The sequence below is a fragment of the Zingiber officinale genome, chromosome 1B (genome assembly GCF_018446385.1).
Source record: "Zingiber officinale cultivar Zhangliang chromosome 1B, Zo_v1.1, whole genome shotgun sequence".
Lineage (NCBI taxonomy): Eukaryota > Viridiplantae > Streptophyta > Magnoliopsida > Zingiberales > Zingiberaceae > Zingiber > Zingiber officinale.
In genome coordinates this window covers 157,831,204-157,903,292 of record NC_055986.1, presented here as the reverse complement: position 1 = coordinate 157,903,292, position 72,089 = coordinate 157,831,204, and the positions used below count along the sequence as shown (strand labels likewise).

At 38.1% G+C, this 72,089-nt stretch overlaps 3 protein-coding genes across 5 annotated transcripts; 1 reads left to right on the top strand and 2 right to left on the bottom strand.

Annotated features, from left to right (window-relative positions):
• Positions 1-20,745: 20,745 nt before the first annotated feature.
• Positions 20,746-25,150, bottom strand: LOC122013829 (alpha-1,3-arabinosyltransferase XAT3-like). The gene is made up of 4 exons (XM_042570072.1): positions 24,930-25,150; positions 24,785-24,853; positions 22,891-22,971; positions 20,746-22,025 (listed from the first exon to the last, which is right to left on the bottom strand). Exons 1-4 carry the CDS (start codon positions 25,057-25,059, stop codon positions 20,866-20,868), a joined length of 1,440 nt encoding a protein of 479 aa, XP_042426006.1. The 5' UTR covers positions 25,060-25,150; the 3' UTR covers positions 20,746-20,865.
• Positions 25,151-37,531: 12,381 nt separating this feature from the next.
• On the top strand, positions 37,532-39,675 carry LOC121986109 (alpha-1,3-arabinosyltransferase XAT2-like). Of its 3 annotated transcripts, XM_042539930.1 has the most exons (4): positions 37,532-37,653; positions 37,878-38,028; positions 38,111-38,164; positions 38,237-39,675. In XM_042539930.1, the coding sequence occupies exons 2-4, from the start codon at positions 37,899-37,901 to the stop codon at positions 39,439-39,441; spliced, it is 1,389 nt and encodes a 462-aa protein (XP_042395864.1). In that variant the 5' UTR covers positions 37,532-37,653; positions 37,878-37,898; the 3' UTR covers positions 39,442-39,675. The 3 variants fall into 3 exon arrangements, with proteins under 3 accessions (XP_042395864.1, XP_042395873.1, XP_042395855.1); XM_042539939.1 differs by lacking the exon at positions 37,532-37,653 and having other exon boundaries at positions 37,685-38,028; positions 38,240-39,675; XM_042539921.1 differs by lacking the exon at positions 37,532-37,653 and having other exon boundaries at positions 37,686-38,028.
• Positions 39,676-49,694: 10,019 nt separating this feature from the next.
• On the bottom strand, positions 49,695-71,684 carry LOC121986101 (deoxynucleoside triphosphate triphosphohydrolase SAMHD1 homolog). The gene is made up of 19 exons (XM_042539909.1): positions 71,460-71,684; positions 69,973-70,010; positions 69,862-69,884; positions 68,664-68,770; positions 68,062-68,113; positions 67,901-67,985; positions 65,607-65,697; positions 64,163-64,201; positions 64,023-64,090; positions 63,875-63,937; positions 59,222-59,277; positions 59,074-59,147; positions 57,955-58,047; positions 57,775-57,876; positions 51,206-51,286; positions 51,010-51,101; positions 50,892-50,907; positions 50,117-50,227; positions 49,695-50,024 (listed from the first exon to the last, which is right to left on the bottom strand). Exons 1-19 carry the CDS (start codon positions 71,598-71,600, stop codon positions 49,923-49,925), a joined length of 1,434 nt encoding a protein of 477 aa, XP_042395843.1. The 5' UTR covers positions 71,601-71,684; the 3' UTR covers positions 49,695-49,922.
• Positions 71,685-72,089: the final 405 nt, after the last annotated feature.

Sequence of the window (72,089 nt, the reverse complement as noted above, 5' to 3'; positions counted from 1 at the left end):
ATATTATACATTATCAATAATATCCAAATTACTTACTAAAAATTTTTGAGGATAAAAATCTTTCAGATCTAAGTCTACATGCCTCCCCGTAAAACCAGAAGCGCACACTCGTTCTTTAATTTTTTTTGTTATATACGTAGTTATAAGATGACCATTAAGAGTAAAATTGTATGAAATTTTTTTTCATTTTATGAAATAATAAATAAAATATTAGATGAATTTGAATTACTAATAAAATCAATTCTTACGAATCCCTGACAATCCTCAAAACAAACTAACCGATGTACACCTATTTAGTATCCGATATGAGTATATCTGTAAACTAATATTATAACACATACACATGGCAAATAATATTCAAATCAGAACAAAAAAGTATTATATGGTTGAACTATAGAGATTTAGATATACAAAGCATTAACATTAACATTAATGGCTTACATGGTAGAACTAGTGAAATTTGATAATTTGAATCATTAACATTAATAGTTTATAAGTTCTCATCACTAGACTCTATTAGTACATCAAGATCCTCACTGTTGGATATATCTCCATCATCTATTTTCTTGTAAGTAATATTAGCATCTATAAGTAATTGGAATATAGAATGAATTCATGAATCAACTGAATGTATCTCCACTTTCTCATTTTGAAATGTATCATGGCTTTGTGTCATGATGGAGTTCAGAATTTTTATGGTCAAGCGAGGCTTCATTTGACAAACTGCTAATCATTCACTAACTCTTCTTCTTTTTGTCGGGTATTCAAAATAGAAACTTGACCAGCTTGTACTGTAAAAATGAAATGTTCAAACCTATTGAATCTTTTAGTTGCATTAACCTCAACTAAATTATAATTTAAATGTATTTTGGTACCTGTTCTTGGAGTAAGATCATACCATGAATATTTGAATAATACACACTATTTTATTAGTAAAGCAGGGTATTCAACCTCCATAATTTCGTCAAGTCTACCATAGTAATCAAATTTAGTATTATTGTTGTTGTTAGATCCTTTTACGTAAACTCTTGAATTGTAAGTAATTGTGTGTGAATCACGTTGTGACACATGAAATTTAAAGTCATTAACATAGTAACCAGACTAGACTCTTATTTTACATAGAGGTTCTATTACAAGATTCATTATTCTTTCATCTTGCACATATGATATTTTATGGTCCTTCACCTAGAAAAATAGTTATGATATAAAATATCAATTATGTAATGCACTAACAATAAAAATAATTTAGTGTCTAACTTACATAGATTTGAAACCAAAATATAAATTCTATCTCTAACTTTTTCTCTACCTCATTTACACCTATTGATGGATTTTGTAGTTGTTATTCATACAAATTGTCAAAGAAGCTAATTATAAGACATATGTGATTAAAAAAAAAGCATACGAGGGGATAAATGTTTGAATATAGAAGTTAACTCACTTTATGTAGAATTTGATCTCATCACAGTTCAGGAGTATGTATATTCTTGCAGCATGATATTCTTTTTCATCTAATCATTTACAAATAGATGCACCCATTAGCTTATCAGAAAACTTAAAAATAAAAAACATCTATGGGTCTTTTGGCTAAGTATCATCAGAATTTTGAGTACATTTACAATATCTAGTTTTTACATTATTAGCAAAATAATATGAGTAGAAAGAAGATGCTTCTTCAACCAAATAAGCATTACATATTGACCCCTTAACTTTTACTTTGTTATTAACATTATTCTTTAATCTTTTCAAAAATCGTTCAAATGGATGCATCTGTCTATACTACATAAGACAAGCTATTGTAGCTTGTAAGGTAAATGAACTATTAGATGTTCTATTGAATAAAAAAAACTAAATGAAAATATGTGCTCAAGTTTACATAGTATTAAAGGTATTTATGTTTCTAGCTGAAGCATTTTCGCTATCATAATAACCCTTTATTCCAAATCTCTGAAAAACAAATTCAATTATGTGAGTGCTTGCCAAACATTATTGGAAGTAAGTCATAAAAAGCTATTAAAATAAATTTTTGCATAAACACATAACAATCATGACTCTTCATTACAAATATTTTTAATTTGTTCATATCCACATATCGAGCCATATTTGAGATATATCCATCAGGAAATTTGATTTATTTGAATCAACTACATAAAGCTTACTTACCTTCTTTATCTTATGTATAACAAGCCTTTGGAAATTTATTAGTTGTTCCATTCTGATGTAACCCAGGTCTGCTAATTAATTTCTTTTAATTCCTTACATTATTTTGATATGTCTTTAGTTTTTCTAAGAACATTCATCACAATGTTGAAGATATTATCAAAAAAAAATTCAATATACATCACTTCTAAATTTTGTCGAATCAACAGATACTTTCAATATGGTAACTCTCAAAATATGTTTCTTTTCTTCCAACAACACTTGCACACCCTAATAATGTATTTATTTAAATCATCAGAACTCATCTGAGTTACTTGTATAAATCTATAGTTGTCTATTTTTTTCAAGTATTTCCTCTCCTGACTTGATTATGGGTGGAAGTTTTATGACCACTGAATTCTTTCTTATTGCACCTGAAATGTAACACCCCACCTTCTACTAACTAGGCTGTAAGGCCGGGGGTTACATTATGCTAACTATTCTTATGCGGAAAGGAGCTGAACTAATTTAAAACTCTCTGTTGTTTACGTTTGAAATCTGAAATTTATATTCGGGATACACTTCTGAGTTTATACATATGCTAAGGAAGGAACTTAACCTTCTATTTGGTTAAAAACTGAAGTTAGGCACTTTTGGCCGAAATCAGACATTTCAATCGATCGGCTGATCGATTGGAGTTGTCTGATCGATCCACTGATCGACTCAACTCGCTACTGTGAACGGGGTCAAAACTGGATCGATCGGCTAATCGATCCAATCTGGTCAATCGATCCAGAGATCGATTCCGAAGCTCTCTGTTCGCGGGATTAAATTCCCGATTGATCGGCTGATCGATCCATGGCCGATCGATCAGCTGATCGACTCATCAGCTCTCTGTATGCGACAGATCGCGCTTCGATCGATCGGCTGATCGATCGGGGCTCCCCAATCGATCAGCTAATCGACTCACTAGCCTTCTGTATGCGGGGACTTCTCCCAATCGATCGGCTGATCGATTGAGGACTGCTCAATCGATCAACTGATTGATTGAGTTTCTGATTTCTGCAGAAATCTCATCCAGACTTGTACAGGAACTTTCAAAAATAAACTAAGAGCATAATATCACTACTAGGCATATCATTACTCACATTTACTATCTATTAGTAAGATAATTAGCAGTCGAAGCATGGTATAATACTTAAGTTCACCATTTCTGATACTTATCATCCTAAAAGTGCAGAAAGGTAATAACATAGGAAAATACTGAAGTTTAACTTTGCTAATTCCCAAAGATCCTTTTTTTTCCAAGTTCCTCTTCCACACACATCTGGTAGCATTGTCCTCCAGCCTCTGCTAATCCGTCTTTCCTTTACCTTTATCTGCAGTATAAGGAAAAATGCAACTATAAGCTTGGGAGCTTAGTAAGAAACCATCTACCTCACAAAAATATGCATTCGAAGAAAATCATGCTTTCTTTTAAAAGATGCTATTTGAAATACATGCTATTAATCATGCTGAAAACACTAAAACATGGCATATGAACATGTAAGTCATGCTAACAAATACTGAACGAAAAGCTATCCATTGTATCGATAAGCTAACTAAATCGATACATAAGCTAAGTTGATTGTTATACCAATGAGAAAACTAAACTGAAGCTAAGCTGTATTCACATATCTAGTTGTGAAGTTTGAAAACTATTTTCATAAGTAGATAAAAATACTAATCATGTTGCTGATGGGCCCGGCAACTGTACTTGCTATGCGCGCATCCCTAACTAGACCCGGGGTTGCAAGACCCGAATTTAGTAGGGTTTACTAGGTTATATAAACCTAGGGACGACTATGGGAGCCCAACCCAAGGATAACTGAAGTCCAGTATAAAGCCTCTGATAAAGTAAAATACTGTTTATAAACTGATTTATCTTAACTTGCTTTTACTAGGTTATCTGAACCTAGAACTAGGTTATCTGAACCTAGAGGCGACTATGGGAGCCCACCCATTGGACTGTAGTCCCATACAGGCTGAAGCAAGGCTAAGTATATTGTTTAAATGCATCTACAGCATTTAACTAAACTATTAAAATGCCTACTGTGGCATTTTGCTGTGTTAACCATTTCATCGAGCACTTGGTGTGCACTAATTCACACCCTACGTACCGATGGATTTGCATATGACAAAACTAAAGCATAGAAACATACAAATAGCTACTTATACTGCAGGTGAGGGGCTACTCACTTCCTGCGCTAATTTTCCTTACAATCCAATCGCTAGGTTTTCCGAAGAAGAGATCTCCTCGACGATCTTCTTGCGTCTATGCTTTCTTCTCGCGGAGAAGCCGGAAGGTGCTCCTATGGCCCTAGGGTGAAACCCTAGGTCTTCTTGAACTTGGGCACCGAGAGGGTGAGGAGGAGAAAGGGGTCGGCGGGTGAGGTTGAGGGAAAAGAAGAATTGTCGTTCAAGAAAATAACAATCCTCAGTTAAGTTCCCTATTTATATTAAGTGATTAATTCACCCCAACTAAACTTTAAATATAATTGTTTTCTTCTTCTTTCAGCACACCCCTGCTGGAGCCTCCTGGTTACTAAGTCACCCTATAAGGCATAGAGTTCGCTAGGTCTCGGGTTCAATTCCCGCTTAGGCTATTTCACGTTTTTATTTGTTTTTGCTACTTCGGCTATTCTAAAAATTTCATAAAAAGATTCTAAAATTCTAGAAAAATAATAGAATATTTCTAAAATCAATTTGAGAATTTTCGGTCGTTACATGAAAGCTGTTTGTTTGGTAAAAATTTATAATGATTATCAAACCAAGATACATTTCCATTGTAAGATAATGAAAATGTATTAAACTTTGTCATTCGATATGGACATGATAATTTACCAGTGGTGCTTCATCTTTATAATATTGAGTAGTAGTATGTAAGGTAAAATTAATTTTATTTGTAATATCATAAGTCTATGACTCTATATTCCATAATTCATTTAGCTCAACAATCATATGTTGTAAAATAATATTTATCTTCTCTTTTGGATTATTTAGATCCTGGAACAAGCACGGTAACGAATATGAATTCATCTTTCATATACATCCATGGCAGCAAGTTATATGATGTTAATATGACTGACCAAATTGAATATTATTGCCTAGATTGATCAAATGGATGAAACTAAAAGTCTCAATCTTATATTATGTAATTCCATTACAAATGAGATAAATATTGTATCAATGTGCTTTCATGCAAGGAAGTCAGAAGAATGACACATTATATCTCCTTTGTATACATGTTCATGAGGCCACCTCATGTTGCTTGCTATTGCAGCTAATCTTGCAGCTGGACATGCTCATGGTCACGAGGTTACGATAGGCCAAGCTCATGGTTACTAGCTTGCGGTCGGCCAAGCTCACTGTGGTAAGCACGCAACCGTCCAAGTTCGTGTAAATACCCCATGTCAATTTTAGTGTGATCAACCAAGTTAAGTTATACTTTATATATTTGATATCTTGTGTATAAGTGTGTGGGACTTAGGAACACAAGAAGTTGAGCAGAAGATACAGTGAGTGAAAAGGATGTCATGAGAAAGGAGTCGATGGGCTTGGTGCACTTGAGGGACGAGGAGTTATGGAAGAGTACACTGGTAGAGCGAGAAGGACGTGTGTGGTGCATCCAAGTGAAGAGAAACTGGGAGGAAGTCTACTCGAGGATAAGGTCAGAGTTGGGTTCGGGTGAGTTCAACTCTGGACAACCGGAGCATCACCCAAGCGAGCTGGGTCAAAAAATGGTCAACTCAGAAGATAACCATGAAGACCCGAGATGCCTTAGTTAGCTTGAGGCACCTCCCAATATATTAGCCGCTATGGAAGAGACCTAAGGCACTTCAATTAGCTAGAGGTACCTCAAATGAACAGTAGCCGAGGGGCCTCAAATCAACTAGAGGCACCTCTAATGGCACAATGTCGTTATAGAGCCATTGTGATGCAGATGAGGATTCAGCTCATTGGAGGTGCCCTAGATATCATTGGAGGCTCCTTCAATGCCACGTTAGTAACGATAATTTTTCCCAAGGGGTTATAAATAGTTCCCTAGAGCTAGAAGTTCAATAACACACCAAGGCATCATTTGATAGGTGGGATAGGATAAGGATTTAAAGTGATAAAAAGGTGTCAATTTTGTAAGTGGGATAGGATAAGTTATACTTGGGGAGCCAATGATTATTTATCATACCTTTAATCCTTATCCTATCCCACCTACTAAACAATGCCTAAGTATCCATTTTCTGTACTTTATTTTTGAACTTCCAACTGTTATAAGGGGTTTCTCCGCTTCCGACCTCTATTGAAGGAGTTTTGCTTAGTGCGTTCATTACCTTAGATTAGCAATCTTCTTGGTTGGAAACCTAGTAAAAACTCTAAGTCTCTTACTTATTTTAATGTTACTTCTTTTATTGATTAATTAGTGTGGTTCAAAAGTAAGAGAAGTTGTAACTTTACTTTGCAAGTTATTCACCCCTTCTAGCCTATCCACCTGATCTAAGAAGTGGTATCAAAGCTCAACTACTTTAGAAGGACTAACTCCCGACTAAAGCAATAAGAAGATGGTCGAATCAAGCATTCACCACCGAAGTTCGAGGGGAAGTTCACTCTTTGAAAGCGCCAGATGGAGGTATCATTTAAAACTGACATTGATATTCTTCTAACAATTAAATATGAATTTGAAGCATCCAAAGATGAGAACAGAGAAGAAAAGGAAGAGCGCCTTTGGAACAAAAAAGAATAGATAGACTTTGTGGCCAATAGTAAAACGGAATTCCACCTACTGAGTGTACTACTGCCTCAAAAAGTTAACTGGATTAGACCCTACAACTCCACTAAAAAGCTCTGGGAGATGTTCCTAAAACTTCATAAAGGGAACTTGGGGCAAAACTAGTAAAACGAGGCCTGCTTCAAAATCAACTAACCAACATTCGGATTGAAGAGGGAGAAAAGATGGCTCAAATGCATGCACAGATCAAAGAGCTAATCATCGAACTCAACAACCTCAAAGAAATGATAATGCATAAAGATTTACTAAGGTATGCTTTAAATGCATTTCTAAGATCAATAGAATGGACATCAATAGTATACTCTTACTATATCACCAAGGATCTCGAGATAAGTACTTTAGAAAGTTTGTTTTCAACTTTAGAACTTTATGAATCTCGATATGTAGAACTCAGAAAAGAGAAGGAGCCAAAACAAAATCTAGCACTCAAAGCCAAAAAGCTCGAACCAGATTCAGAGTCATCCCTCGATGAAGATGAAAAAACTTACATGATAAGGAAGTTCAATAAATTTTTTAAAATTAACAAATTTAATAAGACATGGGCTAAGAAGCTTCTAAGAGGTAGAAGAAAAGTAAGATGCTACAACTACGACAAAAAAGGGTATATCAAGGACAACTACTCCAAATTAAAAGATAAAGGCAAAGGCAAGAGCAAACAACTACAGAAATCAAAACAGAAGAATTTACAAGCAACATGGAGTGACTCATCTTCAGAAGAGTCTGAGATCGAGAATACGCCGTATTAGTACTAACGGCCAACCGCCTACTTGAGAATGATGAAAGCTCTTCAAAAGAAAGTAATGATGAAGGGGGAGTATCCAGCTACAAGTTCGACATGGTAAGTGAGATACGACTCTTATCTTTTGACCAATTATATGATGTTATTAAAATGCTCTCTAGAAGTTTATGTAAAGCTAGGATAAAATATATAAACTCAAAGAAAAACTATGCAGACTTATTAGGACAATTTGATAAAATTCAAAATAAAAATGTAAAATTAAATGAGCAAAAAAAAAAAGGTGTTGTATATTCAAATTTATATGCCATAGAAAGTGATTTTAGGTATTATGGAGAACCAAATTGGTACTTGAGAAATAATAGGGGCCAAATTATAAAAGTTACAAGAAATAATATTCCAAATAAATATTTAATTAATCTAGTAGACATTTTGGATTTCAAAATATGTTCTTGCTTATTAAATTAATTTTATGTGCATGCTAAAAATTAATTTAGTTGAATTATTAAATACATTAGAAAAATTATTTTTTAATAAACTTTTTGTTCAATTTTTTTGTTTATTTTTTTTGTAATAAACAAAGATGTTATCTATTAGCAGAAATATTTTCAAAATTTTTAGACTATTATATAAAGTTTTATGAATTTTTATCAAAAAATGAAATTTTAAAAAAAAAATTTAAGAGATTAAATTTTGAAAAATTGGAATTTTCCAAAAATAATGGTTAGATTTTAAATGTTTAAAAAATTTATCAAGATTTTTTGAAGTAAAAATCTATTTTTAAGTATTTATTTAACAAAACATCTATGTTTGTGAAGAAAAATATTTTCTAACTAAAAAGAAAAATAGTTTTCTTGAGAAAATTTTGTTAATGATCAGCTTGATTCTATTTGATATTGACAAAATTATATACATCCTCTGGAAAATTTTCACAAATTTTCGTTTTCTATTTTTTATCTTTTTAAAAAAAAATTTGATGTGATCAAAAGAGAAGAAATTGTAGAGGTTAAGGGGGAGATTGCCTTGTTTATTGCTTGTACTTAATTGTAATATTTGATATTTATACTTAATTACAATTTATAAATTATTTTTCTTATTTGTTTGACCTAACCATGACTCGGGTTGATGCCCATCAAAAAGGAAGAAATTGTAAGAACATCATGTCAGTTTTAGTGTGATCAATCGAGTTAAGTTAGACCCTACGTATTTGACATCTTATATCCAAGTGTGTAGGAACTTAGGAACACAAGAAGTCGAGTGGAAGATACAATAAGCGAGAAGGATGACACGGGAAGGGAGTCGATGAACTTAGTGAATTCGAGGGACTAGAAGTTGCGGAAGAGTACACCGATGGAGTGAGAAAGATGCGTACGACGAATCCGAGAGACAAGAAACTGAGAGGAAGCCTACTTGAGGAGAAGGTCGGAGTTGGGTTCGAGTGAACTCAACTCCTAACGATTGGAGCATCACCCAAGCGAGCGGGGTCCAAAAATGGTTAACTCAGAAGTTGACCATGAAAACCAAGGCGCCTCAGTTGACTTGAGGTGCCTCAATTGCCCAGCAGGTCATCTACTGTGGAAGAGACTCGAGGCACCTCTAGTCAACTAAGTTGCCTTGGATGAACAACAGTCGAGGCATCTCAGATCAATTGGAAGCGCCTCCAATGGCAGTGAGCTGTTGCAGATCCATTGTGATGCAAATGAGATTTCAGCTCATTGAAGGCACCCTGGATGTCATTGGAGGCCCTCCAATGCCACATTAGCAACGACAACTTTTGCCTAGTGGGTTATAAATATTCTCCTAGAGTTAGTAGTTCAATAGCATACTCAGGAGGCACTTGGTATACATTCGGCAATGAGAATGGTAATGAATTTTAATTGAGGGGTTAATGGCAATAAGAATGAATGCTGGATTGATAGTGCTTGATATAGATACTGGAATTAGTATTATTCTTATTATTGTTGGTTTGCCTTAAATTATGGAATGAGAATCAATCAAAATTCCTATTTAACCCTTATAAGTAAAATACAAAAATAATCACATAGATTTATGGGCAGAACCTTTTTATATTAAAAAAAACACAATATGGTGAGTGCTTTTACAATGTACAAAAGACATATAGAGCACAATAATTATCTTCAAAATAAATCATCGTCACATATTAAACAATTCTGTCAATAGTTTTCATAATCAAAACATCTACCAAGATAATCAAAACAATGAAAGTCATTCCATATCAAATACTTCATATTTCCAATTGTTAAACATTTGGAATGCTAAATTATTCCCAAATGCAGTCTACTGATTAGTTGAGACAATTGTCTATATGTAGTCCATTTCAGTCTCACGATCACTGTTATTATCTTCACTTTGCTTATCTTCATCTGGGATACACTCTTGTGGATTATGGCTCATGAATTTATGGATCAAGTTATGAAGCAAACAACAAGTAATGATAATATAAACTTGGGTTTGTATTGGAAAAAATGAAGGGGAAGCTAAGATTTTCCAACGACCTTCAACAATCCAAAACACCTCTCAATAGCATTCCTAGCTCTAGAGTACTTTATGATAAAATATTCTTCGATTGTCTTGGGATGACGATCTTCCCATTCATCGAGGTGATACCTATGCTTGCGATAAGGTGCTAGAAATCCATCTGAGTTGCAATATCCAACATCGACCAAATAATAATAGCCTAAACTAAGGACAATATAAATTAATAAACCAAGGACAATAGTTAAATTAATAAATGCAAGTATTTCAGAAATTTACAATTTCATAATAATTCCAACTTCAAAGTAAAAATTATTTGTTATTTACCTTGAGGAACTTTAAGACCAGATGGTTTACTGATGACATCATGAAGTACTCGACCATCATGGGCAGAACCTTCCTACTCAGGTAACACATATATGAATTACATTTATGGGCAATACACTCCCAATACATTTATTGCAATCCTCCCTTTCTTGTGTGATAACATTGTTTTTCTCCTTTAGGAGGTGTCACTTGGATCAAAATATCGTCCAAAGCACCAAAACAACCCTAGTTTAATTTTTAAGATGTTAAAAAAATACAATTAAACTAAATAATTATATATTGAAATAAAAAATGTAATTAAACTAAAGAATTATAGGTGATGTTAAAATTCTTACCTTAAACGATTTTCATCTATCTTCTTCGCAGTCATGCAATACCGGTTTTGGTTTTTTTAGCAATATGTTATGCAGTTGTAAAATTGCTCGAAGACAAAAATTGAAATGATGACTTAGTGTCTTATAATTTCGTTTAAAATAGAGACTCATTATTCGATTTTTTTATGATGGTCCAACACATAGAAAAATAAGGCCACAATTTCATCAATGGTAGCATTTTTTTGTGGCTTTTAAACCCTAACGTCTTATATCATATCACACAATATCCTCAATATTCTCCTATCCATTCGAATTTCACTAATACTTATTGTTGGAGTGTATACTAAAAGCCTAGCTTTTGGTATAAATATTTATCTAGAAATAAGAATCACATTGGTCGAATGTCTACATTTATGATAAATGTAGTTGTTCAATTAATTTATATTATAGATGACATGGTGTGTGGTGTCACACACAGAAGATCATGTTATCAGTAGCTTATAAATTATAAACAGTAGCTCACGACCATGATGGAAAGGAACAAACCATTGGAAGGTCGTAGTGTAATTAGGTATTAGTTTATCTTGACTATATAATTACACTAGTACACTCAGAGTGTATTGAGTAGGACCATTTGAGGTCGTTTCTTTTATACTGACTTTATAAAGAAACAAAGACCTCGGTTATTATGGAAGTGTGTGCTCTTAATCCTAATGTAATAACAAGCACATATATTTGATATTTATTTCTTTAATTTATCAATGGGTGAGATTTAGTTCGTTGAATCAATAAACCCGATAAGTTGGGAAATGGTATCACTTATAGTGTGTGTTGTTGATTATAGAAGGAAACTGTGTCCTAGAGATACTAGGTTGATAATGTCCTCAAGAGGAGCTCATAAAGATTGTCATGTTAAACCCTGCAGGTGGACTTAGTCCGACATGATAATAAGGTTGAGTGGTACTACTCTTGGACTTAGATATTAATTAAATGAGTTGTCAGTAACTCACTTAATTAGTGGACATTTGATATCTTAAACACAGGGAGACTAACACACTCATAATAAGAAGGAGCCCAAAAAAAAAAAAAATATAATTTGGGATTGGTGCGGTAGTTCAATGATAATTCTCTAGTGGAATGAATTATCATTGATAAAATTAAGTTGTGTGTTTGGGGCGAACACGGGATGCTTAATTTTATCGGGAGACCAAAACCAATTCCTCCTTTCGGTCCCTATCGTAGCCTCTTATTTGTAGAAGTTTTATACCCACCTTCTATACCCACTAATAAGGGGCCGGCCAAGCTAGCTTGGGAACCAAGCTAGGGCCGGCCTAGGTATATTATTGGGTGGCCGGCCCTAGCTTGAACCCAAGCTAGTGGGGCCGGCCAAATTAAATTAAAAAGGGATTTTAATTTTAGTTTTTATTATGTGGAATAAATAATTTTTTAAAGAGAATTAAAATTAAAATATCTCTCTTGTAAAAGATCTACAAAAGATTAAAGAAAGATATTAGATCTCTTTCCTTATTTGTAGATTGATGAGTTATTTTATTTTCTCTTTAAAAATTATCCACATGTTGATAAAATTAAAATTATAGAAATTTCCTTTATCAACCATGAAGAGATTTTTAAAGAGAAATTTTATTTTAAAATTTCCGGAAACAAATTAGGAAGTTTTAATTTGTTGATTAAAACTTGTCTAATTTATTTCCTCTAGAAGTGGCCGGCCATTAGAGATTAAATTGGGAAATTTTATTTAATTTTTCTCAATTAAATCATGTCAAGGAAATTAAGGAAATTTTATTGTAATTAAATTTCCTAATTTGCCTAGGCCAAGGAATATAAAAGAAGGGGTGAGGGTGCCTTCACAAGACACAACATCTATTATTCCTCTCCCTCTTTTGTTCCTTGGTGTGGCCGGCCAACCTCTCCCTCTCTTCCTCTTGTGGTGGCCGAACCCTACCCTTCTATTGGAGCTCTAGTGGTGGCCGGATACTACTCGGAGAAGAAGAAGAAGAAGGAGAGAAAGCTAGCATCCCTTGGAGCTTGGTTAGTATTTTGTTTTTCTTCCTTGGTGAAGCTTCCTCTTTGTTGGCCGAACCTAGCTAGGAGGAGAAGAAGGTGATTGGTGGTTTCTCGTCTCGGAAGATCGTTGCCCACACAACGTCCGAGGTTAGAAGAGGAATACGGTAGAAGATCAAGAGGTTTTTCTACAAGGTATAACTAGTAAATTTTATTTCCGCATCATGCTAGTTATTTATGGAAATAATACCAAATACAAGAGGCTTACGTTCTAGAATTTCGAATATGTTTTTTCGAAGTTGTGTTCTTTTGTTTCTTTCTTTTCCTTGTGATTTGATTGTTCTCTTTGGTTAACCTAAAGTTATTTTAGGAAATTAAATATTAGCTTTCTATTAAAGGTTTTGTCTAGTCGGTGGTGGTTGCTCCCATATCCAAGAAGGCCATGTGCCTCGCCACGTCAGTACTGGGAACCTTTTATGGAAATTAATATTTAATGGAATTAATAACTTAAGGAGACTTGGGTCGAACGTGTTAAGTTCCGCAGGAGATCCAAGTCAAAACCTAAAAGAACAAATAGATTAAGTTTTGGATCAAACGTGTTAAGTTCCGCAGGCGATCCAAAATTTAATTTAAAAGAACACATGGTAGCTAGGAAAAGGTTCAGACCTTTGTACAAAATTTTTGTACAGTGGAACCTATAGGTTTTCCGAGTAGCAACCAACACTTATTTCATTGCTTTCTTTTGTAAGGCTAAACATCCATTCCACACATGCAATCTGTTTATCCTTCCTACTTTTTATTTGATGAATCCTATTCGACGATATGCAAGTATTACAATTTGATAAAGTATGACAACCAAACAAACCATGAGCATTCCATACATATTCCACAAAGTGCACATTAATCTATGTCTTATATGGTTAAACGGTGGTCCTGCCATGTTTATCTACATCACATAACAACAGATAACAAATTAAACACAATTTCAAAATCAGAAGTCATTCACTTAGGAAAAATCATAATTCCAAAAAATCATTCGGATAAAAAGATTTACTTAAGATTGCAGTTTCTATTGATGGCAGCAACTTTGGTTGGGAGGAGGAAGAGAAAAGGGGGGGGGGGGGAGAAGCAGCTTTAATGGTTGCAACTTCGGTTGGGAGGAGGAAGCTTAGATGGCAACGACTTCGGTTGAGAGGAGGAGGAGAAATAGGCGTTGAGAAGAAGGGGGCGCGACCAAGAGGAAGAGAAGAATGGGGAGAAAAAGAAGAAGGAGGAGAAGAATGGAGGAGGCTTGAGCGGATGGGGAAGAAGAGGGGCGGAGAAGACGCTCGTATGGAGAAGAGGCTCAGGCTACTTGGGGCTGGGCTATCCCAAAAAAAGAGAGAAAGGAATGGGGAGGAATGGATTTAGTGATATCCTTGGGGGAGGAGGGTTATAGAATCAGGAGTATCAAATTTTTATTTTGATTCTGATTCTCATCTACCAAGCACTAGGAATGGGATTGAAATATATTTCATTCCCATTCCAACCTCCTAAACCTGCCTACCAAACAACCCCTCAGTATTCTTTTTCTGAACTTCATTTTTGAGCTTCCAACTACTGTAAAGGGTTTCTTCGCCTCCAACCCCTATTGAAGGAGTTTTGCTTAGTACTTTTATTGTCTTGGATTAGCAATCTTCTCGGTTGTATACCAAGTAAAATATCTAAGTCTCTTACTTATTTTAATGTTATTCCTTTTATTGATTAATTACTGTGTGTCCTTGTTAATTCAACAGCAAGAGAAGTTGTAACTTTATTTTGTAGACTATTCACCCCCTCTAACTGGTCCACCCGATCCAACAGATCACAGCCACGAGCTCAAGACCAACCAAGCTCGTGGACCCGAGCTTGCGACAGGAAAGAGAAAAGAAGAGGGAAGGGGAGAGGAGTGTATCGACGGAGAGGAGAAAAGGTTGTGTTCCAAAGAGATCTAGAGGAGAGGAGAGCAGTTAGCTGGAGATCGGGGCCCTCATCAAAATCGTCGGAGAGACGAGAAGAATGTTGTGGCCGAGAATCAAAATTAGGGATGAAACCCTAATTTTGATCCCCAAACTAGCGACGAAAACTGAGTCCATCGCTAATTAGCAACTAAAATCTAAATTCGTGGCTAATTAGTGATAGAAATCTAAATCTGTTGTTAATTAGTAATGGAAATTTTTTTCTATCGCTATATTACTGACAAAATTAGATTTTCATCACTAATTCGATCGCTAAACTTAGTTATTTTTGTAGTGTTTATTGACATTCATCTCTAAGATATAATGACTTACGTCTCAAAATAGGAGCACTCCAAATTTTGAGCCCTGTCGAAACCTTTGAACTCTAAGAGAGGAGAGAGAAGAGAGAAGATAATTCATGAAGAGAATTCACAATTTAAGAATTGAATGATTTGAGTGGAATGAATGAGGTTTCTTTTATAGGAATGAAGGGTTACTATCAAAAAGTGAAAGATTTCTTCTAAATGGTGAAAAGACATAGATCACTTAAATATTATTAATTATCATTAATTGATTTGATTAATTAATACTATTAATTAATTAAATTAATATTATATCTATGATTAATCTGATTAATCTGTTGTAAGTATTAAATAATTAATATAATAATAATCGATTAATCTTTTAATATATAAATACAATTAATTCTAATTTTACACTCCTAGTTCCATATGGATTTAATATTCACGCATACTTGATTTCGCATTGATATAATCACATCCATAAACCCAACTCCTGTGCGAGTTAAAACTTCAATCTAATTATATCGGCCAATCTGCCATTATACATTAATTTCTAATTTATTTAAAAAATTAATTTACTAAGATCTCCTCTTGAAATAGTCATCCTATCTTTTATTTAATTTATTGATTACCAAAATTAATTTTTAAACAATCTCATCATTAATGCTCCGTTTATTTTAAAGCGCGGATGAGGAAAGGAAAGGAATTTATAGTGGAAAATTATCCTCGGAAGAAAAGATGAGAAAGAGTGAAGAAATCTCTTCCTTTGCATGTTTATTTATCTTAATAGAGGAAGGTGGATACATGCAATGTAATTTTATAAATAAAAAAAGGTATATGCATCATTTGTTTAGGTATATGGTGTAATTTTATGAGTTAAAAAGGGTGCATGCATCATTTTTTGGTATATGGTGTAATTTTATGAATGAAAATAGATATATGCATCATTTTTTTTCCCATCCGCGGCTTTCTGTCCGATTTTGAGGTGATCGATTTTGGCTCCACAACCATCCATTGATGGATTGCGTTTCTCTTTCATATGAAAATTTTAATAAAATAAACGACAAAAACTTTTCCACTGCGAAAATTTTTCTTTAGTTTTAGTTTCCGCTCTCCCAAATAAACTGACCATAAGAAGAAAAAGATGGTGATGCGGATGTGATTAAGAGGCAGAGGAGGGATTTGGAGGAAAGGGGAGGGCATTTTGGAGGAAAGGGGAGGGCATTTTGGACATTTGAGACCAATTAGGGTTGTTGGTGCTTATAGAAAGCACTGTTCGCAGTGCCAGAAGAGGGGGGTGGTTCGGGCTTCTTTCCGCCGCCAAGGAAGGGTTCTCTCCTTCTCATGCTCTTCGCCGGAGATCGCCAGCAGCATGGCCAACAACGGTCTCTTCAAGGACGCCTCCTCCCCTCTCCTTCGGCATCGGCGTCGTCGCCTCTCTCCTTCATGCCGGTTGTCGTCGCTTCTACCTCTCGTGCTAGCCGCCGCCACGCCACAAGGAGGCTCTGAGCCGCCGCAAGGAGAGGCCAGCGACACCGCTAGTCGCACACGTCGCTGCCGCACAACTCCCCTGCTCTCCCTCTCTGCTACCTCCTCTCCTCGTCGACTCAGACGCTGTCGGAGAAGGTCGCCTCCGTCTTCAACGGACACCACCTCCGGTGGTCGATGCCACTGCTTCTGGTGGCCGCTAGCACCTCCCGTCGGTCGCGCGCCTCCTCTAGGGACTGCCACCGCCGACATCTCCCACTGCTGTCGTCATCGACATCTCCCACTGCAGCCATGGCCACAGCCTCCAGCAGCCAACGTCGCCACCTCTGGCCGCCACGGACACAGCCGCCTCTAGTGGCCAGCGCCTCCGGAGTCCAGCGCCATCACCTCTAGCAGCCACTTCTGCAACTGTCGGCACCTCCTAGTAGCCGTCGTCACCCTCCGAGCAGTCGCCGCCCGAGGGCTCAGGTATTGTAATATGCCTATATTCCGACTGCGAGCCGAGAGTGTGTTCGGCCTTCATGCCGCTCTTGTATCTCGGCCTACGAGCCGATGGAGTGTTCGGCCTTCATGCCGCTATTGCATTCCGGCCTGCGTGCCGAGGTTGTAGTCGGGCAGTGTGTCATCCTACGAATCCATATCACGTCCGGCTCCGAGCCACCAGAGCCAGCTACTCACCTGGTGGACATTTATCTACTATTCAGGGTCGTGACGACTCGGTCAGTATCTCGATCAGCTCACCCACCTATCCGAGGGCGCCCCCCCCCCCCCCCCCCCGGGGCCAGGGTACGTTCTCATACTCGTCACTTATTTTATTGCTCTATTCTATGCGGCTACTTATATATCCGTGGGACCCGCCTCAAGCATCGGGGTACCAGAGACCGGGGCAATCCAGTCGCTGGCTACATGTACTGTTGACCAGGGGGCTCCGGATGACTTGGTCAACACCGAAGACAGCTAGCCACCGGGTCATGGGGATGCGGTCAACCTTCCAGACACGACACACCGACATATCCATCTTCTCAGCTTCTCGATAGGATCATATTGGCGCTGTTTGTGGGAACGCACCTGATCTGGAACGTGAAGATGGATGACGTCGGAAAATTCTACCATCCTCATGACCTCGGTAGGTTTCGGCGAATGTGTCATTCTCCTCACTCCACGGGTATTCAAGAGTCGAGGAACTGAGTCAAATCCTCTGCTGGTCGGTAGGTCAGTTTTTGTGTTATCTTCTCTCTTTCAGTTATATGATATGCCCTAATTCCTCGAGGTCGAAGACCTCGTGCCGATCGGACGGGCGTATATTATCCGAGCCACGGGCTCGAGACCGAAGACCCCGTGCTGATCGGTCGGGCGTATATTATCCGAGCCACGGGCTCGAGGCCGAAGACCCCGCGTCGATCGACCGAGCGTATATTATCCGAGCCACGGGCTCGAGGCCGAAGACCCCGCGCCAATCGACCGGGAGTATATTATCTGAGCCACTGGCTCGAGGCCCAAGTCCTCGTGCCGATCGACAGGACGTATGTTATCCGAGCCACGGGCTCGAGGCCGAAGACCCCGTGCCGATCGGCCTGGCGTATGTTATCTGAGCCACGGGCTCGAGGCCGAAGACCCCGTGCCGATCGACCAAGTTTGAGTTATGCTAGAAGACGGTCGAGCGGCGATCTTAAACCCTCGCGTCATCGGCGGTCGAGCTGCGACCTTAAACCCTCGCGTCATCGGCAGTCAAGCAACGACCTTAAACCCTTGTGTCATCGGCAGTCGAGCGGAGACCTTAAACCCTCGCGTCATCGGCGGTCAAGCGGCGACTTTAAACCCTCGCGTCATCGGCGGTCGAGTGGCGACCTTAAACCCTCGCATCATCGGCGACCAGCTTATTAGAGCGTCAGATGTTACATCTCCCACGTTCGGGATCGAGTGATCGTCACTGGTCTCGGGCCAGCTTCGGGTATTTTATCTCCTCCGTTCGGGGTCGAGCAGTCTTCACAGGCATCTATCTCCCTCGTTCGGGGTCGAGCTATCTCCAAGGGTCGTGGACAAGAGTATCTCCACTGGTTTCGAACCATAATGGCTCATAAGCTCTACGCTCGGTCGGCTCACGACTTTCGTTTCTGTGCGCATTAGATTTCGCATGCGATGCGTCTGCTCTGTTCACGACTTTCGCACCCATACACCTTCGACTCACGGGCCACACTCCAGTTCAGTTCACGTGTGATGCGCCCGTTCGGCTCACAACTTTCATCTCTGCGCACTTGATTTCACAGGCTATGTTGTCGCTCGGTTGTTAGGCTCTACTCCTGCCCAGCGCTGCTTCGCCTCTCACTCGGTATTTGTCCAGGCGCTCACTCGGCGTTCGCCCAATAGTTTGCTTGGCAGTCGCTCGGCCTTATTTTTCATCTCGCGGTCGATACTTTGGTCGCCCGGTCGCATTTTACAACAATCCGATTGGCATTTTACGATCGTCCTGTTGGCATTCTCCCAGTCGTCCGTTCGGCCATACACTTAGACTACTCGGTCGAACACTCGACATTCTCTCGATGGTCTGCTCAGCATCTTGTGGTCGACTGGTCGATATTTTCTCGGTCACCAGTGCGGCATCACCCGCTCGGTTGACAGGTCGGCATTTTATGGTCATCATGTCCGACATTTCCTGATCACACTTCACAGCAATCCGACCAACATATTTTGGGGTTCGTCCTTCCGATCGCTCGGTTGGCATCTTCGCGGTCGCACACTCGACGTCTCCGCAATCACGCGCTCGGCATCGCTTGTCCGCTCGGTCTACTCGTCCCACGTGTCGCTTGATCGACTATTACTCGTCGCTCGCTTGATGCTTTGCCGCTCGCTCGACGCTTGGCCGGTTACTTGACTCGGTACTATTTTTTCATAGTTGGCTCAACATCGCCACCCTCTCCCGTGCGGCACCATTATGACAGCAATCGCTCGCGTTCCATTATACGATGAGTTCCGTGATTTGACTTTGATATCGAGAGCGGTTCAGCCCTTTGCGATAGACTGTCTAGCCAGTCGGACTTGCGCCTCCTTCGACTAGACTTGAAGGGGAGGCTTGTGATGCAGATATAATTAAGGGGCAGAGGAGGGATTTGGAGAAAAGGGGAGGACATTTTGGACATTTGAGACCAATTAGGGTTGCTGGTGCTTATAGAAAGCACTGTTTGCAGAGCCAGAAGATGGGGGCGGTTTGGGCTTCTTTCCGCCACCAAGGAAGGGTTCTCTCCTTCTCACGCTCTTCGCCGGAGATCGCTAGCAGCATGGCCGACGACGGTCTCTTCAAGGACGCCTCCTCCCCTCTCCTTCGATGCTCGCCTCTCTCCTTCATGCCGGTTGTCGTCGCTTCTACCTCTCGCGCTAGCCGCCGCCACGCCACAAGGAGGCTCTGAGCCGCCGCAAGGAGAGGCCAGCGACATTGCTAGTCGCACATGTCTCTGCCGCACAACTCGCCACCGGGTCATAGGGATGAGGTCAACCTTCCAGACACAACACACCGACAGATCCATCTTCTCAGCTTCTCGACAGGATCAAATGATCATCCTCTCCATACAATGCTAGAACTGGATCCTTCTTGCACAACTCAACCTCGAAAAACCTGGTTATTGCTAAAGCATAACACTAACAATATTTCACTTGATCAGCTAAAATATCACTGACAGGCAGGGCAGAAACATTCATGGTGCGTCACTGCATACTTCTTCATCTGCATATATATTTGTCTGGGTAAGTCGCATGGCTCTGTTGCAGCCATATTTTACACAAGTATACGTACACGAGAATTTTATAGACTCAACGACCTTTTCAAGTACAAGAAAGCGCCTGTAACTAATTGCAAAATGAGCAGATTGACTTGTATAATTGCAAAATTTACACTAAAGAGGAACATTTACATAGAAGGCATGCACCGCATAGTTTTCATTTAAAAGAAAACATGATTAAGAAAGAGTACGTTGAAGTGAATGCCTCCTTCTCATAATAGAAGATGATGACTTGATTATGTATTAATGGTATAAGTAAACGAATAAGTAAATTTAGAAGACATTTAGCTCAAATGAATAATGTGCTCATGAACACATTTTAAAAAGAACCTTTCGATTTTTTTCCCATCCCAATAAATTACAACTCTGAAATGTAATAACAAAAACAACTGAAACACTTGACCTTAAAAAAATTGAAATAAACACAAACATATATAGGGCACTATGAATTGAGAACGACTGAATGCCTTCTAATTTTTGATACTATGAAGAACATCAAGCAGCTTGCTCCGAAACCTTTCGACGTCCAGCTTCACCTTCTGCTGATTCAAATAAATGTTCCAAAACGCAACAAATCCTTGTTCTTTCTGAATGGAAGCAGGGTCCTTGAACACTGCGCCGCCTCTGGGGTACATATCGATCAGCGAGCTCTCCTCCTCGCTTATCTCATAATCCACGTACCTTAATCCCATGTCCAGGGCCGGCTCGGCGAAGAGATATCTGTTTCCCGCCGTCATCGCCATCCCGCAACAAGGAACGATCTGAAGCAGCGTGGCATGGTCAGGGAGGAACAACATGTTGGTCAGCCCTGCGCCGTGAACCCCCACGAGAACATCCGCCGAGTTCACAATTCGGGCGAAGAGCGAGAGGTTGTCGGCGTCCTCCGGAGTCGTCGAGATCAGCTCAAACCCGAGCGATCCCGCGGTGTTCACCACCTCTGCTTCGTTGACGAAGGATCGCGGGCCTTTCCTTAGAATTAGCAGCAGCCTCGGTTTGCTACTCGGGCTGCTGAAATTTCGCTTGAGCGAGAAGCACGCCCTCAGGAAGTCTCTGAAGTCGTGCACGGAGACGCCATCTGGGGAGCTGGAGGAATCGATGCCCAGCACTTTGTGGCTGAGAAGGCCGACGTGCGCGTGGGAAAAGCAACGCACTGCGTCGTCCGCGCCGTCCATGTCGATGACGGGGTGATCCGAGAGCCGCTCCAGAATTGGCCGGTACTTTTCCATGAAAGCGGCGCTGAAATCCACCACGACGAACTGGACGGATCCGTTGAACCTCCTGGCCGTCATGAAGAGGGGGATGATGACGTCGGTGAAGTCGTGGAAGTAGTTGCCGATGAAGCCGCCGGTGGAGAAGAACAGAGCGGGCACGGTGCTGCGGTTGACCGTGCAGCGAGGAGGCTGTGAGGTCAACGCCACGGTCAGCTCTCGGACGAGTTTCTGGGTCGTCACCTCCTGCTTTCTGGTGTAAGGTCTGATCTTCCACGTCGTGTTTTGCGACGGAGAGAATTGGTCGGCGAGCGGCGAGGCGACCATGATGGTGGATGAGTTGGTGAGGACTCTGATATCGCCGGCGATCCAGCAAGTGTCGGAGTCGGCGCCGGTGTAGTCACACGTTACTCCGACATCCCCTGCATCGATCAGAACGTGGGAATATTATATCATTAATAACGATTTAAGGCCCCATTAGTAAACACAATTTTATATGCATACTCCATTGACAAAAGTTTTTGTTTTTATTCCCTAATCTAATATACTTACCTAATTGTCCCTGATATTTTTAGTATAAAAAATCTAAAAATGAGTATAAATCATCTTAAATTAAGTACATTAAACTAGAATCTAGTATATTTTCTATCAAATTGAGTACGATTCTTTTTCACCTTAATTGGATGGAAAATATACTAGATTTTCTTTAAATGGTACTCAATTGGATGGAAAATATACTAGATTTTCTTTAAATGATACTCAATTGGATAAAAAATATACTAATTTTTTTTCAAATAATACTGAATTTAGGAGGAATTATATTAAATAGGAAAAAAATCATACTCAATTAAATAGAAAATATACTATTCTAGTTTAAAATGTTGAATTTAATAGAAATTATACTCATTTTTAGACTATTTATACCTAAAAAATATAAAGGACAATTTTAATAGAAAATATACTCGAATATATTAGATTTTATTTAAATGATACTCAATTGGATAGAAAATATACTCATTTTTAGACCTTTTATGCCTAAAAATTCGAAGGGCAATTAGGTCACAATATTTGCATGAGTGAGTTGAAGCAAATAAAACTTTGCATGCAGGGAGTGGAAACGGAATTTTTTATGAGTGGGGATTATATGTAAAATTTAAGTTGTCATTGGAGATTTTTCTTTACTTTACCGACGATTTAATGACCTGCAAAAAAAAAAAAAAAAAAAAAAATAATTGGTTTGATAAACTGAAACTAAATTGTGGGGGGAGGCGGGGGTATAGCACTCACCTACGGGAAGTTGCTCGTCTTCATTGGGCGTGTCACTGACCTGTGCATCCTCGAACGAGAAAGTAGGACTCTTTGCCCCCACTATAGCAAGCGCGTGACCAAAAAAGTAGAGTAAGCTTTGATACATGAAAGAGTTTTCTTGTCCTCCGACGGAGGAAGTAAAAACAAAAAAGACAATTTACTAAAATAAAAAGCGTATTTAAGTTTTTAAATTTGTCCAAAGACGTACTTTATTACATATCAAAGATATATCTTTTCAGTGTACCGTTTTTTTTTCATTCTATCCTCTAATTATTTTTTTTTATCATTTCTTTCCCTTCCCTTTCTTTATATTTTTATAATATTTTTTCTTTTTTCTTTTCTTTTATATATCAATTCTTATAAAAATATTTTAATTACTCTGAGAAATCGAAATAAATAATAGATACATATTTGAACTCCTTACAATCCCATAAATTCACAGAAACTGAAATAGATATAATTGGAGTTCTTTAGATCTATTAGTGGATTTCGACCAAAACTCACTGATGGACCTAAAGAGCTCCGATTACATCCATTCCAGTTATTGTGATTTTTTAAGATTGCAAGTAGTTCAAATATGTTATCCATTATTTATTTCGATTTCTCATAGATGTTAAAATGTAATAAGAAAGAATCGTCAAAATTCTCCACGTTGGGCCTGATATGGAATCATATCAGGCCCAACGTGGGTCTGATATCATTCGATATCAAATCCACGTTGAGCTTGATATGATTCCATATCAGGCCTAATGTGGGCTTGATATCATTCTATATATATCAAGCCACATTAGGCTTGATATGATTTTATATCAGACGTGAAAGTTTTTGATGATTCTTTATTATTACATTTTAACACCTCTAAGAAGTTGAAATAAACAATGGATAACATATTTGAACTCTTTGTAATTCCAGAAATCCACAGAAACTGAAATGTGTACAATCAGAGTTCTCTAGGTACTATCAGAACAATTAGCACCCTATTTCACATCATTATATATATTTTTTTTCAAAACTACCCTTATTTTTGGTACTTTTGTAGCTACTCCACAATTATACTAGTTATGATCCAACAGTTTTTACATAATTATAATAACTATGATTTTAAAATCGCTATAATATAGATATTTTAATTCATCAATATGAATAACAACTATAGTATATAGTTGTTACAATTTGAATACTTTATCTCTAATTAATATTGGTTCAATATTATGTCTAGCAACACTTTAACTCTTATAAATAGTAATTATATAACTATTATAATACTTTATCTCGAGTCAATATTGGTCGATTAACCTTGGTCAACATTATATTATAGTAGTTACAAAATATAGTTGGTACTTTAATTGTAACGACACTAGTCAACATAATATTGTAGAAGCTATCATCTTATAGTATTATAATTGTGTAGTTATAGCAATTATACGATTGCTACAATTATGTAACAATTACAAGATTATATGTGCTATAATTGCGTGTAATTTTGGTCTCTCTGCCCTTTGATTTATACCTTTTCATCTTTACCATGCAATAAGTCAATAAGTGACGTTCCACCAACATCTCTAATAAGGACGGCCTAACTGTCCTAATAAGAAAAATACAACACATTTTTTATCTAGTTATGATCCAATAGTTTTTACATAATTATAACAACTATGTTTCTCAATCCTCTCAAATGAGTTTTAGAAGATCAACCATGTTTCTTGAAAACTAAAGAAGCTCGATTGATCAGCATTGAATATGTGGAAAAGGAGAAACTCCAATTAAATTGCTTAATTATCAGCAAAAGAGACTTAATCAGCCTAGCAATGATGGATATAGTAAAATCCAAGTATAGTTATCTGGAGCAGGTAAAAAGGACAAAATCACCAACCTTGTCGTTCAGTATTATTCAGTTGCCCCGTCGATAAAACATTGGACCAGATGGATATTTGCAGGGTCACTGACAAGGAAATTAAAGTGGCCATGATTCAGTAAAGGAATCAAAATGCTTATGGAACAGCAAGGTGATCACTTACATGCGCCTGCGGTGTTGAAACCGGATTTGATGAGGCAAAGCAAGGTCACTGCAATAAGAAGACACACCCAGAGAGTAACATAACTCATCTTCCCTGCTTTGCCATGGTTGAAGCTATCAGAAAGCTTCATCCTCTCCCTTCCAAAGCTTAACGGCGTGTGAAGTACCTTCAGTCTTAAATAAAGCACATTTGTGAAATGCTGCAAGACTTGTTGAAGTGACCTACCTACTGTTTCTGAATTCCACACCTGGACAATTATATAATCTTTTATGATTCGATTTGTAGGCTAATTAAAATGACATTTGTATAGATGAAGACAGCCAATGATATTCATTCCTGTATCTGAATGAATGTAACTTGACACCTACTGATCAAGCAAGTGCAGTTTTCAATGAGAACAATATAGAACAGCCTGTAGTAGTATAGATCTCACAGAAAAAAAAAACACAGTGATGTTGATGGATGTGCGACTCAACAAAGTACATAAGAAAAGAAAACATGCATTAGGAAATACACGAGAGAGCATGTTACAGCAATGTTCATACCTACAATGCAAAAAAGTGTCGGCCGAGATAAGTAATCTAGCAAGTTCATGTTTACAAGTTTAGGACTTTCTAAAGAAATTGTTTGGTTTGTTCATTTTTCTGCCTTTTTGTATGAGGAGAAGAATCGCTTGCCTCTCGTTTTCTTTTGACTTACATAATTCCACATGATTGATAGAGAAGGGGCACCTAAGATCTAATACTGACGAGTTTGATATTGCCTCTGCCAGACATTGATATGAATTTTATTTTTGCATATTTGTTTTGATAGGACGGTAGGCTTATGTTTTATGAGTCAGGGAATCAAATTGTGTTGATATTGTTGAAGTTGAGTTTGCACTGACTATTTTATTGAACATTGACATTGTGAAGATTCTATAATACTCTCACGCCAGGAGTATTATACATAAAACTGAAAAGGGATTGAAAAAGTAAACTGGTTATTTCATCTTTGCTGTCTACAGAGGGCAAGCAAAAGATTGAGCAGTGTTTGTATGCTCTACTGGATGGATGCTTCCTTCAGTCCGATTCGACATGGCACAACTCCCTTGCAAAAATCAACAAGTTGTTGGATTTGTAAGGTTGTAAACATAATCTCATATTAAAAAATATATGGGAAAAATTTTTGATTTATAAGAGAAAGATATCTCCATTGGCATGAGGCTTTTTGGGGAGAGCCCAAGAGCAAAACTATGAGAACTTAGGTATCAGAGCAATTGTGAAGATATCTAAATTCTTTTCGATCCTACAAGTGGTATCAGAGCCCGGACTACCAGTCGGTTTAACCACCGACTGTGCACAGCAGCCATGGTCTGATTAAGCCATGTAGGTACAATATTACCTCGAACAAAGAAAGTGAGACCTGTTGGAAGATCGGTGGCCGGTTTGAAGGGGGTTGGATAGACGACACCTCCAAATACTCGCTTCCTACGTATTTGTTAGCACAGTGAAATACAAACAATACAAATACAAATACGAAAGCTAAAGACTAAGAATGAGAAAGACAAGCAAACCAATTGACACGTTCGTTTACGTGGTTCGGAGATAACTTGCTCCTACTCCACGGCGTGTCCGTAAGGTGGACGATCCCTCAATCCGTCGGTGGATTAATCCCCGGAAACTCCGGCTAGGACAATCCTCCTTGTCGGTGGAGAAACCTCGCCACAACTCGATCAAGAGCACTTGGATTGCTAGGGTACTAGTTGACTACTAATTAGAGGTTACCCACCAATAATTTCGTCAAACTCAACCAAGCTCCCAAGGCTTGGTTATATAGGCCACGGGTTGGAAAACCCCGCCTACCAGTCGATTGCTAAAACATGCAGTCGACTGCTCTCTGTGGAAATTCGACCGTTACATCCCAACGGCTCGATTCCACACTAACCGAGCGAACAGAGACATTCTGTTCGCTGCCAGTCGACTGCCCCAGTCGACTGCACCAGTCGACTGCTAAAACATGCAGTCGACTGCTACAGTACTGCTACAGTAATGCTACAGTAAAATCCTAAAATTAGGATTTTACCCCGAGTACAATCTCTCATGCACTCGTACCCTCACCCTTACGACTCATTTGATGCTTCCTTTGCAGCTTTGACCTCTTGCCTTCAAGCCTACTTCCTTTGGCTCTCGTCTCTCGGATGCATACAAGCCCGCGGCTCATCCCCAATGCCATCCTTCGCATATGCCTCGAAGTCGCTTCCCTCGGCCCTTGTCCTCGCTGCCTTGTCCACGGTCTCTCGGATGCTCCATCCTTCACCGGACCCGAAGCCATCAACCTGAGTCACATGTGTATCCTGCAATCCTGCACAACTCAAGTACACATATCAAATACAAGGGTAAACCTAACTTAAACCCTTTGTCCAAGCACCAAAACACATGGTCCCGCGGACCATTGGGATTGCTCCAACAATCTCCCCCTTTTTGGTGTTTGGCAATACGTTTAAGTTAGGGAAAACATATAGCAAATAAACATGCTAAAACAAATTAACTTATGTTGCCAAGGCTATACGCTTGGACATACACCGCCGAATGGACTTACGTTGCCAAGGCTACACACTTGGACTTACACTGCCGAATGGACTTACGTTGCCACTTACACTGCCGAACGGACTTACGTTGCCAAGGCTACACACTTGGACTTACACTGCCGAATGAACTTACGTTGCCAAGGCTACACACTTGGCAACCGCCGTAACAATGCATCATGCATTTGAACCTATCCCAAGGCTCCCCTTACACCTACGCTCCCCATAAGCTAGGATTTTTACAACGGGCTTTTTAAGAACCTATCCCAAGGCTCCCCCTACACAAAGGTACTTTCAGGTTTTCCCAACTAAACCTTACTTCTCCCCCTTTGCCTAACATCCAAAAATTTCTCCAACAATATCCCAATTATTGAAAACTTGTCATCCAAAATGATCCTAAACTGATGTATGTATCCCCCATGGATCCCATACATCTATATGAGCTGACCCGGTCAAAATCCAATGATGAAAACACTTTCAGACTGGTATCAGTCGACTGCAAGAAGTACCAGTCGACTGCCCCCATGAAAATGAGCTTACAGAGACATTCTGTGCTCGTGAACAGTGTTACCAGTCGACTGGTACACTATTCATAAAAAAAATCAACCTTTTCTGGCCAACTTCAGAAATGCGCCAGAAATTCCACAGATCTCCAAAAATCCCCAAATTTTGTAGAGAGGTCTATTATATCAATATCTACTTGGGAAAAATATATATATATAAATATATCTATCACCAATCCCAAGATTGACACAAAACACAAAACTAGCTAAAAAGTTCAATTGAACCTTGACCTAAAGTCCTAGTTTTGGTTTCCTCTTGATGTATTTGCCCATACTAGCCCACAATGCATCCCTAGCATTGATTTATATGACATCTATACATCCAAAATCAATTATCATGCTATATGACCCCAATGTCATATTTCTTGCATGAAACACAATCCAATTGTGCCAAATCCCTAGGTTTGAGATTCAAGTCCGTCTCCAAACCACTTGACACAATCCATGACCCAACCTAAACTCCCAAGTAAAACCCACTTGAGATTCATTGGCCATGGGTCCCAAATTGACTCTTAGAGCTCCCCCTAGAGCTCTTAGCCTTAGCCACCTCCCTAGGTGACTCATCCACAATGGCTAGGCCACATCGGTCCACCTCCGGTGACACTTGGCCTACAAACGTAACTTTATTAACCTTGGACACCTTGTCCTTGGTTAATTTCTTCTTACCATTAAATGACTTTCCCTTGCCATTTATTGACTTCTCCTTGCTATAGTCATATGCAACCCTAGCATAAGACTTTCCCTTAGCCTTGGAGACCTCTCCCTTGCCATGATCATTTGCCACCCTAGCATATGATCTCTCATTAGCCTTGGAGGGACTAGATCGGTATCCCAAGCTCGATCTATCATGGTTGGGTCTTTGGCTACCCAACACCATATTTAATTCCTTAGATCCAACATTGAATCTCTTAAGGAATTGTTCTAACTTATCAAGTTTTCCCCTTAAGGCTTGATTCTCCTTCTCTAGGTTCCTAACCCTAGAGTTAATTTGTCCAAATTGGACATTCCTAGACCTACCCTTTCTAGGCATATGTCTCCCCTTCTTAGGATTAATGCCTTGGGTCTCCTTAGGTCTACCATTTCTAGATTTTTCATGAATGAGTCTCCTAGGATTTTGATCTACAATTACCCTACTCCTATCATGATATCTAAATCCAAAATTATGCATGGGTAAATAATGAGAGTTATTTCTAGCATGCATGGAGGAATTTAATTTGACTTCAAATTTAAACTAGGGTTTACCTTACCCTTTACCTTTGGAGCTCCCCCTTGATTTGAGCTCCTTTTCTTCTCCCATTTCTTTAGATGTGCAAGCTTCTTGATTTCCCCCTTCTTGGGGCATTTGGTGTGGTAGTGTTCCTTCTCCCCACACGTGAAGCACACAATGTGCAATCTCCTCCTTTGGACTTCTTCATTCCTACAACCCTTGTTAGTGTTTAAATTAACTTGAATGGGTCTAGAATTTACCTCTTTCTTACACAATGGACACCTACTCTTGTAGTGTCCTTTTTCATTACAACCGAAGCAAATTATGTTGTTCTTTGACTTCACTTCGGTGGAGGTGCTTGCTATGTTGACTTCCAAGACTTCTTCTTCTTCACTTGTCTTGGAATCTTCTTCAATTCTTGAGGATGTAGATGATGCCTCATCTTCCTTCTCCTCCTCGGATGTTGAGCATGGCTCAACTTCCGTTTGCTCCTCCTCAACTTGAGCAATTAAACCCATCTCCTTGGGTTCTTCTTCTTCTTGTGTAGGTTTAGGTTCTTCCCGTAGAACCATCTTCACTTTGCTCCACAAATCGTGGGCGTTCTTATATTCACCTACACCACTTATCACATTAGAAGGCAAAATTTCAATCAACATTGATATTACCTTTGAATTTGCCTCCGATCGTGTGGTTTGCTCCTCCGTCCAATGTCGTGGTCGGAGTCTTTTTCCCTTCTTGTCTCTTGGGACTTCGAACGGGTCCTTGATCACCATCATAGTGTCCCAATCCGTATCGAAGAAGACTTCCATCTTCATCATCCAAAATGTGATGTCCCCAAGGCTTCCTCCTTCAAACTTTGGAGGGACAATCAACCCGGCCATCTTCTTATGCGTTGCTCTTCTCGGCGGTTAGTCCGGTGAAGTGCGCCCTTGGCTCTGATACCACTTGTTGGAGGATCGGACGACCGGCTTGAAGGGGGGTTGGATAGACGGCACCCCCAAATACTCGCTTTTTACGTATTTGTTAGCACAGCGGAATACAAACAATACAAATACAAATACGAAAGTTAAAGACTAAGAATGAGAAAGACAAGCAAACCAATTGACACGTTCGTTTACGTGGTTCGGAGATAACTTGCTCCTACTCCACGGCGTGTCCGTAAGGTGGACGATCCCTCAATCCGTCGGTGGATTAATCCCCGGAAACTCCGGCTAGCACAATCCTCCTTGTCGGTGGAGAAACCTCGCCACAACTCGATCAAGAGCACTTGGATTGCTAGGGCACTAGTTGACTACTAATTAGAGGTTACCCACCACTAATTTCGTCAAACTCAACCAAGCTCCCAAGGCTTGGTTATATAGGCCACGGGTTGGAAAACCCCGCCTACCAGTCGACTGCTAAAACATGCAGTCGACTGCCCTCTGTGGAAATTCCACCGTTACATCCCAACGGCTCGACTCCACACTAACCGAGCGAACAGAGGCATTCTGTTCGCTGCCAGTCGACTGCCCCAGTCGACTGCACCAGTCGACTGCTACAGTACTGCTACAGAAACGCTACAGTAAACCCTAAGTACAATCTCTCATGCACTCGTACCCTCACCCTTACGACTCATTTGACGCTTCCTTTGCAGCTTTGACCTCTTGCCTTCAAGCCTACTTCCTTTGGCTCTCGTCCCTCGGATGCATACAAGCCCACGGCTCATCCCCAATGCCATCCTTCGCGTATGCCTCGAAGTCGCTTCCCTCGGCCCTTGTCCTCGCTGCCTTGTCCACGGTCCCTCGGATGCTCCATCCTTCACCGGACCCGAAGCCATCAACCTGAGTCACATGTGTATCCTGCAGTCCTGCACAACTCAAGTACACATATCAAATACAAGGGTAAACCTAACTTAAACTCTTTGTCCAAACACCAAAACACATGGTCCCGCGGACCATTGGGATTGCTCCAACAAGACCTCCTATGTTCGAATTAAGAGGACCAGACACTAGATAAAGGAAGTCCTAGTAGGTCGGGTGGACCGAAAGGTAAAGGACCTGGTGGGTCGGAGGATCGGACTTGGGAAGCATGTGATCCTTTGTTTGAGGGGGGATTGTTGGGTTTGCAAGGTTGCAAAGGTAATCCTACATTGAAAAACACATGGGAAAGATGATGGGTTTATAAGAGAAATATATCTCTATTGCCATGAGGCCTTTTGGGTAGAGCCCAAGAGCAAAACCATGAGGCCTTAGGCCAATACTCTGGTAATTTACCAATAATTAAAAAAATCCACTTGACTAATTGCAATCGTCCTTGGATCAAGATTGACTGATTTAACTAAGTTCGGATTGGTTCGAGTTTGAGTTTTGATATTTGATAATATGTAAGAGAAAAGTCAAGTAGGTCAAAGGAGGATTGAATACTTAACTCAGAAAGTCCTAATTGAATGTTAAGTAACAGAAAGCAAAGTTTTAACTGAAGGTTAGACAAGACAATAAAAGTCTTAGTGGGGCCAGACAATGGAAAACCTAGTTGAGAACTAGACAATGAAAGTCTTAGAGAGGCTAAACAATGGAAGACTTAATTTTGTGGCCTCATCTTTTGTGGTTGTCATGATTGGATACTACTTGTGGTCATATTTGAATAGCTTGTAGTAATTGTAGAAGTTTATAAACTTAACTTAAGTGAATGTGCATATATGTTGTACCAGTTTTTGGTTGAGACAAGATGTATAAAAGACAACTGAATGTATATATATTGAAAATGGTTTTTGTGAATGTATATATGTTGTACCAGTTTGTGTGTAAATAAATTGTTTTATCTATTCGCGATGCATTTTCTAATCAACATAGACAACGATTTTTTAACCGTTGTGAAAAGTATTCAAAGACAATGGTTTTAAACTAAATTTTGAAAAAAGACAACAGTGTATTTATTGTCAAAAGCATATTTGCGATCAAAATTATTGCAAAACTGGCAATGACAACGATTTTATACTATTGTAGAACTGTTGTCTTTGGTATTAAAAGATAACACTTTAAATCCGTTGCATGATTGTTGTCTAATGTGGTCAAAGACAACGGTTTTAAACCGTTATCTTTTACCGCACATTTAACAACACTGCCAATTACAACGGTTTTAAAGGGCCTACGACAACGGTTTTTAACCGTTGTCTTTTAATATTTTTGTTGTTGTGTTTTATGAAAAAGGTGGAAAACCACAAGCGCTATTTCCCCCCCCCCCCCCCCCCCCTCCTTCCTCCTCTAGTGCTTTCGATCCAACATGTCAAGCGATTAGTATACCCTAAACTTGAATTTCAAATTTAGGGTTAGACAACCGATTGGTATAATCGATTGACCCAAAGCAATCGATTAGTGTAATCGATTGAAGGCTTTTTCATGGAGCACAGAAGGTGCCAAAATCGATTAGGGCAATCGATTCTGGCAACACTAATCGATTAAAGTAATCGATTGGACAATTTTTGTGAGGAAACAGAAAGGTGCTGAATTAATTGTGGCAATCAATTCACCATGGTCAATCCATTAGGATAATCGATTCTGAGTGTTTTCTCTCAAAAATAGAAGGCTTCAGAATCAATTTACTCAATCAATTGGGAAACTATCAATCGATTGATATGGCTCACCAATCTATTAGTTGGGGGAAAAAGAGTTATTCTGTAGGTTTTGAACGATCAATCTGACGTGACAATCAATTGGGGGTAAGGTCAATCTATTATGAAGCATTTCTATGAGGAAGCATTTCCAGCCCCAAAGAAATCTTAGAAAAGGGGGTTTCATGATGTTTTGAAGTACTCAGTTCTTGAGGGTTTGGGAAAGAAGTGATGATACATTTCCTACCACCAAGAGACAATTTAAAGCAAAAAAAGAGCAAGCAAAGTAAGGTTTATTATTGTAAAATTATTTTCAATTGTATTTGTCATTACATTCTTTTTTGTTGTTGTTGTGTTCTTGTAAGAACAGTTTGTACGAGGTTTCTTCGCCCCGAAAAGTTTCCCAAAATGAGACATTCATAGTAGAGTTGTGAGAGTAAGGAGTAGACCCTTAAATTAGTCACCTCAAGGAGGTAAATACCAAGTAAAATCCAAGTGTTAGTATTGTGGAGTATTTGCTTCAAGTTTTCTGCTGCAACATTAAATTTAAAGGAGCGAAGCGAGCTATTCACTCCTCCCTCTAGCTCATACGTGTCCTAATAGTAGAACTTTTCAATATCCAAATGAGCGCAATATTCTAGTAATTTACCAATAATTAAAAAAATCACTTGACTAGTTTCAATCAGCCATCATATTGTAGCAAAAGGTGATTACGCTCATCTCAAACGTCCTTCATAATCCGTCCGCTGATTATATGAAGAAAGATAAATCACGAGCTCAATTTATAATTGTTCATCAAGTGGGTAGAAAATGAAAAAAAAAAATCTAAAAATATACATCCGTCTAAAAGTGGATTCTTATCCATCCGAATCAGTCATCCAAAATCGAAGAGAAATCTCCTCACTATGCCAATGACATGGATTATAGCCAACACAGTCATCTGACTAGTGAAGAATAAGGAGTACTACCATTTTATTTTCCTTTTATTTTGTAGGTGGCCCAGAATCTTAATTAAGCTTGAAATTATTTTTAAATGGAGTACTATTGTACTCCATTTAAATGTATGGAGGAAGAATTACCTTGGTAAACAATGTACTCACGTCCTTGATTATTTTGCCGGGACCAATCAACATCTCACCAATCAACTTGGATTAAGCAAATCTGATGAAGTTTTTTCCTGCATCATAAGTCTCCTACTTTACTAATTAAATGTTTGGATTCATGTGTATGTGCGATAGAAGAAGGGTGAATTCATTTAGTGCTTGAGAGATTAGTATTCTAAGAAAATATTATTGTAGAAGAAATAAAGAACACACAAAAATATAAACCTGAGTAGACACCAAGGGTTTTTACATAGTTCATGCACACATAATCTATTATTTTAGAGGTGGAGAAACCTCTATACAATAGTAAATACAAGAATAAAATATAAATAGTGAAAGCTTTTAGGAGTTGTATGAGTGTGATTTGCATTGAGTGGATGTTTGATCTCGTAGCCTCTTGAGCTCCTTTTATAGCTTTCACTCAATCTTATTGTTTGGTTATCATTCAAATCTTATCCAAATTATGTCATTGAAACAATTGGTTGTTGTAACATCAATCAACTAGATTTATCACCAAGTAACTAATCAATGGCCAGTAAACTGCTTCAGTTAACTGCATGACATTTTATGAACTTCAAATAGAGTTCAGTTAACTACTCAAATCGACTTTAAAACATTCTGTTTACTTCAAACGAATCTCAGCTGACTCGGCCAGTTGACTGGCCAATTTTCTATTCATTTGTTAAGGTCTAAACCATTAGTCGTTCATTCTTACCCACGACTTACCCATCAATCGGCTGATTCAACTAAAATATACCCTACCGAGACTTAATTTGGGATATTTTGACCACTAGTCGATTGGATGTCAACATTGATCAACTAGTCTCATGACTTCAACAAGTTCTAAGGCCGACTTCACCTAAGTTGTTATCTACCCTTCGTCCCTTATATACAGTTCATTTCGCTCACATCTCGGATAGAGTTAATCCAAACCTTGAGGTTTTCTCACATTCGTTTGATACAACGAGCCTTCAGCTCCACCCATGTCATCCTTCATACGATTCACCTCCTTAGTTTGGTAAACTCTAATACTCCTCGTCTTACAGTCCCTTGAATGCACCATCCTTTTCCGATCTTATGAACTTCGAGCCATCACACTACACCCCTTGTCCATGCCAAGTCAACCTATATACTTCGTAACCCACGCACAACTTAGCATACGAATTAGATAAACCATAAATATGGCTTAAACCCTTTGTTAATCTCATCAAAATTCTTTGTTGCTAAAATACAGGAGAATGAGAGTCAACATTAACTATTTGGCATCTTGAAGTGTAGTGTGCACCCCAAGAATGATGAGAGGGTTTGGCATTCTTAGTTTAGAGGAGTGCAATATAAACATACTATGAAAATGATAGTGGAATTACTTAGACATGCATCCAATCACATTAGAGATATATTGTTAAGATAGCTTATTTAATTTTGCACCTAATAGATGGAAGATGGCAACTCTAAATGGCTCTTGGTTCACTACTTGGAGGGAGATTTGGTAGGTACGAGATTTTTGTCATAATGGATGATAGGCTCAAATAATTGAGACAATATTTATATCTAGCATAGTAGATAGGTAGGCGAGAGAGTTATAAAATGGATCATTCCATCCTTATTCACTCTATGCACAGCTCAGGGAGTAAATTTTAAATAGTTGGACCTTTTTTCGACATTAATTAGAGACTGCATTTCATTAAGGCGGCAATAAATGAGCATGTATTGAAGGGAGCTTGGTGATCCTAAACATACGAGCATATATTGAAGATGGAGTAACTCAAGTATCTTTACAATCAAAGTTAAGATACTTATCTATTTCTCAGGAAAAATCAATACAAGAGTGAGATTAAAAAAGTGAAGAATACAGTTAACATCATTCAATTACATCATATGTATAGAGATGAGGTAAAAGAAAATGTTGAACTTCTCTTTTTCACTGCTATATAATATCAAAGATCATATTCTCTAAATTTTTGAATGGTTAGTTAGATAAAACATGCTCACAAGATTGGATAGACCACATAGCCTCTTTTGTTGGTCAAAAAATAAACTTATATATATATATGACATTTTCGCAAGTATAGTTCCAAGCAATTTGGAACAATATATGCATAATGATTTTCCAAATTTACTGCATGGTTGGAAAAAAAAAATCTCTAATTCATTAGAGTATCAAGATCTTTATGCAACCAAGAGAAAACTATTATGAATCCCTAAAAGAAGTCGATTACTTTATGTGACATGAACAAATATTCACATCATAATATTAATTATTGTTAAGGTGAATGATTGAAGGTGTCTCATATGTTGTCAACTTGATGTATAAACATTGTCTAATAAGGTAGTTTGAGATTAATTACATAGTAATTGTAGTCTTAATCTCTTGCATAATTAAAAATTTTATTGAACTCTAGCCCTTGTAAAAGGAAAGAATCGAGGGGAAGGAGAAGATCCAGGAAGGAGAAGAAAGAAGAATAAAAAGTGAAAACCTAAATGTTAGCCCTTGTAGTGATTATATCATGTAACTCATTGAAGCTTTGTGCCAAAGATCCAATCAATTCATAGTTGTTGCGGATGTAGTGGAAGTCTTGCTCAAAGTTTCGACGCGATTATGAACCTCATGAAAGCTTCAAAAATGCTACCATGTAATTATGGTCAGCATGGCCACCGTGTAAAATAAGATGTATTACTGAACCAATTGATCGGAATCAATTTTTAACCCCTGCTTTTTTTTTCATGTTAGGTAAGTAAGTTTCGGTATTATTTAAATCTATACCTAATTTTTATAATATTCAAATCATATGTCATATTTTTAAAATATCTTTCATTTCTCTTTGTGGGTTAATCAGTAAGTTTCATGAACATAGAGAATTCTTAATTATTTCAAACTAAAATTAATATATTTCTGAAAATCTTATTAATATATCTATGACCTCAAATATAAATTTAATAACATAAATTGAGAATGATGAATTAAATTGAAAACATATTTTAAAATTTTTATTTTATGAATTTACTATTCTCAATTGATGCTATTAAATTTAGATATGAGGCGTAGATATATTAAGGAGACTTTCACAAATATATTGATTTTAATTTAAAATGATTCAAAAATTTTTAAATCTATAAGTCAATTTAAGATGATGGACCTACACCCGTACATGATTTAGCTATATTATGAAAATTAGGTACAGGATTTGGGTAATATCAAAACTTATGCGATTGAGTAAAATGTCATACTTTTTTTATAACCAAATCTAACACAACCGAATTGTTAACTTGGTGAGCAGCCAAGGATTAAAAACAAATCTGTCAACCTAGACCGAACGGCCATTCATTAAGTCAATCATACTTGTCCTCGATGAGAACATTAATCACGAAAAGTAAACATTTTGTAAAGAAAAAGAAACCCCAACGACCGCAAGGTGCAAGCTGAATTCTCTAGTCCCGTCTATCCTAGTCCATCTTTAAATTAAAGGTAATAATTAGAAGGATTCAATTATCTCCATTTATTGGGATCCAATAATCCCTAATATTTAATAGGTGAGGATCATTGAATACCTCTAATTCATACAGTGGATCAAACTCATGATCCATTAAAAATGGGAGAGGATCCCTTCTCCAGCAAGATGAGCGTTGGATTTGCCCAGTCTAAAATTGCATCATCATCAGAAATGTCCTCCTCGATCCAAACACACGCGTTGAAATGTAACCATAGTTGTCTTTCCTTCTGTCCTTCATTGCGTCCCCATAGATTTACTAAATCAATTGGTTTAAGGATGATAGATTTCTATTTCCTATAAATTGATTTTATAATTCATCTTCCCAAATAAATTAATTCTATAATTTATCTTCCTTCCTTGTTGATGTGGTGAGGGTAATCACCTTCTGCCCTCGTTAAACTCCTCCATAAAGCCTGCAAGTAATCGCAGGAAGAGCAGAGAAGCCCAAAAATGAGGAGGCAGAAGGCTGCCACGGCAGCAGAGCCCCAAAAGCTCAAGCAGGTTTTGCTTGGAGGATGCTTCCTCCTCTCGATGATCCTTCTTCTGCTCTACACCAGCTACGTCGTTTCTTTCTCCAACTGTGAGTCTTCCCTTTCTTGTTCATCGCCTTCTTTGATCAATGTTCCAAAGTTTCAACCTTAATTTATTGGTTGGTCTGTCAGCGACTCTACGTTCCGACCAAGAGCCTCCTCCTCCTCCTGTTCCCCACAGAGCAGGTCTGAAACCTTCTAAATCGCAATCCCAGTTTTTTTATCTGTGCTTAAAGCGCGTAATTAATTTGTCTGCAGAAGAAAAAAGGAAGAACCCAGCGGAAAGATTACCACAAAATCCCTTCTGCGATTTTTCAAACTCGAGAAACGATTACTGCGAAATGGAGGGCGACATTCGGATCCATGGGAACTCTTCTTCCATCCTCTTTGTTGCTGCTCCCTCAAATCCGAACTCCACGGAACTGCAGCAGTCGTGGAAGTTAAAGCCTCATCCTCGAAAGGGCGACGCTCGCGCTATGGCTCGCGTCACCGAAATGTCGGTAAAATCGTCGTCTCCTCGCCATGCTCCAAGATGCGGCGACGACAAGCACAACTCAGTTCCAGCAATTCTGTTCTCGACGGGCGGTTACATGGGAAACTTCTTCCACGACTTCACCGATATTCTGATTCCCATCTTCACGACATCCCAACAATTCAAGGGGGAAGTCCAGTTCATGGTGAGTGAGATTCTTCCACAGTGGAACGACAAGTACAGGAGCATCCTAAAACCACTGACCAACTACGAGATCGTCGATTTCAACCACGACCAGAGAGTTCGTTGCCGTCCTCGAGTTATTGTGGGCCTGAAGTTCCACAAGGACATGAGCATCGACCCCTCGAAACCCCCACACGGTCTCTCAATGCTGGATTTCGGGCGGTTTATCAGGAAATCATTTGAGCTGGATCGTGACACGGCGATTAGGCTCCGGCCGGACCAAGCAAAGAAGAAACCGAGACTTCTGATCATCGCAAGGAAGTGGACTAGAATATTCGCTAACGTGGATGAGATTGTTGGAAAGGCGCAAGAACTAGGCTTCGAGGTTGTGGTGGCAAAAGCAAATTACGGTTTGGCTGAGTTTGCAAAGATTGTTAACTCGTGCGACGTGATGCTCGGAGTTCATGGTGCCGGACTAACCAATCTTGTTTTCCTTCCGACCCATGCAGTAGTGATCCAAGTCGTTCCTCTGGGGGGGTTAGAGGGGATAAGTTGGGTTGACTTTGGAGTGCCCACCGTCAGCCTGGGGATGAATTACTTGCAGTATACTGTGAGTGTGGATGAGAGCACACTGACAGAGCAGTTTGCTAGAGGTGACCCAGTGCTCTCTGATCAAAGAGAGGCTTATAAGAAGCATGGTTGGGACAAAATGATTGAGTTGTACTTTGCCAAACAAGGTGTGAAGCTTGATATGGAAAGGTTCGGCAGCAGTTTACTGCATGCTCTTGAGCTACTTCGACGACAGTAACATTTTTTTTTTTTGTCAATTGTTTTCATACGAGGTGTATTTAGAGAATCACTTAGTTCATAAATTCTGAATTTGTTTCCCAATGTTTCAAGGAGTGTGCGCTCTTAATCTAATTGGTCATACATTCTTCTTATCAAAATCATGGGGCTTTACTGTTTTTTTTTTGTTGTCAATTGTTTTCATACAATGTGTATGTTATGTTTTGGTGTTTAGAGAATCACTTAGTTCATAAAAGTGGAGTTCTGAATTTGTTTCCCAATGTTTCAAAGAGTGTACACTCTTAATCTAATTGGTCACGCGTGAAGGACTTTTCTTAATCATGAATTCAACAAGTTCCAGCGACGAACTCGAAAAGAAAACATGTACAAATCTAGTAGCATCGAATTGTACAGTGCAAATTAAAGTAAATAACATAAAGGCGATGAACTTGAATTCAACGGATTTGTCATTGTCTCTACATCGTCCACTAAATCCTATAATTTGAGAAGAATTAGGGTGATGACACCGTACTCTTCTCACCAATGGAAAGTAGGGAAATCTCAAATTAATCTAGCCTATGGGGATCATGCCCTAAATACGGTAATGAGCCCAATATTGTTATCAGTCCATCATTGATAACAGAATGTGGATTAACGGGTTCTACACATATAAATTTATATTCAATAATACAAATCCACAATTACCATCAATTAAATCACTTAATGAATTTGTTCGTAATGACATAAAATCATGTGTTATAAAATAATATGCAAGCCCACCGAATAACAAGATAAAATCCAACCATCTTTTACTTGAGCTACATGTAATTATGTATATAACACAACTATAACTTTAGTTGAGCTCAATAATGTCAAACTTTATGGGTAAAACAAATACCCTTTAAAATAATCTGATTTATTAAATTCATTAATATAAGACTAAAGATGTACTAGTAAATTACTATCACTGTAGTCAATAGCAATAGTAAATCATGATAACTTTATTTTAAAGTGTCAAAATAAAATATACATGTATTTGTAAACTTTAGTACATATAATAATATCGATGTGCTTTGACTTGATGACTCTAAACTTCATATCCACCATATGCGTATGAAACACCTTGGATGATAAGCCCTTAATGAATAGATCTGTTAAAATAGAATTTTGTGCTAATATGCTCAATAGCGACTGACTTGATAACTCTGAACTCTTTTTTTAATTGCCTAAAATTTAATGTCGATGTGCTTTGACTTCGACGAGCTACGGTTGTTCTTGACATAAAGTTCTACGGCCTTATTGTCAGTTGATCTTCAATGACTTATTAATGTCATTAACAATCTGCAATGCTATGATGAAATTCTGCAACCAAATCTCATAATTGGATATTTCATAACATACTATTAATTATGCCTGCATAATAGAAGTAGATATTAGCATATGTTTGATGCTTTTTTATGAGATAGCCCCTCCAATAAGTATGTAAATATAGTGTGTAGTGGACCTTATGCAATACATGCATTCAGCAAAGTCGAAACCTAAATATCTAATCACCTCTAGGAGACCAGACCTCTAATATGAGAGCATGTATTTTTTTGATTTTCTACAAATACCACATTACTCTTTTCGTAGTTTTCTAGTGCATCAATCCTAAGTTACTTAAATATCTATCTAACATCCCTACTATGTATGATATATCCGAGCATGCACAAACCTTAACATACATGAGACTCCCTACAACTGACGCATAAGAGAATTTCTATGTCTCCTTTATCTCAAGTTCAAGATGTGGACATTGCTGCAAACTAAATCTGTCACCCCCAGACACAGATGTGTCACCAGGTACACAGTTATACATGTCATATCATATGAGCAACTTTTCAATACAAGTATTTTGTAAAAGTTTGAGAATACCCCTTGAACGATCATGACATATATGTATACCTAAAACAAAGAATATTTTGCTAAGATCTTTCATTTCAAAATTAGCTGATAGAAATTACTTAGTTTCCAACAATAGACTTTTATTATTACTTGCCAGCAAAATGTCATCCACATACAAGACATGTATAACAAACTTGCTTTTACTAGACTTAACATATCTGCATTGATCAACAGGGTTCTCCTTAAACCAAATGAAGTAACCACCTTATCAAATTTCTGGTACCACTAATGGGACACTTGCTTTATACCATAAATGGATTTTTTTTAATCTACATACTAGGTCTTTGAATCCTCAGACTTAAAGTTCTCTATATATAGTCTCCTCAATTTCTCCATTGAGAAATATAGTCTTTACGTCTATTTGGTAAAACTCCAAATCATAATGTGTAATAAGTGTCATGATTATCCTAAAGGAGTTTTTCATCGAAACAGAGAAAAAAGTTTCCTTGTAATCAATGTTCTCCTTTTGAGTTAAATATCTTGCAAATAAGGTGAGCCTTATACTTTTCAACATTACCCAACGAATTTTATTTGGTTTTAAATATCCAGTTATAATCAATTGACTTCGTACCTTCGGGCAATTTGACAAGTTCTCAAATGTCATTGTCTGACATTGACTTCATCTCTTTATTCATGACTTCAATCCACCTTTTGAGATTAGAACATTATTTGACTTCTTGGAAAGGCTTAAGATTACTTTTCAATCCTATATTAAACTCATGCTCCTAGAGATAAACATAATCACGTAAAACTGTAGATCTCTTTTCCCTAGTAGATCTCCTTAAAGGCACTTGCATTTAAGGTGGATGAGGTACTTGCTTATCCATGTGAGAAAAATACCTCAACCTAAGTGGAAGGTGTTAGGACCTTGACGTCCGCTAGAGGGGGTGAATAGCGTCTCACCCAAATCGTCACTTCCTACACTTGTTAGTACGCACAACGAAAATACAAAAATACAAACTAACAAGAATAAAGCTAAACCCTATAAACAATAAGAAAAGGCAATAAACCAAAACAAACCATAACACAAGGTGTTTACGTGGTTCGGAGATTAGGGCTCCTACTTCATGGTTGTCCGTAAGGTGGACGATCCCAATCCGTCGGTGGATGACTCCCCGGAAACCTCTGGCTAGCTCAAACCTCCTTCTCGGTGGAAAAATCTCACCACAACCTTGATCTAAACATTATTAGATCACAAGAAGAGCTTGGAGGTTTTGGAAGACTACTAATAGGGGTTAACCACCTCTATTTTGTCAACCTTAACCAAGCTTACAATGCTTGGTTATATAGGCCACGAGTTGGAAAACTCTGCCTACTAGTCGACTGCCCTCTGAGGAGATTCAACTATTATAACCCAACGGCTCGATACCAGTCGACTGATACTTCCATCAGTCGACTGATCCATACTAACCAAACGAACAGAAGTATTCTATTCACTCCCAGTCGACTGCCCGGTCGACCGCACCAGTCGACTGATGAAAATATCAATCGACTGCTACTACTACAGTAATGCTACAGTACTGTTACAGTAACACTGCCGTACTGCTACAGTTACACTACAGTGAAACCATAATCCTAGGATTTAACCCCCAAGTGCATTCACTCAGCACTCGTCGTTGCCCGACCAACCTAGACCTAGCATTCTAGCCTCCTCCATCAGCCTTGCGTCCCTCGGATGTCTCCTCATCCTTCATGTCTTGCCTTCTGGAGCTTCCATCGGTCCTGCCATTGTTGTCGGGTCTTCCTTTGCCAAGAGGTCGCGCCTCCGAGACTTCATCCATTGCCAAGTCACAATTCGACTTACGTTGTCAAGACTACATGCTTAGACTTACACCGCCAAGACTCATCCTTAGACTTTCCTCCTTTGCCAAGATCACCCTTGGATTTTCCTTGTTGTATCCGTATCCTACACACTCACAATGCATATCAAATACAACAATAAACCTAACTTAAACCTTTGCCCAAACATTAAAACCTAGGGTACCCAGATTGCTCCAACAGAAGGTCCCTCTATTTGCATTAGAAACAACACATAAATATTTTGGTTTACTACTACCACTAGATGTACAACTTCCATATTGTAGGGTATAGAAGTCATACCATTGCTTATTGCACTTGCAGTAACCGCTACAAGATCGCTAATACTTTCCTCCTCAAATGATATATCCCAAATCTTAGTGCCCCCACTATCTTCAATAATTTGACATTTTATGTCTCAAAAAAGATAAAATTTATAGCCCCTAGAGTTTTCAAAGTAACTTACAAAATAACAACGTAACTAGCAGTTCTAGAATCCAATTTTCTTTCATTAGGCCTATAAGACCTAACTTCAGTTGAACAACCCTAACATATAAATGTCTAATGTTAGGCTTTTTACTCATCCACAACTCGTATGAGATTTTAGACATTACCTTACTAGGTACTTTGTTAAGTAGGTATACTACAGTCTTAAGTGTCTCACCCCACAAAGACTCTAGTAAAAAAGAAAAAGTCATTATACTTTTTACTATATCTTTTGGGATTCAATTTTATCACTCAACTACACCATTCTGACTAAGAGTCTCTTGTATGATGTATTAAGGGGCAATCTCACACTCAGCAAGATAATTTGTAAATGGTCTAGAACATTATTCACCTAATCCTAATATTGATCATAATATTCACCACCACGATCGGATTAGACGGTCTTAGTTTTTTTTATCTGGTTGATTTTTAACTTCAACTTTGAACACATCAAGTGATTACGACTTCTCATAGACCAAGTATAAATAGTCATATCATGAATGGTCGCCTATGAAACTAATAAAATATATATTTCCATTACAAGATGTCTTATAGAATGATCCATATATGTTTGTATGTATTAGTTCTAAAACTTACTACATCAGTTTTCACCATTATTTCTTTTATTAGTTATTTTTCCCTTAACACACTTTATGCAGACATTAAAGTCTGACATGTCAAGGGAATCGAGAATTCCTTATGACGTTAATCTTTCTAAGTATTATTTGGATATATGTGTCTTAAATGCTTATACCATAACATTGATAAATTCTCATTAGTCAAGTTGTGTTTTGCACGTATGATATGCATTATTTCATTGTCAGTAGGAGGTAATGTATTTAATCTATATAACCTATCAATTAAGGAATCATTGTCAATTAACATTGAATTTAGAAAAATATTAAAATTTTATTTTAAAATAAATAAGAATAACCTGATTTGTCTAAATAAAAAATAAAAATTAAATTCCATCTAAAATACATAATAATAAATGTATTATTTAAATCTAGAAAATATTATTCCTAAATAAAGTCTAAAAACATTTATTGTCTCTACTTTAGCCTTCTTGTCATTGCCCATATAGATGTATCTTTCACCATCAAGTGAAAGCCGGCTCTTAAAATAATAGCACCAGTATATATCCATCAAGTGTCAAATAAATTAACTTCTGAACTAATAAAGTTAAGAAGTTTATATTTTTTTTAATATGCTAGTTGGTGTATTTAAGGATGCAAGCCGACCTGCCAGTGCATTCGAAAACACGGCCACTCAGGAAGACGCAAAAAAAAAAAAATACTCCTTCCAATGCTTGTTGGAAGTAGGCATCTTGTCAAAAAAGACCAGCCCGACCCGCGACTGGAAAAGGAAAGTCCCTAGCTCAGACTGCTTAGGATAGTAAAAATAATGGAAGGCTCGTGGGGTCAGGGGAATGTCGTGCAGCCGGAACAAAACTACAACGTCGCACAGCAACCGGAAAGAGTTTGGTACGAGTTGCGGAAGGGGGACGCAGAAATAGTTACAGACTTCGATGATGAAAGGGTGGATCGGGAATCGAAAATCGACCACAAATAGGTCTCGGAAAAGACAAATAGTGTCAGTCGACGGGTCATTAGGCCGATCAGACGGGGAGACCAGGATTATGTCATGGTCAGAGGGGAGCTCAAAAACATTCCTAAGACTCTTGGCGTCGCCCGCGTCAAATCTGGTCTCCATGGTGTTGTACCAGAGACAAGGAGCGGGGTCAAACAGCCGAGAAGAGCTAGCCATTGCCGGAAAACAGGAAAACAAAATTTCGATAGAAAGATGGGACAAAAAGCGCGATGAACACGAGAAAGAGGTGAAGATCCGAAAGAACGGCAAGAAGATTGAAGAGAGCTTACAGAGGGTCGAAAAGGTTGTCGGGAGAGGAGAAGGGAAGTCGCCGGAGCAACTGATTGCACAGAAGTCACCGAAGCAACTGATTGCACAGGAATCGCCAGAGCAACGAAGCGCACAGGGATCGCCAGAACACTGATCGCATAACGCAGAGGTAAAGGAGAGGGCGGCGCTGCGATGTTATAAGCCCTCGGCTCGGTCGAGCAGAGCCGTCGGATCTAGGGCGTGGAATCCAAGACGCAGATCCAGCCGTAGAATTCAAACCGCCGAGCGTCGCGTCAGAGCCTGTCGCCTCGGGCAGGCGACGACTGTGGCAACGACACGTGGCATTCCTGTTGGAACTCCAAGGTTGTTTTGGTGTGACCAACAAGTTAAGTTAGGTCCTATGTGTTTTTAACCTTGTGTCTAAGTGTGCAGGAGCTTAGGAGCACAGGTAGTCGAGCGAAAAATGCAGCTAGCGAGAAGGATGGCACGCGGTGCGTCCGAAGTTGCTTGAGTTGTTAATCCAAGGAAAATGATCGTACTAAAAACTCCTTCAGACGGAGAAGCCTCTTACAACGATGAAGCGCAGAAAACAGAATCTTAACTACAGAGAAAGCGTACAAGTGTAGAAAGAATGAATTGCTTGAGTTGTTCAAAAGCTTCTGGACCAAGGCTGTATTTATAGCCTTGGTCAGGGCGCCCCGAAGGGATTTCGGGCGCCCTAGGGGGGATAAAACTTTATCCCCAACGTTCAGATCGCATTTGACGTGATCTAGTCAAAAAGTCAACTCTAGGCGCCCAAAAGGGTTCCAGGCGCCCCGGAGGGAAAAGTCAACCCAGCCCGGGTCTTCTGCTCCGGCTCCATTTGCCTCAGACCAAGTCTTCCGCTCGCTTGGGTGATCTCTGCCATCCCGAATAGGGCTCACCCGAACCCAACTTCCGATCTTCTCGAGCAGGCTTCCGCTCCGGCTTCTCATCCCTCGGAATCGCCGCGTGCTTCCTTCTCATCCGCCAGCATACTCATCCGTAGTCTTCGTCCCTCGGTCGCACCCTGTGCCGACCTTCTTGCTAGCTGCGCCTCTTGCTCCTCGAGCAGTCTTCCGCTCCAGCTTCTCGTCCCTCGGAACCACCGCACGCTTCCTTCTCGTCCGTCGGTGTACTCTTCCGCAGCGCCTCGTCCCTCGGACGCACCGCGTGTCGTCCTTCTCACTAGCTGCATCTTCCGCTCGACTACCTGTGCTCCTAAGTTCCTGCACACTTAGACACAAGGTTAAAAACACACATGACCTAACTTAACTTGTTGTTCACACCAAAACAACCTTGGGGTTCCAACAATCTCCCCCTTTTTGATGTAAGCAACTCAAGTTAAGCTAGGGTAAATAGACATAAAAAATAAACTAACTATTTTTACAATAAAATGTAAAAAGATAGAAAATTTACATTTTTTGTCTACCTCCCTCTAGACTTATACTTTTCCTTCTCCCCCTTTGATCACAAAAAAAATGGGGTTCCGAAAAAAATCTAAGAGTTAAAAAAAAAATTCTAACTTTCTTAACAAAAATTTTAAGTTGAATAACTTAGGCAGAAATGTTTTCTGAGAATTTTTCTAAGTAAAAATTTTATGAAAGAATATTTTTCTCAACATAAGAATATTTCTGAAAAAAATTGTTTAAAACAACTTTTTAAAGCATTATTCAAATTTTAATGCTTATCATAAAGTTAATTAAACATTTTATTTTAATATTTTGACTTTCAAGTAGTGGCGAGGCAGTAGGCTTTCTTGGTTATTAGAGCAACAATCACGTCCTTAGACAAAGCCTCATAAAAAAATTTAATATTTAATTTACTCGCTGAAAGCGCTAACTTTAACATTTTAATTGAAATCAAATTCTCTAAATTTTACATTATGGTATTTAAATTTTCATTTTAGTTTATCATAATTTTCCAAATCACAATTTGAAGCAAAAAATATTGAGCATGCAGAAAATTGTATCATTTCCTTTATTATGTTATTTTCTATTGTTAGTTTATCGAAATTCTTTGATCAACAAGTTGTTGCATGATTTTCCTTTAACCCACTATTCTTTAATAATTTTTTGATTTTTAATTCGCAAAATCCTTTCGATAAAATAATTTATGATTTGCAAGAATCTTTTGATAATATATTTCCTAATTCAAAAAAGTCTTTCGATAATTTATTGATCGAATTAAGCAATTGGTCAGGAGGTGAAGACCATACCTGACTTACCTTGTCGGCTGTTGATTCTCCCCTGTTGGGCTGCTTTCTCCCGACGTTGCTCCCCTTCATTGATGCTCTCGATGCTTTTTGAGCAAGAGCTGATTGTGTCTTCTGATAGATACTCGGCAGTGAGTGCTGTTCCGACAATTTCCTTCGCCTCGGATTCTTCCGACAGTGGTTCGGTGTCCATCGAAGAGTTGGATTCGACTTCAAGTGGTTCTTTGTAGAGCTTCAAGAACTTTTCCCAAAATTCTTTTGCGCTTTTGTATTTTCCGACTCTGTCGAGATCCTGGGCAGGTAATACGCTCAAAAGCCAAGACTCAGCCTTACCGTTTGTTATGAATCCATCACGCTGCTCGTCAGTCCATTGATGCTCCTCAAGTTCTTCTCCTTCTTTGCTTTCGGGCTTATCAAAACCATAGGTCATTATTAACAACAAATTAAAATCGATTTTAAAATAAAGCTCCATCCGTCGCTTCCAAAAAGCGAACTCCCCCTCGAACGTTGGTGGGTAGATGTTCATTCCGGTCATCTCGTTGCTTCAGTCGGCGGTTAGTCCTCCTGAAGCGTTCTAGCTCTGATACCACTTGTTGGACCGTGGCAGCCAGCTAGAAGGGGGGTTGAATAACTTGAAAATAAAACGCAAAACCTTTCTTGAACTCTTAAACTAATACTTGCATAAATTAGCTAAACATAAAGTAAATCAGAAAAGACGAAGCACCAGATTTGACTTGGTTACAACCGAGGAGGTTGTTAATCCAAGGAAAATGATCGTACTAAAAACTCCTTCAGGCGAAGAAGCCTCTTACAACGATGAAGCGCAGAAAACAGAAGCTTAACTACAGAGAAAGCGTACAAGTGTAGAAAGAATGAATTGCTTGAATTGTTCAAAAGCTTCTGGACCAAGGCTGTATTTATAGTCTTGGTCGGGGCGCCCCGAAAGGATTCCGGGCGCCCTGGGGGGATAAAACTTTATCGCCGACGTTCAGATCGCGTTTGACGCGATCTGATCAAAAAGTCAACTCCGGGCGCCCAGAAGGGTTCCGAGCGCCCCGGACAGTTCCAAGCGCCCCAGACTGTTCCAGGCACCCCGGAGGGAAGAGTCAACCCCGTTGACTTTTTCCAGCCCGGGTCTTCTGCTCCGGCTTCATTTGTCTCAGACCGAGTGTTCCGCTCGCTTGGATGATCTCTGCCATCCGGAATAGGGCTCACCCGAACCCAACTTCCGATCTTCTCGAGTAGGCTTCTGCTCCGGCTTCTCGTCCCTCGGAATCGCCGTATGGTTCCTTCTCATCTGCCAGCGTACTCATCCGTAGTCTTCGTCCCTCAGTTTGCCGACCTTCTCGCTAGTTGCGTCTCTTGCTCCTCGAGCAATCTTCTGCTTCGGCTTCTCGTCCCTCGGAACCACCGCACGCTTCCTTTTCATCTGCCGGTGTACTCTTCCGTAGCGCCTCGTTCTTCGGACGCACTACGTGCTTCCTTCTCACTAGCTGCGTCTTCCGCTCGACTACCTGTGCTCCTAAGCTCCTGCACACTTAGACACAAGGTTAAAAATACACAGGACCTAACTTAACTTGTTGTCCACACCAAAACAACCTTGGGATTCCAACACCTAACTCATGATCATTCTCTAAAATTTTTTCTAAAATATTATTAAAAAATATTTAAATATTTTTATAAAATTTATAAATATATAATATAAAGTGTTTAATTGAATTGATCATAATCATTTATTTATTCAGAAGGAAAATACACGCTAATGTCTCTCTTAGACATCCTTAAAAATAGAAACCATTCTTTCCTTAATAATGCTCTCCAGTAAGCTAGGCTTATTTAGAAGTTTATAAAGGGTGACTATTGAATGATGCTAAAAACATACCTATGACGCAACACTTGTGATGGTCAGCTATATGCCTGTAATGCGAGCTGCTTCCAAATACAACAAGAAAGACTCACCGATAAAAAAGGGAGATGCACTAAAAGATCTGATAATATCATTGTCATATAAAGTGATTACATGCATCCTTCTTGTAAAGAATACTATTATATGAGTGACCTTTTGATCATCGTTCCTTTTCTATCAAACTTCGTAGTGCTGTAATATGACGTGCCTGTGATTGTATCATTCAACAATAAGGGAAACTTTTATCTCTGCAAAAAAGTTCGAGCACAAGACAACTCTATGTCCGTCGTTTCTTCTTCTCTGGCGTTTCATGAACTTGAGTTTTGACTCCGTACATTTTCAGTTGGAGATTCTCAAAAGCCTCAGAAACTGCCTCTACCTATTGGGTCAAAGTTTAAAACGTGAAAGAAATGAATCAGCCAAGGAAAATCACATGGAAAATAGGTATATGCCTTGTCTATGTGCTCATACCAATTCTGGTTTCTTGGCATAAACTCTCACAATTCTGTCTTGACAGCAGGCAGGCAGAAGATGGCTGATGCGATCGTCTGTGATGTTAAATTTCTCCTCACTGTAATAATCCTGCCAGCGCTTCGTATATTAGCCAAAAAGACCAAACAACAGCTCTCGAAGCAACAAAAGTATTAGTGTGTTGCTTGGAAGGATTTCATTTTACTTGCATAATATAAGCCTAATCATTAGAAATAGTTAGCACCATTTAATTAGAATGGCTATCAGTAGCTACAACTAATTACGGTGGGAAACTTATGTGACGCCTGGCCGGATTGGCCACACCTAGAATTAGTCGACGTAAGCTGGATACATGTGCCAACTAAAAAAACAAACTAATTACAGGTTTTAATGTATGTTAATTTAAGAGAACTGGTCCTTTTATTTATACACCCTATGCACAATAACAAAGCTTGTATGTTTAACTAACGACTTGCCAAAATCATAACTCCAACGGAAATTAATTTCACCCAGTGTTCAAAATGTGTATTCCTGAAAAAACTAAGCAAGAAACATAATATCTAGAGTCAAATGACTAAAACCTATCAAGTTTGGCTCACTACTTCTAGTTAACTCAGCTTTGCCCAAGTAACTATTCCCCTGTCCCATCATGGATTTAGTCATTACATTTAACTACCAAGAAGATTAAAATGTTCCATAACAATTTTGCATTGATTGAACATCAAAGTTGGAATGCTCAAAAATAATCTTTAGATATGAGAACAAAAATTGTTACCTTGAAAAAGCTGATGCTGGTCACATACCCATGCAAAAATGTAACGACAACTTCAGTGTCCAACCAATGAACTAGAGTCTTATGAAAATCACCAAATACTAAAGCATTATTTTGATACCTCTCAAGAGGGTTGTGTTTCCCTCTAGTCAAATCAATTTTGACATTGCTCACAACAATATCTTCTGCCTTCAAATTTATTCCATTAGCTTTCTGCTAAATGCAAAAGTTTTAGGATGACTGTCAGTATGGTAGTTTGAATCATGTAGTGATGCTTCATAAAAACAACTGTACAGATTCGATTAAGAATGGATTACCTGAGAACATATAATATCTTGTGGAGTGATGTTCTTGAAATGCTCTAGTTTCTCCTTTGGAACAGCATATTCATTGCAGAACTGCCAACAGGAGAGAAGACATGTAAATCAAGCTGCTATGATATCACAGAACAATTGCATCTTCTTTACAAATTTTTGCCAAGCAATTGAAATAGACGTACATGTTCAGTGAACTTTGTGTTGAGGGGGTGGCTCATATTTGGATAAAGGTTAATATGAGGGATGTTATGAAAGAAAAATCTGTTAAGATTTTTCTTAATAAAATTCTGTTAAGATTTTATATAACAGAATTTTGTTGTGATTTTTCATAACAAAATTCTGTTACGATTTTATCGGGTCTGGGGTTTAGCATTATTTATAGGGACTATTGTAAACCTATTGTACAACAACAAAACACAAGAATCATTAGATGTGATTCTCTTATGTGGAGAGAATTATAATAAAGCTTTGGCCGTTTTGTGGAGTAGGCAAGTCGCCGAACCACGGTAACCCTTTTTTTTTTCTTTCTTTCTCTTCTTCTTCTCCTTCCTCGTGTTTGCTCTCCTTTTTGTGCGCCTTTGTTTTGTTGTTCCGCGCGATCTTTTTTCTGTCTTCCTCTTCTTCCGCGGTTTAGAGGTTGAGAGGTATTGCCCTCTCTTTGCGCAACAATTGGTATCAGAGCTACAGATTTTTGACGGATTTCTTCAACATGTTGGGGACGACTTCTACGAAATTTTATATGGTGAAGTTTGACGGAACCAGAAACTTTGGATTATGGCAGAGAAGGGTCAAGGACTTGTTGGTACAATAAGGCATGGTGAAGGCGCTAGGAGACAGAAAACCGAAAAGCATGGAGAGATCAGATTGGGAAGAACTTTAGGCGAAGGCAGTAGCAACAATCAGACTTTGTCTTACGGATAACGTGATGTACCATGTCATGGACGAGGAGTCACCGGTGACAGTTTGGCAAAAGTTGGAAAGCCAATACATGTCAAAATCATTGACAAACAAGCTATATCTCAAGTAGAAATTATTCGGGCTGAAGATGACAGAAGGAACCGATCTGAGCCAGCACATCAACGTATTCAACCAGATTGTAAGTGATCTGAAGCGGGTTGATGTGAAGATCGAAGACGAAGACAAGGCGCTGATGTTGTTGAATTCTCTACCTTCATCTCCTACGTACGAGAATTTGGTTACTACTTGAAACTCTCAAATTGGAGGAGATCACAAGTGCATTGCTAGATTTTCACCAAAGGAAGAAAACAAGCGATGAAATTTCTCAAGGAGAAGGACTTGTGGTAAATAGCAACCAAGAGCGTGGTAGGAGCAAATCTCGACATGGATTGGGTAACAACAACAAGGCTCGTTCTAAATCAAGAAGGAAGAAGGTGATCACGTGCTACAAATGTGGAGGCAAAGGTCATACATATCAAGAGAGATTATCCAGAGATAAAGAAATATGTTGCAGAGAACAAAAGTAGTTCGGCAAAGTCTGCAAACATAGTTGAAGAAGAAAATTCAGAGAGCGGTGATGGAGATATGCTATCAGTTATGTCAAGATCGGAGCAGCTGACGGATGCATGGATTTTAGACTCTGCATGTTCATATCACATAACTCCAAACAAGGATTGGTTTGACACCTATAGAGCAGTGGATTCTGGTTCAGTGTTGATGGGAAACAATGCATCATGCAAAGTTATCGGCATAGGGAATGTCAGAGTCAAGATGTTTGATGGTGTGATCAGAACTTTATGTGATGTTAGATATATACCAGAGCTAAGGAAGAACTTGATCTCACTAGGCACACTGGATAGTATTGGTTGTAATTACAAATCAGTGAGCGGGGTGATAAAAGTCAGCAAGGGAGCTCTGACGGTAATGAAAGGACAAAAGGTAGCAGGAAACATCTACAAGTTGATAGGGACTACAGTTGTAGGTGGAGTCGCCTCGGTGGAGTCTGAATCAGATAGTACTGTCTTGTGGCATATGCGGCTAGGGCATATGGGTGAACGTGGGATGCTAGAACTTCACAAGAGAGATTTGTTGAAGGGTGTCAAGACGTGCAAGCTTGAATTCTGCAAATTCTGTGTTCTTGGGAAACAAAGCAAAGTACAATTCAAGATGACAGCAAACAAGACAAAGGGGATTCTGGACTACATACATACGGATCTCTGGGGACCGGCCAGTATAGCATCACGTGGAGGACACTTGTATTTTGTGAGTTTTACTGATGATTTCTCACGAAAGGTTTGGGTATACTTTATGCGTCACAAGTCAGAAACTTTTACAAAGTTTAAATTGTGGAAAACTGAAGTGGAGAGCCAGACCGGAAGGAAGATCAAATGCCTTAGGTCAAACAATGGGACTGAGTACACGGATTCAAAGTTTCAGGAATTTTGTGAGCAGCATGGGATAATGAGGCATTTCTCGGTTCGCAGAACACCTCAGCAGAACGGGGTAGCGGAAAGGTTGAACAGGACAATTATTAAGAAGGCAAGATGTCTCAGGCTGAATGCAGGGCTTGCAAAGAATTTCTGGGCGGAAACGATTAACATGGCATGTTATCTCATTAATAGATCACCAAGGGCAGCACTAGAAGGCAAAGTATCAGAGGAAGTATAAACAGGGAATCAAGTAGATTACTCTCATCTTCGAGTTTTTGGATGTCCAGCCTATATGCACATATCTAGTGAGGAAAGATCAAAGCTGGATACGAAGTCAAAGCAGTGCATATTTCTGGGGTATCGAAAAGGAGTTAAAGGCTTCAAGCTTTGGGATCCTATGGCAAACAAGGTGGTGATCAGCAGAGATGTGATGTTTGACGAGAAAGTCATGTTACAGCGTACTCAAGAAGAAGGAAAGGAAACACCACAAAGTAATATGGAGAAAGATATTGTGCAGGTGGAGCTAGAGACTCATAACTCTGATGATTCTAGCTCAGAGCACACGGAGCATCACACTATAGCTAGTGGTAGAACAAGACGAGTCGTAAAACCACCCACTAGATACGGATTCGAAGACTTGGTATCTTATCACTAGTAGCGGAGACCCTACATCTTTTCAGGAGGCGATACATAGCTCTGTGAATGATAGGTGGACGGGTGCTATGGCAGAGGAGATGGAGTCGTTGCATAAGAACCAAACGTGGGATCTAGTGGAACTTCCTGAAGGAGAGAAAGCTATAGGGTGCAAGTGGATATTCAAGAAGAAAGAAGCAATGTCAGAGGGAGAAGAAGTCAAGTTTAAGGCTCGGTTGGTAGCAAAGGGGTATTCACAGAGAAAGGGGATTGACTATGAAGAAATTTTCTCTTCGGTAGTAAGACATACGTCAATTAGAGTGGTGTTAGCTTTAGTGGCACATCACAATTTGCATCTTGAGCAAATGGATGTGAAGACGGCATTTCTTCATGGATATTTGGAGGAGCAGATTTTTATGTCACAACCCGAGGGATTTAGTCAGTCCGGACAAGAGCAGTTGGTTTGCAAGTTGAAGAAATCGTTCTATGGATTGAAACAATCTCCTAAGCAATGGTACAAACGTCTTGATTCATACATGATTCAAAACGGATATAGGAGATGTGAGTATGACTGCTAAATATATGTGAAGAACCTTAAAGATGAATCACTGATTTTCTTACTACTATACGTAGATGACATGCTCATTGTTGCGAAGAAGATGAAAGAGGTTAACAAATTGAAAAGACTACTGAGCAAGGAATTTGACATGAAAGATTTGGGAGAGGCAAAGATGATTCTTGGGTTGGAGATTCACAGGGATAGAGCTGCAGGGAGATTATGGTTGTCTCAACGTAGCTATGTGGAGAAGGTACTGGATAGGTTCAACATGAAGAATGCAAAGTCGGTAAGCACACCCCTGGTGCATCACTTCAAGTTATCTAGTACATAGTGTCCAAAGATGGATGACGAGATCCAAGAGATGTCAAAGGTTCCTTATGCCAGTGCAATTGGTTGTCTGATGTATGCCATGGTTTGCACAAGACCAGATTTGGCGCAAGCAGTTAGTATGGTGAGCAAGTTTCTCTCAAATCCTAGTCGACCGCATTGGGATGCAGTGAAATAGATTTTCAGATACTTGAGAAATACAACTGATTATGGCATCATGTTCAATAGACAACCGGAAGATCCTTCAGTTGCTGGATATATAGATGCAGACTATGCAGGAGATTTAGATAACAGGAGGTCTACCAAGATACGTGTTCACTATGGCAGGAGGACCTATTTGTTGGAAATCTATGATACAATCTATTATTGCATTGTCTACTACGGAGTCCGAGTACATGGTAGTAGCTGAAGCAACGAAGGAAGCTTTATAGCTTACAGGGTTGGTCAGAGAACTGGGTGATCAGCAAGGTGGAGTCAAGTTGTTATGCGATAGTTAGAGTGCTGTCTATTTAGCGAAGAATCAAGTGTATCATGCGAGAACCAAGCACATTAATGTGAAGTTTCATAAGATCAGAGAGTTGATTGCTTCTAGGGAAATTCAACTTGAGAAAGTTCACACTGCAGACAATGCTGCAGATATGCTGACAAAGCCAGTGACCACAGAGAAGTTTAAACATTGCTTGAACTTGATCCATATCTCTAGATGCTAGAGGAAGAAAGCCCAGACCCAGAGATCCAGATTGAGTTTTGTTCAGATACTCGTGTTCTTCGAAGGGGTGAATATTCGCCAAGGTGGAGATTGTTGAGGGGGTGACTCATATTTGGATAAAGGTTAATATGAGGGATGTTATGAAAGAAAAATCTGTTAAGATTTTTCTTAATAAAATTCTGTTAAGATTTTATATAACAAAATTTTGTTGTGATTTTCCATAACAAAATTCTGTTACGATTTTATCGGGTCTGGGATTTAGCATTATTTATAGGGACTATTGTAAGCCTATTGTACAACAACAAAACACAAGAATCATTAAATGTGATTCTCTTGTGTAGAGAGAATTCTAATAAAGCTTCAGCCGTTTTGTGGAGTAGGCAAGTCGCCGAACCACGATAACCCTTTTTTTTTTTTCTTTCTCTTCTTCTTCTCCTTCCTCGTGTTTGCTCTCCTTTTTGTACGTCTTTGTCTTGTTGTTCTGCGCGATCTCTTTTCTCTCTTCCTCTTCTTCCGCGGTTTAGAGGTTGAGAGGTATTGCCCTCTCTTTGCGCAACACTTTGGGTGTTATAAAATGTGAGGAATCCAAGTAGTCGGCATTTTCAAGATAGATTTTCCTAAACAATGGAATTAAGCAGCTTCTGGTCTGCTTGCAGCTCATGCTGCAACGAGAAGGATCTGCAAATTTGCTATTCTACTTCTGTATCTCAAGCAAATGAATTTTTATGCAGTTCATTTGTTCTTGTTCTCTAAGACTCAGGAAGAGAGATTTTCCAGACTATATTAATCCCAAGTGTTAGCTCCTATGAGAGAGCATAGCTACCAATTGAAATATAGATCAAACACAAAATTGATACTTCTTTTAACCAGGGGTTATCGGGCTTAGTGGCATAGGCTTCCTCCTGAGATTATGTAGGAAGCTATCGGAGTTAATAACCATTTCTCAAAGTCTCAAAATATTAGCATTCAACCAAAAAAAACAAGATTAATGGAAATAACAACTGAAAAATTTAAGAAATGTAATTTCAAACACTCAATCAGTCCTCTTTTGCTCCACCCTTGACTTCCTCCTCCCTTTCCAGTAACAGAGTCAAAATAAACAGAAATAAACATTCCAAATCAGGAGCAACATAGAAATATCGTTATCAACTGTGGATCAATGATCATGCATATAATAATCAAATTAATTAAAGCATCAGACTACAATCACATTGGATAATGCAAAGATGTATAACCAGTAGAGTGCCACTGTTGGGTGTGTTTGGTAGGGTAGAATCGAATGGATGGGAATGGTATTAAGAATTAAATGAAATGGAATAAAAAAGATAATGATCCACTCCTTTGTTAGTTGCAATAATGAAATGGTATGCCCAGTGAAATTATGCCTTCTATGTCTGACGTGTTTGGCCATTTGATTCCTCTGGTCAACTTGACCTACTTAGTTTGTCTGGTGTATTTAGTGTGCCCATTCTGCCTCATTCAATCATGATACAACACACCCAGTTTAGTCAATTCAACCATCATGTTCAGATCTGTAAATTTGCTTACAACGTATTCCTTTTACTTTATTTGGCTTATGTGCTGGCACTCGTCTTGTGATATGACTGTTATCTCATTTTGTTCTTATGTCTTTGATTGCCACATCTAGCTCATCGGACTCGCCCAGTCTACCTGACCTGAACAGCCTACCTGGTGTTCTAATTCAGCCAGCCCTGAACAGTTCAACCAAGCTATCCACTTCGCTCATTTTATTTATCTAAATTTTAGTTTGAAATAATAAGTCGACTAGTAGTATTATATTTGATAGAGGTGAAATAAAATTTTCCACCTCAAATTCTCAATCATCAAAATTTCCATCTACCTAATGCATCCCAACATCATGCAAGAAATAAGAAATATTACAAAATTCAGACATCAGCAGAACAAAACTTTGGATGCAAAGACAGATGGTTGCCTGATATAAATCCCTACGGCGTATGCGCTGGATTATTTCTTTAGATTCTTTCAGTTTTTTGCTGTCAGCAAACTCAATGGTTTTTAATATTGTGTCGTCCAACTGTCACATAAATGATAAACAAGTAAAATGCATTTGATAATATATGAAGTAATAAATATCCTATAATAACAACAAAACCTTCCAGTATTCAGCAGGATCAAAGGGATATGAAGATATTTTCAGGTAACCATTAGCTTTTACAAGTGCATCCACAGCCATTAGTTCGATGCTCTGAAAAATGTAACAGGAGCAACTAAGTAAATACTTGTGCCATAAAGGCAAGGATGTCAAACTGATGAAGCACAACTTTAATAGGTAATAAAGGACAATTAATATTAAATGGACAACTAATTCTATTTCAAGAAAATGAGAACTTAATGCTTTATTTTAACACATTCATCTTACCTTTGGTTTATGAAATGGAATAGAGAGAGGAATAGCATGATGATTCTTAGGGAATGGAAGTGATAAAGAATGGGATAAAAATATGTATTCTTCAGTTTTGTTCATGAAATGAATAGAGATGGAATAGGATTGTGATTCCTAGGGAATGAATGTGATAAAGAATGGAATAGAATATGTACCCTATAGTTTGGTTCATGATATGAAGTAGATGGATCATTTTCGTTTCGTAAGTAATAAAAAAGGAATAAATCGCCATGATGATAAAATATCCCTTCAGATAATAAGATTCACTGATTACACACAGGCATAAGTTTCAGAAACAAACAAATAAATTGGAGGCTCATCACAATTTCAAACCTAAACTTAAGACAACTGGCTCATTAGCAATTACTGATTTCATTATGGATTTACATGACCATGTGGCTGGCATCAGAGATTAGCAGATGAAACCCATCTTACCAGTTCAACATAGAATAATTCTGGAAAGCTAAAACTCTGACAAAATTGATGACGTAAAAAGCTGAATGAGGATCACTAAGACTGACTACACAGAATACAACTTTCAAATGGTTGAAAGCAATTTAAAATCATGGCAACTCTGTTGATTCATCTCTTCGGTGTTATAACCTATCAAGTTGGTTAGTGTGAATGTGTTTTGGGTCCAAACAAGGCATTTCTGTATGAAATCAACGAATTTTACTAAGAAACAAAAGAAGCTTTTTTAACCAGTAGCCAAATGAAAGCATCTGGTACAATGTCCCATGTATTAATGAGTAAAGGAGCAGTTATGTACACAATCATGCAGAAATACAAGACAGAAGTAATTAGAAGAGGATTGTAAAATAAACAAACCTTTACTTTGGAGTGAGTATACACAGTCCTGTGAAGATCAGCACGTGCCGAAAACAATTTGTGAATACTGAGGTCTGGTACAAAATTGAAAAGCAAGATGACAACTAAAACATTAAGAAAATTTAAAATAGAACACTATGTTACTCACACTCTTTTGCTGGATAGCATATCTCATCACCCATAACACGCATCCCTTCAAACAATCTGCAGAAACAGATAACAAACGGGGAAGTAATAAGCATATATTCTTGAGCGATATTGAGCTGACCTTATAAACATGGAAGGAAACTAGAAAGCTATATGCATTCAAATATGGTAATTTCTATAGTTCCATTATGTCACATCTTCTTAATGATTCTCCAAGCTAATGAGGATCAGTCCTCAGATTCTCAAATTCAAACCCACAAATCATGTAGATGCATAAGGGTGAACCAACCTATTTCCCTCCCACTCAACTTCATGTCTTTTCTTCATGATGAGTCTATACTAACTAGGCACTTCGGCTTCAGTTTTCATTTAAAAAAAAAACAATCACCCATTTTTCACATCCACAATCATGAATATTGTCAGATCAATGATATATGTGCATGATTTGAATGCTTGCCTAAATATTTGAACAAAAATTTTGAGAAATGAAACAACTCAGAACACCAAGTCTTACCAACAGTTGGGGTTTTAAATTCCTATGTCCTTGGATCGGTACCACTTATGCAACAAGATAGATTGATCTGCCTTATGTATCTTGTTACACTTTCATTTAAATTTTAAAATGTGAATTTATTTTTAAGTTTAGAGATTAAATAAGTTGAATTTAACCAAAATCTTGGTTTTTGGTACCTTGATTGAGGCAATGTTAGTATTCTTTGGAGTCTATTAGGTAGGCATTGTGATCACAATTGTGTGGATTCAAACATCAGGTTTAAATTTGAACTCAATTTGACCAATTTTGAAATGAACCAAGATTACTTTAGGTTAGTCTGATTTGGTCATATTTTCTGATTTAGTCCGGAAGTTTTAGAAGTGAACCAACTTATTGATCCCTCCTCTCAGTATCGTAACTCAAAGCTTTCTCTCCCACTTCTTTCTCCCTCCTGATCTCACCACTCTTCATTCATGTTATCGTTGAATCCAGATCGTTGGAGGTTGCATGACTGGGGCCACTGATAAGCCATGTCACCTCCACCGTGACTAGCAGCTAGCCCATTTACTTCTCCACTGCAGATCTTGCTCGTTGATTCCTCGACTTTGTAGCACCACCTGCCCCATTTGCTTCTACACTTCCTCTCCTTGTCCAATAACTTTTTTCTTCTCCTCTTAGATTCTATTCACACTTCCCTGATTTTTAAATTAAGCAAGTTGCCTACCCAAATTGTGATGCAGCATCATGCAATCGGACCTTGGCCAACGATCAATGGATTCCACCCTCCACCAGCCAACCTTACGTGCTTCTCTCTTTCTCTTTACCTTTCTTTGTTCTCTCTCTTGCACACTTCAAAGAGACTAGTAATTCAAGAGATCAATACCTGAGATTTGGGAGTGGCCATCCACTCCTATAGTGAGGTTGACATATTTTCTCCTCACTTTCCTTGATTGGATTCCATCTAGATCTCCCTCTTCAACTTCCCTTGATCATGAGCAATCGACCCCTACGATGGGCAAGTAGTTCTTTGGATTTCTAAGTGTGATTTGTTTATCCAGTTCTTCCAAATCTTGATTATTCATTACTTCTACCATAATTCCAGCAAGATTAGCATGCACTTGAAGGGGATCGACTCTAATTCTATCTGGATTTGAGCATTAGTAAGTGGTGAGTTGTTGGTTATCCCTCTTGCTAGTGTTGTTGTTTCCTGTTCCTGTTGATTTTAGATGATGGTTAGATCCCTTGTTCCTAGAGGTGCTTGAATGTCGGATCATGTGATCCTAATTGTCCCGTGTGATGGGTTTTGATGCTTGTTTAGGCAATCTAAGGATTTTGGGACTGTTTTGTAAAATCATGGGATTTTACTTTGACTTGAATCATGTTGTGTTCGTTGGATCAAGATTGAATCCCATGATTTAAGGTGATGCTTAATCTTGAATGTATTGTTTTTAATGAAATTTTGGGCTCTTTCTAAGTTGTCCTTGGTTTGTGTGTAGAGACTCATCTGGGAGAAGCACTCTGACCTCATTTGACTTGGTTCATCGATTCTACTTGAGGAAGGTAAATTCCTTTCTTGGTCACTACTGTTGTTCCTTGTACATGAAAGTGACACGTGGAAGACTATATATATATATATATATATTGCATATTTACCATGTGGGCTATCTTCTGTGGTCTCATTTGGGGAATGTTTTCAAATTATAAGATGATGCTCTAGTTACTCATCCATTAATGCTTATCTTTTAAATTGCTTCACCTTCCATTCCATTGTTGTTCCATTTTCGATACTTACATACTATAACTTACACTCCGAGATCACCTTTAAATAGCTTGTTAATTTAGCATAACAAAAACTAAATAGCAAGTCCCTTAAATTGATGATATTTTTAAATGTGCAATAACTAAATGTGAAGTGAATAAATGACTATCATAAATGGTGAAATAAATGCTAAATGGTAAATCCTCCAACCCTAGCTTTGATAAGGCCTTCTACTGAATTTGTTGCTCTCGAGGTAATGGTGCAGCGGCAAGGCATCTTCTCAGTTTTCCCGGCATGTAAGGATCGAGTACAGCTTCAATGAATTAACGGATAAATTTCCCTTAATAGACGTTTAACCTTAGAACGCTGGGTTGGGCCGCCCGCTACAAGCGCTTCCCGATTTACCGAAGTGGTCGGTGGGAAACTTTCGTGCTAGTCACCCCAAGATTAGTCGACGTAAACTGGATACCTAATGTCAACTAACATAAAAAAAGATAAGGTCTTCTAGCCACCCATGAGCTACATGGTAGCTTGCATTACATGTGGTTAACTTTCTGTCCATTGCTATATTGTTATTCATCATCGAAGGGTTTTGACCCACATGTGAGATAACAATACTTATATACGAGTGGATATAATAAGAGTGGATAACACTACCTAGAGAGCTTGGCTTTAGTGATATACTAAGAGTGGATCTATTGGTATAGAATAAGCATTCAAATGTGCTAAAGTGAAAATGAATATAAGTTTTAATAACTAATAAGTGATACACAAAGATTGAAAGCTAAATATATGCTTAAGTGAAGCTTTAAAGTTTAAATGCGAATCATAATTCTTGATGCCTTTGAATTCCTTAATAAAAGTATAATTCATTCATATCCTCCACTAAATTTGCAATTTTGTGTTCACTTCATGTTTTCTTTTACCTCTAGATTTGCAAAAGAGCAAGCAATATAGATTCTAATAGACTTCATCTAAGGATAGAGTCGATCAAAGGATACCCAGCTGTGCTGAAAATTGATTTTGTAAATCTGTATTTTTCATTCTTATATTTTCCTTCATAGGTTTTTTACATTCACATTGCCAATATATTCTTCTAATACAAAATAATTCATTCCTTACAGCATCGTACTTTCCTTACATGGTATGTTCTTGCTTATATACAAATTTACTATTTTTCTTTAACAAAATGAATAAAAGGCTACTGTCTTTTAAACTACATAATCCCTGTCTTTTGGGCATCACTCATTTCTAATCATGCAGCCATCTAGCGAGTTGTCACTAGAAAGGCTACCTCCTAGCTCATGGAGTTGTCCCCTCAGGTCATGACAACCTCGAATAGCAATTTCACATTACATGTCTCAGCATGCAATCTTGTGAAAGATAAGAGAATATTAGAGCTGCATTATTCCATAAACAATAAAATAAGAGTATGAAGGTCTATTTTATATCCTTCCACAGAAACCTAATAACATAAGACTTGACAAAATAAATGATGTTTAAAAGATAGTAGAAGTAAAATAAAATAAAATAAGAAATATATTTTAGACCTTAAACAGGTTGTATTTATTGGACATTTATTTTAAAGTGGTCTATTTTTTATCTGCATCAATTATATATGCCAACATATCTGAAACAAAAGCATCCAAGATAAACTATGCAATTATTCTACATTGTTATAATAATAATATCCTTTGTCATGTTGAAGTTCGATAATTGAATATATGATTCTCCCAAAATAGAAAAATAATGCAATCATGGCCAACTATCGGATAGCAACAACCCAAAATGATAACAGTTAGCAATTTGTATTAGTCACACCAATTACGATGTCAATATTGTCTTCATATAACTTAATGTCATATTGCAAGAGTATTTTAAATGGGAGAGTGACATAGCATAAATCCTCAATATCAAACAGGAGCAAGTTATATTATGATACAAGTCATGGATCCAGGTCAAATCATCTTAAATTAAAGTAAGCTCCATACCATCATAAATTTAATTAACTATTGTGTGTATAGATTTTATCCTGCTTAAATAAGAACATCTCAACTAACAATTAAGGAGGTTACATTTATTTAAATTGATTGGTTAACCACTTACCCAAAAGCTAACACTTTGTTAGGAAAGGGATCAATCTATATATTATATATAATCAAACAACTTCCTCATGTATGATTTTGAAAAGGGGAGAGGAACTATTTAAGACCTGATTAGGCTCATCTAGGGATATATTGCTCAGGCTAGGAGGATTTGAACATAGAACAACTTGTTCAACTTGCACAATTAGGAAATGGAACAATCTATGCAGTTACATTTTTAACAATGTTAAATAAGATATTGCATTGGTATCATACCAAAAATAACAAAATATAACAATCAATGATAATGTGGCTTGCCTTTGAAATTGAAAATTACAACCAAGGCCACAAGCTCTGCAGTCACGAGCAATATAATCAAACCTGCAAGCATTGTGATTCCAGAACTTAAAAAATAAGAAGTTTTATCATTGCAGAAGTAATAAGCTTTATCTAGTGCAAAAGTTACTTGTCAACATCAATTCCATTGCGACCATTAGCAACAATGTCATACAGAAATTGCTTCTCTTTCGAACTCTGGGAAGAACATGAAAGTATGTTAGAAAAGGAATTATATGATGCTTCAGCCAGCTAAATAAAAAATCTTACCCTTGGTACAGCAAACTTGGAGCTGGCTACGATCATTTCCTAGTATTAACAGAATTTTCACATTAGTAGTTGAACAATGACCTTGTGACTCACAAACAGAAGTTAACCCCAATAGTCTTAGAACTTAGGAGAAATAACTCTGCATTGTGTTTTTTTTTCAAACAAGATCGATCAAAATTATAAGTCTATTTTTAGGAATTTAGCAAAGAAAAAACCAAAAACAGAATTAAAAATTGATGATTTTGAGAAAGAAAAGATGATGAAAACTCTGAAGGCTCTTTGATGAAAACGAGAAGAAGAGAGGAAGAAAATGAACAAATGACAATAGCAAAAATTTGGGATAGCATTATATTTGCTAGCAAAAAGAAGTTTGATACTCCTAATCCACTCTTTTCTTAAAAAAAAACATTATATTGCCTGATCCAAATTCAGAAAAGAGGGAAAGAGAGGATGCAAAGAATCTAGTCAAAAGCATAGATTTTGAAGCAGAACAGTGCGAGCCTCATTAGTAAAACATGTCTTTCTTTTCAAAGAAATTTGGAGAAAAAAATTAATAATGCAACACTTAAAAGTGTTTGTCATAAGTGAGAAGGCTATTTGCATTCAACATAAATGCAAAATTCATTCACAAAATTAAAACAAGCAAAAAAAAGATTCAATAGACATCACTAAAAACACTATGATCCAAACTGATTCCCCTTATTCGGGTCACCTAAGTAACAGGTCACCTAAATCAAATTCCAATCTGCAAACTATATTAGAACATAACAGTGAGAAGCATAGATTAATAAGATAACATAACTGATGACCTTCCTATTAAGGCACCATCTAGTTAATCATTGTACAAAGTATATTTAGAAAATTTCAAAAAATATAGTAGGTGACATACAACAAGAGGAAAACAATATCTCAACTATTTGAGGCCAATTCCATGAATCTAAGTTGCCATTGAACTCTATATGCAGGTTATTGTTACTATTACTAGGCCATTTACATCTCCTTCAGGTAGAGCACTTTTATGTGCCTTCACTCCCACATCTTTGTAGCGTTTGCTTTATTGCTCAAGACTCTGTCTAGCATGTCTGGTGATAAATATCTTATAGTAAGATAATAGAAAGATCAAATTGGAAGAGTAACTCATGGCACCCCATAACCGTCAGCCAACAAAAGGTTAAAAAGAAAGTAAGACAAAAAGTTGGCACAAATCTCTCCTTATAAACCAAATATACTGTAGTTAAAAATAACAATAAAAGGCATGAGCACTGTATTAACTCAAAATTTTCTTAAAATTTGGATGTTAATTATCTTACAGAATCGTGAAATCACATCATGTACCACATAAATTGATACCATAAAGATGCATATTATGAGAATCAAGGCATATAACTAACACAATATTTGCAATCTTCCATCAAGTAAGGCAGGAAATACACCAATGTCTTACTTTAACTTTTCTAAGATGGTCAGAATCAATTTCAATGTGGTGCTCATCAACCATGTAATCCACCAACTCTATTGACATTTGTTCATGAGTCCTATAACAGTAGAGCCAAAGAATACAATCACTTATTAAGCAATCATAACACCTAAATGTAAAAGTTATGAACAAACTCTACATGCTACAAGAAAACTTGAAACTTTGCAAAATAACTTTAAACGTGGATCTGGTAAAACTTTTCTTAATTGATGTACACTAATCATTTAAATTTGCTCTAGCACTTCGTAGAAGAATTGCAATAGTAATAAAAACTCCATTAAATATTAGCAAACTGGAATGTTTTTGTCAAAATTCTGATCTTTATGAAAGAGGAGGAACATAAAATAAAGAACCTACTAAACATGTATCTGGGCTAACAGTTTGACTTAAGCAAGACAAACAAACAACATTAGGACTCATTAGCAGCTTGGGTACACAAAAGATTGGCTACTTGGAGAAAGGATTTCCTTTGTCTGGGTGGGCAAATAACTCTAATCAATAGCACCTTATTAACAATTGATTATTATCCATCTAGGTCTATGTCTTGCCCGCCTAGGTAATCAGAAAATTGAAGTAGCTTAGAAGAAACATTTTTTTTTGGTAGGTACATCTGAGACTTCAAGAGTGTCATTTGGTATCCTGAATTTGGTTTGCAGGCCTAAGATGCAAGGAGTGACACATCTTGTGAATTTATAATTGTTCAACCTGGAACTACTCTGCAAGTGGTGTAGTAGTGTAGCAATGGCTAACAACGTCTTCTGAAGCATGATGGCAGTCAAAGAGACATACTTTTAATGTAGAAGTTGGATGTGCATCACACCTGATCACAAATTGTCATTTCTGTGGAGAAGTTTTCTAAAAGTCCAAGACTTCTTGTTTCTCTAGAATCATAGTACAGGCCTACATAATGAATCATGCATTACCTTCTACATTGCTGGATGAATTAGTATGCAATCAGATGTGTGAACTGTTCACTGCTTGTGGTGAGAAACAGATCTTTAATAAGTTGGTTTTGCTGTTGCAGTGACCTTTAGCAGACCAGTGAATGGCCCAGACATGCTGGAGTTAAGCAAAAGGGTGAGACATCTTGATCTATATGAAGATGAGGATAAATTCAGTTGGTAGTGGAATATTGATGCTAGTTATTTTCAACTAGTTCAACTTATGGAGGTCTGGCGCACAAGGGTGATCCTATCGCTTTGAACCAATAATCTAGCACTCGCTAGCTCCAAAGAAAGCTCAAATCCTTGCATGGCTGGTTTTGCTTCACAAAGTAAATATGAAAGAGAAGCTCACTTTCAAAAGGGTATGTCTGCCTTACTGTGATTGTATTTTCTGTTCCACAAATGATCAATCAAGTTTGGAAACAAAGGAGCACTTTTTCTTTGTTTTGCCAAGTAGCCAAGATCCAGAATGTCATTCTTGATAGGCTCAAAATTCACAGCCACACTTCTTTCACACCATCAGCAGTGCACAAACAGCTTGCAAAAATTGGAAACACATTGATACATGGGTGACTGTACATGTTATGAACTGTCAGGTGTGAAACAATTTTTAGAAACAGTGACCACTATGTTGGAAATATGTTGGAAAAGTGGGCTGACTTACTTTTGAGATGGAGCTCCAGAGCTCACTGGAAGGAGGGACAACTTCTATTTTAGGTGATAGGATGGTAGTGATTGTCTGTACGGTGAAACTCCACACTGCTAAATATGGATTGCAGGCTCTTGATCAATACTGTCATCTATATTACACAATTTGTATTGGCAACATCTTTCCTGATGTTATGCTAGCCATTTTGGATTTTTTTTAGGCTGATTATTACATTCAGTTTCCACTAACTAGATACATGGTCAGTAAGAATATGCTTTATATTAAGTAAATTGGATGGGTGATCATGTTGTTCACTCTTATCATCTTTCCAAGAAAAATAAAATAAAATAGAGAACCTGAAGGAATGAAAGTAAGTTAGATGTGATCTCTAATTCATTACAACTGTTAAGAGAAGGATTGTCTCAATATCAGTCCAAGAAAGAACTCATCCTGTCATCTCAAGATGTCATTTTAGCATGATCTTTCATGTGTACCTTTCAACAATTTGAACAAAAACCAAAATACTATAGACATGAGAATCACAATTTAATCTAAGATGAAACAAACACTCAAAAATTCATCTATCCACAAACGTGCAGGATAGTAATATCATTTAAACCAAAAGCAGTTAAACAAAACTAATAAACTAGAAGAAACATAAAGATTACCAGTCTGATCCAGGGAGAACTTGAGGAAGAAATTCATGTTCAAATAAGTGACTAAAAGGTCCATGGCCAATGTCATGCAGAAGGCCTAAAATAGAAAAAAATATGAGCAGTTAGAAGATGGAAATACATGGAGGAAATTGATTCATAGAAATCTTATTCACCTGCAAGTTTAACTATCTGGATATCATAGGAATCAATATCAATCTCTGAACCCTGAATGCATGCATTTATAAAATAGTCATTCTCACTAGTAAGCAAACTTGGTTAGCCTGTACAAAAGATTTTACTAAAGAAGGGCACCAATCATAGAGCTATACTCATACAGCCTAATAGACACATTAGGGAAACCTAGATGTAAAGATCCAAAGCAGAGAGACCAATAGATCTATCCTTAGTTTGTCTTTATTCAAAAAATAAATCTGACCAAACAAATACCACCTTTAACTAACATACTGATTAGATCCAACACTAGCAATTGAACACCTTGATACTCTTCTGGAAATGCAAATCAGTATTATTGGTATACAACTCTACATTTAGTATTATTATATTCAGATAAAAATTTAGTACTATTATTATATTAATTAATATTATATTCATATAAAAAATAATAATATTCAGTACTACTGTATTCAGATCAATGCTATTGGACTGTTATGCCAAACACTTCGACAGCATTAATATCATGTCACTTACAGACATATTTAAACCCTTGGTTCATCTTTGCACAATAATCAGATAAAAATTGAGAGCAGAATCATACATGGTATGTTTGAAGAAAGCGAAGTGACTCCCCAGCAAGCCAATAAACACCTAAGGAATGCTCAAATCGTGTGTGCACGGCACCAGGATACACCAAGTATGTGAGACCTGACTTGCATAAAGGAAGGACATCAAAAAAGGCTGCAGGGAGTTGCTGCTTTGATACATACTGGAGAAGATAATCGCCACTATAACTATATGCGTGTAAACAATTGTTACAAATGAGTTTACATTTTCTTTTGACTGTTGACTTGCTATTAAACTTGAGATTATTAAAATCAAACAACTCTTCCACCTGGCGTTTTGTTAGTCTTGCACAGGTTAAATTTGGGATACACATTTCACGAGAGAAATATTTTCTTTTCACCCATAACCTGGCTCAATCGCCAAAGGCAATAACAGAAGTGACATTATCATTATATTATAAACAGACATGCAAGGCATCCCTTTTGTTGCTTAAGTAAGTAACTAATATTCAAAGAGTACTGCTGCTTTAAGAAGAATTTAAAAATATCAAAAATACATGCATAGGTTATCGACTAAGCAACCTACAATCTGACTTGCTTTCCCAAATGGTACTTCTGCAGAACTAAGTGAAAGGTGAATGCAGGTAATTATCTCGAGTTAACTAACTACATATTCAAACTCAAACATAGGTTATATATAAGTGTCAACACCATTGTTTCTCTTTGGTACTTATCAGACAAAGAAGAATTTGCAAATATAAGACTGACAAAGGTTTTAATGTCCCACCTAATCCAGTCCATCAGATGGGTATACTGCCTGATAATAAAGACAGATAAATGTATGTTCATATTAAAGCATGGTTTACTTATCAGTCTCAACACCCTTTTTTATCTTTCTTACTAGTTAGACAAACGAGTAATGCAAAAATAGAAGCCTGCCACCACATAAAAATTGTTTCCTGATATATGTATCACAAGGTCAATTTTGGTCCTTCAAATATTCATTTTATCCAGATTGTTTTCACTAACATCTATATTTTCTAGATTAGCTATGGGTATAGTACCTAATAATTAAGACAAACATTAAAAGAACAGACTAGAGTTTGGTGATTAATTATGGAAAATAATATAGTCAAGGGACCAACATTCAACTTTTTTTAAAAACTTTATTGGTTCAATGATAAAAGAACTCCCCCAGAACTTCTAAGAGAGCCTACAGAGATAGGGGAGTACCTAGCTGCTTAAGATCTCGTAGCCTGTCATTCAAAATAAATTTCTGAGTCAATATAAAACCAAATTAGCATATTATTTCAAAAGGCAAGTTCTATATATGTCAAAAGTCACCTCTGAAACTGTTCGGTGTCAATAAACTTCAAGCTCAACTGCAATAGTAAAGCAAAAAACCCAAGTTCGGTAAGAAACCAATAAGTAATTTGGATGGACACATTGAAAGCTCAGTATTATTCAATATCTAAAAGTTCCAATCTTTGACCTTGAATGGCTAGTCTCTAATGTTGTTAGAATCCAAAATTAAAAACAGAACCAGAAGTGACCTATATCTGCAGGTCGTACATCGTTATCTCATTTGTTGTTTAATAAACCATGCAAGTTTTGAATATGTCAACGATTCTCAAGAAAAATAACACATTAACAATCTTTGACAAGAAGCACTAGCCATATGAAAGCATCACAAAAACATATGAATGTAAAGTAAAGAACATGAATCAAATTGCACAGCAGAACTTTCAAGTTATTCAAATAACAGTTACGGAACATCAAAAAGAGTTAGGAATGCAAAGACCATACAAAGGCCAAATGTCGATGCCACCATTTTCCAAGGAGCTCAATAGTGCATTGAAAGCAAAGTTGAATGTTGAGGAAGTGAAGAGAAAATTGTTTACAACACAGTTTCTAAACACATAAATTCAAACTAGAAAATTCTGATGATAGCTACCTCTTGACCAACAAAGAAGTCAACACCATACTTACTCTTAAGATTTTCAATGACAATTTCTAAGCTGGAGATTTTTTATGCTGAGACTAAGATGATGTCAAGTGTTGACATTTCACCAAGCATCAATTCAAAGTATGACTAGTTCTTTGCATGAAATTCAGGTGGCGTGATGGATAAACCTGGACGGGTGCTAAACATTTATCTCCATGCCTATATTACTTCCTACTCACCTCTCAAGCTATATTGGTTAAGAGCTCTCCAGCTCCAACAAAATTTACTTTTCTTGAAAATTACGCCTAAAACCTGTAAGCGCATTGACAATCATGGCGTCACTATCTCTAGCAAGCTTAACAACATTCTAGCTCAAACCCTTGACTTCAACCTTAAATGCCAACCATGCGGAAATTTTGCTATAAAGGAATTTCCAAGTAAGTGATTGGCCTGCACTAATTCTTCCGCTCCTCTACCTCATCAAAAAGCAATTAAGAAAAAAAAAACAAGGAGCACAACGCTTGGAAGGCATACTATAATACGATTGTAATTAGAAGCAGAAAATGACCAGTAAAAAGATAAAGAAAAAGAAACGCCGTTGAAGGAAGGAGTTGCAATTACAATGCAATCCAAGAAGGGAAGAAAATGCTGAACCAAAATTTCTAGAGAAAGAAGCGCAGTTCCACCAACCACGACTTGCGAAACCGCCCAGAATTGGCCGAAAAAACTAACAAGAAACTCATCTATGCCTCCAAGGCCCCAAATCGACAGGCACAGAAATCAAGAATCACGCGGGCATCAAGAACTCGATCAGAACCAAGAACTCATGAACTCGATCAGAAACCAAGACTCAAGAAATCATAGAACTTAGGTTTTACAGCTGTACCGGATCGAGAGTGATGTTCCCGTGGACGTTATCGAAGACATGTTTCAAGAATCTACGGTCGCCGGCCGCCTCGCCGTCAAGATACAGAGACGGCAGCCGCAGCTGCGGCACCGAACCCCCTTGGTTACAGTACTCACCCATGCCGTTCCAGATTCTTGGGAGAGAGCCAGAAGGACGACAAAGGGAAGGAATGAAGGAAGAATAGGAGTGAAAGTATTTATACCGAAAAGAGTCCGGAGGCAAAGAACCGCTTGCTAGCCACCGTGGGCCGGATAACGTAGGCTAATGAACGGATTTCCGTTGGGGTGGATGCGAAATTATAAATTGGGGATTTTAAGTGTTTTTTATATAATTTTTTTTTAAAATTAACTTTATAGCTATTTAATTTATTTGTAGCGTATGTAAAGGATGTTTATGACAATAGAGAAATTTTAGCCTGCGGTGGTTTATGTACGGTTTTACTGTGGTACTTGCCATGTCAGCGAGAAAATAAAAAAACTGCTCTCCTCTGATCGGCCTGGACCGATCAGGCTCCAACCTGATCGGTCTGGGAGTCTTCTGATCGGTCTGGGAGTCTCCTGATCGGTCTGTGGACCAATCAGGCCCTAGGCTGATCGGTCCCCAGACCGA

Bases quoted from the DNA above. Each gene is read 5' to 3' on its own strand.
- LOC122013829 (XM_042570072.1), bottom strand. From the start codon at position 25,059: ATGAAGCTTTCTGATAGCTTCAACCATGGCAAAGCAGGGAAGATGAGT. The intron at 24,854-24,929 runs GTAAGTGATCAC...TTTCCTTGTCAG, and splicing joins TTTCAACACCGCAGGCGCAT to TGACCCTGCAAATATCCATC. The intron at 22,972-24,784 runs GTTGGTGATTTT...CGCTTGCTATAG, and splicing joins GAATAATACTGAACGACAAG to TGGGGGCAAAGAGTCCTACT.
- LOC121986109 (XM_042539930.1), top strand. From the start codon at position 37,899: ATGAGGAGGCAGAAGGCTGCCACGGCAGCAGAGCCCCAAAAGCTCAAG. The intron at 38,029-38,110 runs GTGAGTCTTCCC...TTGGTCTGTCAG, and splicing joins CGTCGTTTCTTTCTCCAACT to CGACTCTACGTTCCGACCAA. The intron at 38,165-38,236 runs GTCTGAAACCTT...ATTTGTCTGCAG, and splicing joins TCCTGTTCCCCACAGAGCAG to AAGAAAAAAGGAAGAACCCA.
- LOC121986101 (XM_042539909.1), bottom strand. From the start codon at position 71,600: ATGGGTGAGTACTGTAACCAAGGGGGTTCGGTGCCGCAGCTGCGGCTG. The intron at 57,877-57,954 runs GTTTTGTTGTTA...TTTATGTGACAG, and splicing joins ATCCTGCTGAATACTGGAAG to TTGGACGACACAATATTAAA. The intron at 51,287-57,774 runs GCAACCATCTGT...TCCTGTTGGCAG, and splicing joins GCCGTAGGGATTTATATCAG to TTCTGCAATGAATATGCTGT.